At 30.2% G+C, this 72,089-nt stretch overlaps 5 protein-coding genes across 7 annotated transcripts; 4 read left to right on the plus strand and 1 right to left on the minus strand.

Moving 5' to 3' along the window:
- The first annotated feature begins 19,270 nt into the window (after positions 1 to 19,270).
- LOC135959662 (uncharacterized) lies at positions 19,271 to 21,408 on the plus strand. The gene is made up of 2 exons (XM_065510663.1): positions 19,271 to 19,424; positions 20,737 to 21,408. The coding sequence occupies exons 1-2, from the start codon at positions 19,413 to 19,415 to the stop codon at positions 21,031 to 21,033; spliced, it is 309 nt and encodes a 102-aa protein (XP_065366735.1). The 5' UTR covers positions 19,271 to 19,412; the 3' UTR covers positions 21,034 to 21,408.
- LOC135959661 (uncharacterized) lies at positions 21,381 to 27,186 on the minus strand. Its single transcript, XM_065510662.1, has 7 exons — positions 26,889 to 27,186; positions 23,708 to 26,802; positions 23,271 to 23,626; positions 22,894 to 23,172; positions 22,517 to 22,832; positions 22,196 to 22,365; positions 21,381 to 22,102 (listed from the first exon to the last, which is right to left on the minus strand). Exons 1-7 carry the CDS (start codon positions 27,103 to 27,105, stop codon positions 22,000 to 22,002), a joined length of 4,536 nt encoding a protein of 1,511 aa, XP_065366734.1. The 5' UTR covers positions 27,106 to 27,186; the 3' UTR covers positions 21,381 to 21,999.
- A 1,043-nt stretch (positions 27,187 to 28,229) lies between these two features.
- On the plus strand, positions 28,230 to 30,807 carry RpS16 (ribosomal protein S16). The gene is made up of 5 exons (XM_065513297.1): positions 28,230 to 28,342; positions 28,410 to 28,451; positions 28,639 to 28,770; positions 28,957 to 29,071; positions 30,577 to 30,807. Exons 1-5 carry the CDS (start codon positions 28,331 to 28,333, stop codon positions 30,720 to 30,722), a joined length of 447 nt encoding a protein of 148 aa, XP_065369369.1. The 5' UTR covers positions 28,230 to 28,330; the 3' UTR covers positions 30,723 to 30,807.
- Positions 30,808 to 35,608: 4,801 nt separating this feature from the next.
- Positions 35,609 to 38,092, plus strand: LOC135960203 (uncharacterized). Of its 2 annotated transcripts, none has more exons than XM_065511436.1 (3): positions 35,609 to 35,768; positions 36,250 to 36,405; positions 36,466 to 38,092. In XM_065511436.1, exons 1-3 carry the CDS (start codon positions 35,766 to 35,768, stop codon positions 37,891 to 37,893), a joined length of 1,587 nt encoding a protein of 528 aa, XP_065367508.1. In that variant the 5' UTR covers positions 35,609 to 35,765; the 3' UTR covers positions 37,894 to 38,092. The 2 variants fall into 2 exon arrangements, with proteins under 2 accessions (XP_065367508.1, XP_065367507.1); XM_065511435.1 differs by having other exon boundaries at positions 35,611 to 35,768; positions 36,229 to 36,405.
- Positions 38,093 to 39,412: 1,320 nt separating this feature from the next.
- On the plus strand, positions 39,413 to 46,793 carry NaPi-T (Na[+]-dependent inorganic phosphate cotransporter). Of its 2 annotated transcripts, none has more exons than XM_065512480.1 (7): positions 39,413 to 40,215; positions 44,066 to 44,352; positions 44,444 to 44,689; positions 44,757 to 45,218; positions 45,323 to 45,455; positions 45,530 to 45,771; positions 45,952 to 46,793. In XM_065512480.1, exons 1-7 carry the CDS (start codon positions 40,206 to 40,208, stop codon positions 46,174 to 46,176), a joined length of 1,605 nt encoding a protein of 534 aa, XP_065368552.1. In that variant the 5' UTR covers positions 39,413 to 40,205; the 3' UTR covers positions 46,177 to 46,793. The 2 variants fall into 2 exon arrangements, with proteins under 2 accessions (XP_065368552.1, XP_065368551.1); XM_065512479.1 differs by having other exon boundaries at positions 39,413 to 40,213; positions 44,061 to 44,352.
- The last annotated feature ends 25,296 nt before the right edge of the window (positions 46,794 to 72,089 follow it).

Raw genomic sequence — 72,089 nt, forward strand, 5'->3', positions numbered from 1 at the left:
TAAAAAGGCCCTAACTCGCGTTTTTTAAGTCGAGACTTTTTTTGGCCAATTATGATATATGATCGGACCATTTATCGAAATAAACGGAAATCTGGACTTATAAAAAAAAACACGAGTTAAGGCCTTTTTATATTAAGCCATCGATATGTATTACATTTTAAATTACATATGTACTCAATTATTGAAACCTAAAAACTGTATTTTCATAATTAAAAATTATTTATCGGTTATTTCGATAACGTTATTTTAGAGATAATGAATTAAATATTAATAAGACCAAGGCTACCGATTATTTATCGGTTATTTCGATAACGTTATTTTAGAGATAATGAATAAAATATTATTAAGACCAAGGCTACCAATTCGAAATGGTTAAAACGTAACGGTAACACTAATTTGGATTATTTCGGTAATGGTAACTTCGTCCTGATATAATGGTACTTTCGTCCTGACATAAATTATTAATAAAGTTAACAAAAATTAAAAATAATGTTATAATATTACTTTTTAAGTTATCTATATTTCTATCAACACAATTATTGAAATCAACAATTTGTATTTTAATAATTTCAAAAAATTTATAGAATAGATGTAACGGTAATTACAGGTAACTCCAGTTGCAGTTATTTCGCCAACGGTAACTTAGCGGTAACGGTAGTAGAGCTGAAACTTTATTTTAGGGGTAATTCTAACTCAAAATACATACATATGTACATATTATGTAATTTTGAGAACGTGAACCACCCTAATTAAAACTAGAATACGAAAAAGTATGCAATATAAATTCTTTAGAATGTCAGTGAATGTGTCATTATGGTTGGTGTATGAGTACATTTGTATGTGATTGGATTTAGTAAAAGGCCTTGCAAGGTAACAAGCAATACATATAATGAAATCAAGAAACAACAAATATGTGTTTTATTTCTTTATTTTAATTAAAGAAAACAATTTTAACAAAAAAACATTACATGTATTTTAAGAGTAGAAACATATTTGCATCAATGCACCGCAGAAATATAGCCAATGTTAATTTTGAACTAGATACAATGCCACTTATAAAACCTTCAAGTTACCTTTGAGTCTGGTCATGCAGCTAATTGATGTCAATTGGTTAACTTTCGACTACAACAAGAGCGTGGATTCGGAAGAATTTTTATGTTTAATAGCATTCGGTCTTATTTGAAGTTATCAACATAAAATAATCCCCATTGGATTCTACTGAATCGTGTTTGCATTTTTCGAATTACGTTCTAGTTGTCGGTAATTTCAAAATAGTTACTCAAGTTTTTGTGAAAAATCTGAAAAATTTGTATTTCATAGAATATCCATGTAAATTTCAAGCATCACATTTGATATGTCTGTCTAAGAATATTTATGTTTATTTATGAACTAATAAGAAGAAATTCTGGAAATACCATTTATTCAGTTTAAAAAGTCCTAAATTTTCTGGGGGCACACTAATGTACAACAGAATGTACTACATATATTTACGTATATTGAGTACATGTTTAAACATTGACCAATATTTCTAACAAAGCGGATTTTCGTTCATGACAATTGTTCTTATCCAATTAACGAAATTTTGACCTTTTACAATGTGATTGGCATTGTATGCATATCGATCGATGTCTTATGTTCAAAATTGGCTATCTACATGTTTTTATTTGATTTTCAAAGTTCTGTAATATTAAAAGTCTGTAAACATTTGTTACAGATTTTGATCTGTAAACATTTATTATAGACTTCAGTTCGTATGTCACAACTATTTTATCTTATCACCAGGGCAAATTTACAAAATTGGAAAATTTGTACACAATTATGAAGAAAAAGCTTTAAATTAATTTTATTGTAACAAAAAATTTGTTTCAAATATTAGATATGTATATTTACAATGCTTTTTCAGTTTTCTAAATTGAATAATCTTTATTTCTTACATAAAATTAAAATTTTGTTATAAAATTAAGAAATGTTCATTAATAAAATATCAAGAAAAAAAAATGTTTTTGTCTCCAACAGACAGACAAACAAACGGACGTAGTTTAAATGCTTACTATTATCCAACAAAAATTTCCCCTTTTATTGGAGTTTCTTAAAAATGTTAAATTATTTATAAATGTAACGATAATTGTAGTTATTTCGGTAACGGGCTTGGTTCTAATAACACTCTGCTACAAAATGACACTTTTTGTCAGAACTTGAAAATCCACCTAATGGAGTTTGTAGGCCTAGGTGAGGACATACTAAAACCGTTTTCAAAGATTTTGAAACACCCTCAAAATTTTGAGTTATTTTAAAAAAACTGTTTTAGGGTAGGTCGTAGTACTTTACTCACACATTCTTAGACCGATTTCAAAATTTAAAACAATTAAAAAAAAATCTATATTCCTAGAAATTGTGTAAGTTTTTATAAATAGTTTCGCTTTCTTTTTTATTTTTTTCGTAATTTTTCAAATTCAGCAGTAGTTATTTTAATTTTTTTCTATGAGAGCCTACTTTTCTTTGCAAAGTTTTTTAAAGACAATTATATATAGACAAAAATGAGACATTACTTATTAAATTCGGTTTATTCTTGCAAAAGTTATTAAACTTTTTCGAAAAAAGTTCCACAAAATTTACCTTCTAAATTTAAAATTGTACAAAAATTATTTTTTTTGTATAGTTTTATGTTTTTTTTTATTCGTATGGGCTGGGGGAGAAAATACTAAAAAAGGTGTTAATGAAAAGTTGAATAACTTTTACAATTTTCATCCGATTTTAGTAATTAAAACGGTTTGTTAAGAACTAAATTTCCTTAATACATTGGTATACATTTTTATAAGCTTCCATATCAAAATAAGCAATGAAAAGCGACTAAAATCAAAAAAGTTGTTAAATTTTGTTTTTCTTTTAGATATTCTTAACAAAAACAATACTTATGACTTACAAATGTAGCGAAGAATGCACGTCATTTTTCAGTTCTCTTTCCAACCCCGTTTAAAAATTTAAAGTCGGACAGAGACTGACTGAGTTACAAATCGATAATTCGACGAACATCACTGAAAACGGTTTTTTTTCAGAATAACTTCTGAATTTGAGGCTGAAATTTTCTGACACAATTTCTAATGTACTCGGCAAGCTCTATAACCCACGCTAGGTCGTTTTCCATGTTTTTTTCCATCGTAGCACCGCGTAATTAATTTTTCTTTGTGAAATTTAGTGTAAGTGTTTTTAATTACACTTAAAATAATTCTAAAATTAATAATAGGTCATAGATAAATACCTTACTCAGTTATCAAAAACCTAAGTGAGAGAAAAAATCTATGTCAAAACATTAACAACACTCGTGTGACTTTTTTGAGTAATATTTCTGTTTGAGTTTTTTTCTAGTTTCCGTTCTATGCGTATTTCTGAGCCTGCTGAGACATTAGCTGTCAGATTAATGCTAACTTTTTTTATTTAAAAACTGAGCCACTTTTATGTAATTTTTTTCATAGCTATTTTTGTAAACATTGATGTAAAAAAAATATCAAAATTTAACAAACAAAAAATATGTACATACATAAATTTTCTCATTTTCCTATGTCGAAAAAATAATAAAAAACTAAATGAATTAATTACTTAAAACTTTTTGTATTATTTAAAAAAAGAAAAGTTAGTTTTCGCTCAACTTAATCTGGTAGCACTGATTACAATATATGAAAAGCTTTTATAAAAAGGTTTGTGAATCAACTTACAGTTGAAACTTTCATTGAATGTGATCATTTTATAAGCGTTGCCAATTTCCATATCATTAAAAACAGTTCATTTGTATTATATGTTTTTGCTGTTGTTATTAATTAATAATTTTGTCTTAGATAGGATCTGTGTAGTTACCTAAATCTATCTAAACTAAATAATCGATGTAAAATATATAATTAATCGAAGAGTGAACAATTTATTTATTGAATTAAAGCTTATATTCTACATAAAATTATCTTTCCTAATAGGAAATTAAAATCGAGCTTTTATAAAAGCTCAATATTGTGAAGAGACAGAGTTGTAAGTTGCGATTTTAGTAGTTTTTTATTGGGTTTTCAACAAAAACCAGTTGAAAGTAATTTTTTTCATTTGTATGGAAAAACTAAAGAAATTTTAGTAGTTTTTCAAACAAAACAATTAAAAAAGTATAGTCGGTCAAGTCCAACCATATAATACCCTACACTAAGTAATGAGCACAGACCTTTTTCTTTTAAAATTTTAATAATTTATTTTCGTGAATGATTTACTGAAGTAGGCTTTATATAGCAGCTATGACTAATTATGGACCGATCACCATAAAATTAGGTCATGTGATTTATATCTAAATTAAACTTATTTCTGTTGAATAATATGTGGATACCAACATATTTAAGAGATTTATGCTCGTTTGGGAAGTGGGCCTTGTGTGGGAGCCATGTTAATTATAGACAGATCGTCACAAAATTTGGTGGCGTGGATACTATCATATTTCAGAGATTTATTCTCATTAATGAAATTTTCGTGAGTAGTCCTTATATGGGAGCTATGCTAAATTATGAACCGATCGGTACAAACATTGGTAGTATGAGTGTGAGCTTATATAAACCTTATTTGTGCTTATTTGGTTTCGATATCTGAATACTTACATATGCTATTTAAGAGAGCTTAATTACTTTCAGATTGGGCAGTTGTGTGGGGGCTAAGAGAAATAATGGACCGATTCTAACCAAATTCCGTCCTTGGAGCAAAAAGTATATGCCAAATTTTGTCGAATTATCTTTGAAATTGTAACCTGTAGTTTGATTACATGGTTTACAATGACGGACGGGCGGACGGTCAGACGGACATTGCAAAATCAACTCAGAAAGTGATCCTGAGCAGATTAGTATACTTTAAGGATAATATTTTTGCACTTTAAAAACATCAGCACTATTGGGTTAGTGGTATAAAAAGCTATCAGATTTCTTTTGATGTAAACGGCATATAACAAGGTACTTTCTTCCACTTCATAACCGGAAAGAAAAAATGAAAATAAGATTTTCCACTCAGAATTCAAAAAGAACACCCGAATATGAGAATATCTATTTCAAATTGAATTCTATTAAAGTACATATGCAATTAAAAGTAAATAAATTTCAAAATCATCATCATTGCATGGCATGCTTCCATTTTGACCTTTGTTCCAATATACGAAAAACGAAATGAGCAATTATTATGATTATTTAGTTGACATTTTGAAGCAATACAAGTAAGTATGTTAAATATGTATGTATGTACATATCAGCTACATATAACAAAACAAACATAATGTAGATTGTGCTACATACATATTTGCTATTAAAATATTTTAATAGTATGAATGTAGGTATTTTCTTTTAATTTGAAATAATGTTCATTGACATTTTTGCAAATGCAGAACAAGATGAAAACAAACCAATTATATTATTACTTTTCATTTTTTTTTTAATGAAATTTTTAACCTTAACGAATTATCTTTTATTTGCCAGAGAAAATATTATGTATTTTGAAACGATTTCTGATATTTATTGGTGGTGTTGACATGTATTAAAATAAACAAAACAGGTACCAGACTTTGGGGATCACAAATATGTATATTTAATAAGAGCACAATCAATTCATTCTGTTTCTATGACCCCATATGACTGGCAGAATCAGTCTAGGAAAGATAATACTGTAAATGAAAACAAAAATTAAAATAAAGTATTAATAGCAAATTGAGTTGTATTTATAGAGTGACAGTTTTTACAAAACGAAACATGTCTTTACTCTTTACATTTCCCTACAATAATATACATATAGACATACATATGTGAATATATCAGAAGGGTGAAGTCGCTGGCCCTATTGATTGTCCATTAACTATTCCCAAATATGAATATGAATTTTTACATAGCTTTCATATGAGTTTTGATCTTCTGGAAAGTTCGTAATACTTGCTGGCTCATCGACGATATCAACCAATGAATAGGTATATGTATATCGTTACCTTAACATAGAAACGCCCTAACTCGTGTTTTTTTTTTTGTAAGCCCAGATTTTCGTTTATTTCGAAAATGGGTCCGTCCACTCATATATCACATTTAGCCAAAAAATCTCGACTTAAAAAAAACACGAGTCATGGCCTTTCTATATTAAGGTAACGATATGTAGGAAGCATAGTAAATTTAAAATTTTCGAATTAAATAGTTAGCTGCTTGGTAACAAAGTTTTCTGTTTAATGTGGCCAATTCAATTGAAAATGATTACATTCTCTGATATCCAGCACAAGTTTTTGTTTCATCATCGTGATAGTGGGAGTTAGGTGAATAAACGGGCATAAAATAAAAAAAATACTACAATTTTTTTTTTAAATTAGATTAGTATTTATAACCCTTTTAAATTATATGGAGGTACATACATACTTAGTTCATTGATAACAATTAATCAGTACTAACTATACTGCAAAATAAAACTGTTTAATAGTGTGTCAAACACGCGTACTTATAATACATGCAAAGTTATTTAATAATTAAAACTGAATTACCTTATAAGTCCATTAACACCTATTAGTGCAGTAAAACACATGACTTTTAACAAAATAAAATGGATTCGCAAAAAAAAACCTACAATTTCCAAAATTAAAAAGCCAGAGATCAGAAATGATGATGATAGAAATTAGCCTTATCGACTAATAAACATAATGAAATGTTCTAAAATTAATAATTCAAACAATTCAGTCAGCGTTTTATTTTGGAATTTAATTTTATCTTCAGACCTCAGGAAATGTATTTTTCTAATGTTTCATTAAAATCAGACATAAAATTTCGTTGTTTTTATGGGAAATTTCAAACATTCACATTTTTCGTAAAATGTTTAATTTATACATATGTGTATCTGATCTAGGTTATATTATTTTGATTGTTATATTAAATAAATTATTGCGTTTTTCTTAAATCCTCAGAATTCAAATTGAAGTTACGGTTAAATTATGACAGATATTCATCTAATTGTTTTCTCAAATTTCGAGCATAAAATTACACTATATGCAGGGGTTCTCATGTAACAATTTTGCTTTATTAGATTCCATAGAGTTCGCAAATACTAATCGAAGTACTAAAGAAGTGATCGAGAAAAACTATAACTATTTCCGTACTCTCTGGACTCCAATAAAACCGAATTGTTACATGAGAACCCCAGCATATTTTTTTCTTTCACTTTTGTATCAATGTGTTATTAAGATTTCAAAACATTTCTAAACGTATAACATTTTCCACAGAACCTATAGCTATACATACTATATAAAATGATTTAATAGCCTTGTGAACTTCTTTTAATTGGACCAGACTAATGTACATGTGCAAACTTTATATCATATACATACATACATACATATGTATATATGTATATTTATATATATATTTCCGTTACGCTATTCTTAATCTTATCGAATTATTTTTTTAACAACACATTGAAAAGACTTATTTGAATTCGGATTCTAAGATTGATCCGTGGTAATACATATATGTATATAGTAGATTATGGCCAAATAGAACGTTATAAACATTGGTTGTGGACTTTGTTCGTCTAGAAATTATGTCAGTGAAAAAGAAAAAAAAACATAGGCGTGACTAAACGAAATAATAAAACAATAATTAGGTGACTAAATAACTAAATAAATAAAAAAATTAATAAATAAATGTATAAAATTTGTACACAAATGTGTTCAAAGTCTGCCCAATTTTTCTAACACGGTATTTAGAATGTGATAACCAGACAGACGGTGGACTATTCCGTTTATAAAAAAAATATGAAGAAGTACGAGTAATGGTGAATTTTGAGAAAGTATTGAAATTTTAATCTTCCAAAGATTATGAATATTTATTTAGATTTATACACACACTCCAATAAATTTGTATCCGACTTTAATGCTCTTAATTTCAATAAATATATATCTATCAGTGAGTGCTTAATTATGGAGTAAAAATATTTGGTAATTTTTACCCGATTTGAAATTAATGTCAAGTTACCTTTTAGGTAAATTTATTTGCTTGGTATTTTACATCGTAGATATCTATTTGTTGAAATTACGGGCATTACTCCTAGAGTAGTCATATTGTCATAATGTCCTAATATTTTACAATGTTTTAAAAATGTTGTTATTGCATTTAAAGCAAAAAACGTCCTAAAATAATACTACTCTTTATGCTATGTTTATTGTGTTGTCGTAACCAACCAGCAGAGACCTGCGCCGAACGCCTAAGAGTCGGTTAAGCCGAGTATTGAAATATTAGGACATTATGGCAATATGACTGATAAGAGACCTTGTGAATTGACCAATTGTAAAAACACATTCTGTCAATCTTAACTTGTGCCGCATTGGTTTTGAAATTTAAAATTGTATCACATATTAACAGATAAGCATAATGAATACCGAATTAAAACTCAGTTGCACAATATTCATGTTATTATAGAAAACTTGAGACAAAAATTACTCAATATTGAAATAATTACATGGCATGATGCTTAATTTTTGTAAATTGTTTTAAACGAACTAGTCCCGTCCCGTGATATATAATACCTTATACAATACCTTTCAACAGGCCGAAGTTCTGGACAGTTGGTTGAATTTGCCTCCCGTGGTACGAAATTGAAATTTTGTTTGAATACCACTCAAGGGCCTTTTTTCCATAGTAATATGATGCCAAATTGGGCCAGAAATATGAAGGCTCTCTGTGCTGTTTTAAGAATGTTAAAAGCGTGCTGATGTCACAAATAATTGGCTTATTTTGCCACAACTGCTAATGACTTTGCCAGCTAAGAAACTTCTTGGGGAATTTTGTTGGTTTTGTCTTTTGCGATCTGTAATTTTCTGAACTTTTTCGACTTCAACCCAGCAATTAGCTTTGGTTCTGCTCACAAAAGAATCAGAGCATTTAGCTTTACGAGCTGCTTTTCTGATAGATTTTTTTTCTTGCTGATCCAGGTTTTCTTTTAATGTTCAGTTCTTCCTTATACTTTTAATGGCTTTTGAAACAGTGTGACGATGAACTTTCAAATCTTTTGCTATTTTTTTTTTTTGAAATCCATACTTTTTTTCGCTGTCTATTTTGACCGAAATAACAATTGACAATGAATAATTTAGAAAAGATAAACAAAATTAATAATTTGTTGGACCAAGGATAAGTTTTGGCTGGAATAGAGTGTATAAGTTTTTTTCGACTCACTCTTTATATTAAAAAATATCAATATTTTCTATCTATTCAAACTGGTTAAAATGTAACGCTAATTATGCATTATTTCGTTAAGGTATTTCAAGATTGTCACTGATTATAGGCTTAATTTTGTATAGAAAAATTTCCCGGAATATCCGCGAATCAAGAGATTTATTTAATATTTCCCAGAAATGGAAAAAGTTCGGGTAATTAGGAACCCTAATATGTTTATTTATCTCCTTATGAACGTACATATATATGTACATATGTATGTTTCAATAAGGATGTAATAGTACTCTCACATTGCATCATTCAGTTTAAAAGAAAAAGAGACATCTATCTGAATGCGGTAAAAATCTTGTCTTGTATATTTGGTGTCGAATGAATAAACATCTAACAATCAAAACATGAATCTCTATTAAAACAAATTTTTCTGTTTTGTGAAAAACCACTTACATATTTATAAAACAAATAATTTGCTTAATTTGTTCTCCGCATGCAAACTTATTTAGAAAATATCGAAAAGTGGTTATTGAAAGATTTGAATGACTTGAAACTATGAAATAGTAAAACGAATATTTGATACATATGAATATCCATATACATACATACGTATGTACATATGTATCTTAACTACGTTGTAAATTGTGTAAGACCATATGTAATTACATACATACATATATACATACAGATATGTATGTAAACGTATGTATCTGAACCTGTACCTGTACTGCATATTTAGGTTTTCATTAGTTGTTTTATTTTGTTTGTATTTTGATGAAACTACTACGTTTTAATTTGCATATTCTACGCTTATTTAAGAAATTGATATGTATGTCGTCGTATTAATTTTTTCTAATCTGCGTCATAATGGTGATTTTATATTTTCCTTTTAACAATGATTTAACAGTTAATGTAGTTAAGCAGCTCGTAATTAATTTAAATAAAAATAGAAATTGAGAATAAATAATACATGGTAGTACATACTACTATTATCTAAATATATACATATACATATGTATTTGTACATAGTAAGTGCAATTTGAAAAAAAAAAAATCATCTAAATTTCAAAGCACATACAGAATATCTTTTTACTAGGGCCTTAATGCGAATTGGAAAACATACATACAGTGTCTCACATAAGTACACGTATACGAATTTTTTGTTATACTATGAAAAGAAACGCGATTTTATACATGAAGACATTAAACATAAATTTCAAGTTTTAAACACAGGCTTCCAAATACGATTTTTTTTCTGGGCACTCCACCGTGCAAAATATTCATCCTTATGCCCGTAATTTCAACAATTACGTACAATTTATTACCCAGTAGATAAATTTACCTAAAAGGAAACTTTTAGGTAATATCTACGGGTAAAAATTACCAAATATTTTTACTCCGTAAGTAACTAAGCACTGATAGATATCTATTTATTGAAATTACGGGCATTAGTACTCTTCGCAATGTGTCATCACAAACATTTTTTTGTAATACTCGCCATAATACTTTTTAAAATTTTGGAGCTGACCCAGTTAGCATCAAAGCTCCAAAAATTCAAGCACTTGAACAATTTGTTGGAATTTGACTTGAATGCAAATGTAATTATACTTTATAAACGTGAAAAATATTTGAAAATTTATTTATTTTTCAAACAAAAAACATATGGCTTGAATTTATGTTTCCTTTTTACTGGAGAATACTATTGAAATAAAGTGTAAAACAACTGTAATTCAATTGCTTGACTATAATTCAAGGCTTGAATTACAGTTGCTTTCAACTTGAATTCCAGTAAAAATGCTTAAGCTACGTTTCCGCATACACCGTAATCGGCACCGAAAATGAAATTCCATACATTTGCACCGAAAAAATTTTCTGAAACTAACTTTTGGGGATAGACTTGGTCTGTGTAGGGTTTTCCCTATGATTTTCCTTTACTGCCGTGTTGATAGTAGCTTTGACAACCTTATCGTATCAACAATTCAATAGATGTTTCTTATAGTATAAGATTTAAGGCAGTTTAATTTAATTCTTTTTCTATTTTGTAAAAAAAACTAGTAAGAAAGTATGGTCGGTCAAGCCCGACCATATAATACCCTACACTAAGTAAAAGAGCAAAAACATTTTTCTTTTAAAATTTCAATAATTTATATTTTCGAGTGATTTTCTGAAGTGGGCCTTATATGGGGGCTATGACCAATTATGGACCGATCACCATGAAATTAAGTCGTGTGATTTATGTCTGTATGAAAGTTTACTATGTTGAATTTTGTGTGTATACCAACATTTTTAAGCGATTTATGCACGTTAAAGTGATTTTCGGAAGCGGGTTATGACTAATTATGGACCGATCGTGACAAAATTTGGTGACATGAATTTTTTATATATAAAACTTATTTGGAGAGCAATTTGTGGAGATACACAAATAAATTAAAAATTTATGACCGATAAAGTCCAATTTCGGAAGGACATTTGTATGGGGGCTAGGTGAAATAATGGACCGATTTCAGCCAGTTTCAATAGTCTTGGCCCTATCTTCAAAATTGCGACCTGTACTCTGCGCACAAGGTTTACATGGACAGCCAGCCAGCCAGCCAGACGGACGGACATCGTTTAATCTACTCAGAAAGTGATTCTAAGTCGATCTGTATACTTTAAGGTGGGTGTTAGACTAATATTTTTGGGCGTTACAAACATCTGCACAAACGCATTATACCCACCCCACTATGATGATGTAGGGTATAATTAAAAAGCTATAAAATGTTGTTACTAGAATTTAAAAATTCCTTTTGTAACTATTTTTAGATCATAAAATAATAAGGTTAATGCTAACTAAACTAAATTCGTAAACTTATGAGAGACACTGTATGTATGTGTACATTAGACATGTCCTTAAACAATATATGTATTTGCATTGCATGGGTCTTATTTTGTTCTTTAGTAGCTAAAACTAACTACTGCAAAATTTAAGTGGAATCGGATAACTAGAACCCGTGCCGGAAATCGTTTGAAAGTTGTAAAATATGGTAAAAAAAATGGTACTTATTTCGATATCTTAAAAAAATTCGCTATTTAAATAAAATTTTCAAAATATTTGAAATAAAACTAATCCTCTATAAAGGATTAGATTTATTAAACATGAATATCGAGTCATATATTTAAGAAAAACTAAATTTTTGTATTATTTACTCACAGTTTTGCATGCAAAAGTTATGTAAACAACTATTTTCTACACATAAATGCGAGTAAAATATGAGTAGACTAGTACTTTTTGCTCAATATATGGTCAGAGAAAACTCGTATAACTTTGTTATTTTTCATTCGAAATTATTGTTTTATACATTGTTAGAAAGATATGATACGATTTATTTCAAATTATTAGAAAATATTATTTAAATAGCGATTTTTTTTTAGATACCCAAAAAAGTACCATTGTTTACCCAATTTTTCAACATTCAATTCTAGTTAACCGATTCCACTTAAATTTTGCAGTAGTTAGTTTTAGCTACCAGTAAACAAAATAAGGCCCATCCAAAGCAAATCTAGTTTTTAGGGGCATGTCTAATGTACATATTTGAATGCTCACATAATTTGCATTTTAATTGCAATTTGTCTACATTATTTTACGATTAGACGGAAATGAATGAAATTGTTTATTTTATTCCCTTAACACTGACATTAAACTGCCTCATTTCATTATCAAAACATTATTATTATTTTTATATTTTTACTATGTTCGTATGAATGTATGTATGTATGTTGTACAGTAATATTTATGTATGTATGTACGTATTTATTTTAATATGTAGTTGAACTTTACATGCTACTTATGTATGAATGCACGTATTGTTTTCGTTGTACAATAGTTTTAAATATTATTTTTATTATTGACAGTTATCATCTAATGCTGATTTAAAACTCACATAAATCTTAAGTAAATAGTACATATGTATGTATGTATGTTTACACATATGCATATGCGTACCTATTTATACTGTAAATGTATGCTTTTTCGCACATTATTTTATGAATCTCAAGCTTATACTGAAATAGGTTCATACATACATATGAACATATGTATTTTTAAATTAAAAATTGCTATTAAGAATATATGTATGTATTAACAACATGCCTTAAATCCCCACTGTAAATATGAAATACGTTAATAATTACATTTATTTCCATATGTACGTATGAACGTGTATATTAACCCTCTAACCCGCAAATTTTAAAAAGCTAAAAAAAAGTTATCGAATAATTTTTTTTAGGGTAATTATGACCCAATAAACTCAGAAAAGCCATTAGAAACTAATTGGCAAATTAAGTTTAGGAAGCAGGTGCAAAAAGGTGAAGAGTGCCTCAGGGCATTGTTGCCGGTTTAGGTGTAAAAAACAATTATGATACGATTTTATTGAAGACCTAATGAAAAAGAACTAGTAAAAAACATTTGGAACTAGTAAAAAAACGTGGTAAAATTATGACATCACTCACAAAACAGCTGACAGAACAAAAACTAAAAGTCAGAATGCATTTCGACCTACGAGGGAAATGTTAATGACTTTTAGTCACAGTTAAATTTAAAAAAAATATATGATTACTTTTTGAGATAATTGGTGTTTTGTAATGCATGCCTTGAGGCGCTCTTGCGGGTTAGAGGGTTAAATTTACAGTTAAATGAATTTGTGTCCAGTTATATTATTTAGTGTTAAAAAACGGATAATGAAAAACTAAGATGGATCTGATATATTGATACCACATCTCCGTAGGTTATCTGGATGCTTCGAAAAACCTATTTCGTCTAACATATGGGCAGACGAACATCGTTAAATCGACTTCCCTACCAGTAAAGATGTATGTACTTTATTTATTTATTGTATTTCATCACCAATAACCTAGCCTATTATAGGACATAATCGGTCACAAATTTCTACTTAGTGTTCAAAAGCAAGAAAATTATTATGATGAACACAAATCTAATTCAATAGAAGCTTTGCACAGCATACACACATTCGTAGCAAACGTTTGGGAACTAGTTCGTTCACCAGTGATTTTGATTTTAAATTGTCAAGCCCAGTACTAGTTACAAGAAACAGTTTGACAATTTGTTATTGTTTCTTCGGTTCAATTATATAGAATTAGCATATAAAGACTTAAAGAACAAAAATAATCTTGATAACAGATGTTTGTATACATTCAGCGGTCGGTTCATTATATTTTTGCCATCCAATAATATAATATACATACTAGCTGACAGCTGGCACCGCTCGGTAGCTATTTACTAATGTTAGTTCTTCAAGTTTCTCCTAAAAATTACCCTTATTAAGAAAAATTAGAAGTGGAAAGAAGGCATTATATTAAAAACTTAATATTTCCGAGTTTTACCAGGAATTTTAAAATCTTTTATTTTTCCAAACCATCTCCTGAAAATTTCAAATCGAATAGTAAAAAATCAGCCAAATCGCTCAAGCCGTTCTCACGTGATGCGATTTCATACATGGACGTTTTCATTTCTATATATACAGATTATGTATGTATGTATATTATAAATACAACAAAATAAATTTGGTAATTTTAATATTTCACTTTAATTTAATCTGAATAAAGTGTTTTCGGGTAGAATTTAGAAATATATATGAAATTAAATATTCTTTTCAATTTGTTCATCATTGAAAAAAAAAAATGTATTCGATTCATCGAACTTGCATTGGTTCTATACACTCATTCGAATAGAGAGATTTACGGTGAAATAATCGCATAAACGCATGATCTCCAATGAGACACCAATGTTAAAATCACGCATGATTCACCTAAATCGAACCACTGTATAAACTACTTGTTTGACATATAATTTTATGCTGGGCAATATTGAATTGTGTTTAAAAAGATGTTGTAAGTTGGTATTTTTATTCCATGTGCATTCCACCAACTTTATTATTAATATTGAAAAAATTAACACAAGTTCTAAATATGAACTTAAGCCTAATTAAAAAATTTACTTTCAAATTATATATATAAAAAAGTTCGAATAATTACCAAAAAAAATAAAAAATTTTCAAAATTAAATTATAAATGCAATTTTTCAATTTATGTATAATATACAAATTGTTTGCACTTATTAAAATAATTAAATGTTTTTTTTTTATTTAAGTGTTTAAAATTTAATTGTAAAAAATTATATAATGATGAAAAAAGTTAATATTTGGAAAAGTACAAACACTTATTTCCAACTTCAATATCATTTTCATTATTGTCATTAATTTTGCTAAACACATTCGATCATGGCAGACAGAGTATTTAAAGAAAAAACTTTTAAATCTCTTTATATAAACAATAATATTATAAAACAAACAGCAAATTTGTCCATAACATTTCAAAAAATACAAACAACTAAATTTGTTAAAAAATTCGAAAAAGGTGCTAAATGTGTTTAAAAAGTGCAAAGATTCTCACAAGCCTAACTGATTGTAGCTGATAGCCAATTCATATTGTATTGTTTTTATTTTTCAAACTACATATTTTTTTTTTTAAACAAAAACAAAGCAATCTGAAAATTATTGAAATGGGCAGTATATTTTGTACTATTCACTACAAAATCTATTGCCCAATTCACAAACATACGCTGATTTTCCTTAGGGGGCTTTTTACATTATAATTTTTCTGGCGAACTGTAGCATTGGTAAACAGGATCAAACAGCCAAAAAGCTTATTTTCTGGTTTGCTTTAAAAGAAACACTCATCGGACATTCAGGTCTTTTATGTAGAAAGGACATTACACTAGGTTACACTATAACAGGTTTATATTCATTTGATGGGTCCAAAGAAATTTTATAAACGAACTTCCTTTAGTTACATATATTCTTTAGTTTTTGTTCTCAAAAAATATTATGGGAAACCATGATATAACAATATATGGTACACTCAGTAAAAAATAAATTCTCAATTATACATTTCTTGTAACGTCAAACAAAAGAAAATATGAAAAAATATAAAAAATATCAAACTCAAAGTTTGACGTTATAGGGCTAAATATTGAAAACTCTCCCTAGTGATTCTACCTTCTACAATTATTGATCATGATGGGAAACAAAATTTGTATTTTAGTAAATTTTTGTTATTTAACAACGTTTTAAATATTATTTGGATATACCTATACATATGTACACTGAAATTGATTGCTGGAGGAAAAGCTAGCTTATAAAGAAAGGTTCAATATTGGCTTAATATTCTATACAAACTTAAATTTGCATGTATGTACTACATAACTATGAACATATGTATGTATGTATACATAGATTTATGTACAAATATAATATATATTATATACATATGTATGTATATATGTAAATATTAATAAATATGTATGTATATAATTAAAGTTTATTTAAATAAAAAGTTCCTCGTTTAAATACAAGTCTAACAAATGATTCATTTTAACATGTAGAAAACACAAGACAAAGCTTAATAAAAAAAATAGATTAAGAGTTTAAGAGATCATCGATCACAAACACATTTACTCCTAGATACAACACTACATCGTATACATACATACAGTATGTATGTATGTACATGAATTGTTTGTTGGTATGAACGATATTCATTCAATGTAGGTTCAATTACCAAGTCAGGGTTTATTTGTTTGTTTTGTTTTAGTGCTTTCTTAGCCTTCCAAACATTTTCAATACAAATAAAAATACAATAACAATCATACACACATACATATGTATGTACATATGTAAGTATTTGAACGAGTATGTATCGTATATAAGCCGAAGGATGATAAATGGGTGGAGTTTTTTTAATGGCGTCAAAGAAACCTCCCTTTTTGTGCAAAAACAACAAATAAATAAAAGCAAACAATCAATATCTACATATGTAGCTACATGTGTATAAACGAGTACTCGTACAACACAACACAACTCATTGATAAGTGTTTATTGTAATTACAACAAACACTATCGTTAACGAAAATAAATATAAAAATAAATTCATTTTATAAATACAATTCAATAAAATGCAACAAATAAAAAGGCAAAAAAAAAACAAAAAAAACAATACGTACGCGTAGTTAGTTAGAGTACATACGTGATTGTATAGAAGAAGATCGATTTTGTTGGTTGTGTAGTGGGTTCCCAGCTGTTTTACAAGTGGTCAATGCATCCATCCATTATGGACAGTAATTGTTACTAATGACTGATCATTTGGCTGACTCCAATTTATATATTTTAGGGTATGTATTTGACACGTATGAAGGGTTTTTATCCCGGGAATTCCCGGGACAAATTTCTCGGAAACAGTTTATCGTTTATATCTCGGCAATAATAGATCGCTTATTATTATTAATATTATTTATTTGGGGTTTTTCGAATGACCATTTAAAAAAGCATATGGAAAACTGCACGATCTAGAAATAAAGGTGAATAATCTTCAATGCCAAGATTGACCAATGACAGCTTTATAATGAGTGTGTTTTGCAGATGTTGTATTATAAAAATTCACCTTTAAATCCAATAATTTGGAAATTTTCGAGATCAACATAAATTTTATCTCTTAACTATTCAGTTAAATCATAATTCGTTTTACTAAAAGGCTTAAGAATTTTTTTTTCAATTCATTTTGAAACATTTTAACTCAATTTGTAGTAGATTTGAATCAACAAAAATTTAATCATTCAAAGTTTTGAATAAATTCTGTTATTAATTAACTTCAAAATTAATTCAATTTAAATGAAGCTTTAGAAGGAAGCTAAAGAATTAGATATTGTGAATGGAATTATGAAATGAAAAGCTGACATTTTTTAACTACGGATTAAGATTTTAGTGAATTAAGCTCAAATTGAATTAATACAAAGCTCTATATATAATGATTATAACAATAAGTTTTTATATAAAATTTAGTTATAATATTCATAGTTTGCAGTATTATTATATATTTCGGGAATAGCCGGGTACCTGGGAATGTAGAGAAAAATTTTACCGATTCCCGGGAATCAAAAAAGGTCGGGAAATTAAAAACCCTACACGTATGTATGTGCTTTTTGTAGTCATAAGCATAGATATTTTGTAATCTATGCTTAGGACACGAACATGTTTTAATAGCTAGTTTCGTAGCTATTTCTGTAACTAGTGGTCAACGTAGTAAATAACTAGTACGGGACAGTCATCCAGAACTGTTGGGTTATCATTGTTGTTCTTGTTGGTGTTACAGTTTCTTCAATTCTTCTTCGGCGTTATCATTATGAGTTGTGTTTCCAAATATGAACGTATGCGATTTTCAATACACAATACTCGTTTTTTTTTAATTCTTAATCTTAATTCTAATTTTAATAATTCTGATTTCGTATTTGTTCTTGTTTGTTTAATTGGAAAAATACATAAACACTCTCCCATATAGAAAAAAAAAGCAGACAAACATACATACTCATAGACATACATACACGTGTATATTGAGTTATTACCGGCAGAAAACAAAAATATTAATCAAAAGGAAAAGAACGAATTAATATTTGCCAACCATATCAAGTGTGTTTTCACATTTTACTTCTTTTTATTATTTAAACATTTTAAAAAAGAGCTGGCTGTGATTAGACTTTAAACAGCTGCGTAACATCAGCGTTTCAATCGTACATCCATATGTATGTATGTAAATGTTGCTGTCTGTATGTCAGTCGCAGTGCAACAATAACAAATAAAGGTATGTGTATAATTTATTCAGTCTTAATTCTCTGGTTTGCTCGGGGATTTCTTTAATCTAGCTACTAAACCCAATCAAACTCTCATTTGTCGTAGTTTCAACGGTCTGTGGTTATGATTTCGTAAAATATGATACTCGTCAAAATACATACTGTTTTGTTGTTATTATTATTATTTGTTTTCGGTATTATTTTTCGAAGTGACCGATCACGATCGTTTGGTTGTTGTATTTGCTGTTGACAAAAACATCGTTTCAATCGCATTAATCAGTTCAGTCGTATCAAACTGAGTGGTATATATAATTTTAACTCACTTATTCGAATTTCAGTTTAAAAAGAAACATTGTAACATTATTAACGTTATTAACGTTCTCCTCCAAAACAAAAAAAAAGAAATAATATAAAAAGAAAACAACTAATTAACAAAAAGTGCAAAAAATAAATATTAAAAAAAAATTAATTAAATACACTAATAAACTAAATCTATTTTTATAAAAAATAAAATTCAATCAATTTAAATAAAAAAAATAATTAAAATGAATAAAAATGTAAGTGTAATCAAGTGAAATAATTATATTAAAAAAAAACATTTTTATGAAATTGCCATAATTTGTTCAATAAGAAAAAAAATATTTGTAGGCGATGAAAATCAATAGATTTTGGAAAGGTGTGATGAATTTCGATCGATTTCAAGAATATATTTTAAACCAATGGCTTATTATTTTCTAGCAAAACAAAGTCCAGATGACAAATAGCAAATAATTTATAAGAATGGTGGCAATAAATGCCATGCAAAGTAAATTAAAAGAATCAATATGAAAGTTTTTGAAATTTAAAAAAAATAAAACAATAAATAAATCACGCTCTTTTTCGTTATCACATTGTTGCGTTTTCGAAATCGTTTCCCATCACATACCTGAATAACTTTTTTGAATAAATAAATATTTTTCTTTCATCTACTAGTAATAAAAACAGCGCAATTGTGGCAGTGAAATTTTAAATAATAATTCAAGTGAATAAGGTTTTTCCACACAAAATAATAAAGCAATTGTTAAGGTTTGTCTTTCAGTATTTTAGCACTTCTAACTAAAATTTCATACTGCATTCCAAAAAGCTCCAAGTTTTCAAATAATTAAAAAATATACCATATAGAAATTTATATTACAAGCTTTACTTCCTTACATGGAAGTTATTTTATTTTAAATTGCTAAAGAATATATTGAAAAACAACATAATTGTGCCTTATTTAAAAATTTTACACTAAATCATATCTGATCAAAAATACTCTTTTAACAAAATAATGTCAAAAGTTTTACATTATCCTTTTCAACATCAATAGCTTTTAAATCCCCAGATCCAGCATTCTGAACTGTATGACAATGACAATATTGTAACAAAAATGTTTTAATAACAATTTCAATACAAAATTTAAACATTTTTAGCATAGGGTAACATAGAGACAAATCAGAATGTCTCGTCTCTATGTATAATTCTCTATGATTTTTAGTTTTATTATAATTTTGTTACTGTCATAAAGAAAAGAGCATGAGGGCATATTAAGAGCATTCAAATTAAAAGGGTTCCAGATGGTTGTTATAGATTAGCTGTTATCTTCATATCCTATTTTATATTCTATTTTACTTAATTTCTGCAAACTAGACAATTTATTGCCAGATTCTGATTTAACATCTCACAGTTTACTATACAAGAATTATCTCAAGAGATCTTTTGCAAAACTTGTAAAGTTCAGTACTACAATTTATTTTGATCAAAATAGATCAAAAGAAAATGCTCTTAAAGCAAAACTTAATTTTCTTGCTTAGAATTGAAATGGAAATAAATTTGAATTTTTATTTTCAGATAATCTGCATTTTAATTTTAATTGTGACTATCGCCCTGTGCTGTCGTCCTTTGTATGGTAAACCCTTGGATATAAATAGTAAAGAAGAGAATTACAACGATGACGGATATAATGGAAATTTGGATAAAAAGACAATAGAACAATTACGTCAGTGTGACATGGACTTGGAAACAATGGAGTTGTGCATGCGCTGTGCAAAAATAACAAAATCTACGATAGTCTATCCGTTGTGTTGTGCTAATGAGGATAAAATTAAAGATTGGTGTCATGACTATGTCTTCTTTGGAGCACTTTAGATATATATAAAATAATTTCAATTACATTCAGCATCTTTTATGATTAATCAAGTCCTCAACTCAACTCACACACACACACACACACACTCACTCCCATACACAATTTCAGAGAAGCTGACGAACAAATCTTATTTAATTTTAAGTTATTCTAATTGGCTGTGATAAAAACAAAAACAAATTACATATTTAATAAATTAATTTTAAGAAAATTTATACCATTTTAGGAATTTAGTAGTACACAAAAAACACACAATGTAAACACGAACATTTCTACTATATTTATGAATGAATTGTACAATATCATTTGTATGTATGTACTTCATATTCACCTGAATAAAAACAAGATGTTGTTTCATTTTTATTTCATTAAAAATATTTCTTTTATTTCTTTTATTTTCTTTGTTTTTAAGTTATTATAATTTCCATTTGTTTTTTCTTAGCATAACATTATAAAAACGTAAAAAATTAAAATTTTAATTTAAAAAAAAAAAATAAAAAAACATTATAAAATCAGGTGTCCTTTTGTTTTTTCCTAAATAAATTGAACTGTGTCTTTTTTTTTAATAAATAATGGCACTTTGCTAATTTTTGAAATGAAATGATTACATGAATTCGAATGACAACATAATTTGATGAAGTAGTAAAGGGATAAAAAACTAATCGAGGAAAAAAAATAATAATTATTAACAACTAACAAACAAAATTAATATAATTGAATGTATTTACAAAATATAATTGTGAAATGCAATAAAATCATAACAAATCAGAATAAACTATGTATACAAACACCAAAAAGACACCGATTTTATATATACATATGTAATGTAATTATACCTTCTCTTAAGGCCTTGCTTGCCTATTGAAGGAGGAGGAATTTGATTGACTTACGAATGTATATTGGTTTAGGTTTTAGGTACTTATGCATACATACTATATAAAACTTACCCTGAATGAAATAATGATTTACTAAGTTTTAGCTTTCGGAGTTATGTGTACATATTTACAAGTGACATCTTCGCAATTTCCCATGAGATCGTAGGGGCAAACAACGCCATTAGGGTCCATATTGCTGTGTAGTTGCAACGAAATAACCAAAAGAGAAACAAGCAAACAGAAAACTGTGCATAATCGTTAAATGGAATTGAATGTATTTGGGTACTACCTGTCGATATTTCTTAAATGCTCTAAGGGGGAAATGTATGATGGCAGAGAGGATGTTCCTTTAGCATCGTTTTTGGCATCTGTATTGGTCGATTTTGTATCCGCGTCCTGTCGACAAGTATCCTCGGATTTAACTGGACTCGTTGTCTTGTGGGATTCCATATTCTGAAACTAACTCAACAAATGGTTTTATTATAAATACTGAAATTATTTCTGAACAATAGGAAATAATGCTAATAACAATAAATAAGTTATTTATATTTAGCAGATTTTGTTTGAATCTTTGCTTTAAATGTAATTGTTGTCTTTTCTAAAAACGCACTTCTGTATTACCGCCAACGTCAGATTTTAGAGGGATTTCGAATCTATTTTCCTCTTCCATTTCTTTGCCCCTTTCAGAACAAATCGCCGCGGTATTGTCATTTAATTTGTTCTCTATATTTTCATGGTTTGACTTTGTTTTACAATCTTCAACAGATTTCTTTTTATTATCAGTCAGTTCCTTCGCGATGGCGCCAGTTTTAAGTGCACCCTCCATATTGTTAATATCTTGAGCTTTCAGTGAATTGACAATTTTTATTTCCGTCGCCAACTGTTTACTTTTAGTTGTTATACTTTCTTTCAAATCGTTATTAAGTCTGAGTGAGAGAGTTCGATTAAACAAAAAACACATCAGTGGCAAACGTGGAAGGAACTCACCTATAGTCCTCACCCTTCAGAGTTTTGCCCAAGTTAAGAGCCGCCTTAAAGACTTTGGAACGTTTCTGTTTCAGAGATGTGATCACCTCGTTGGTAGAGCAAATACTAGGATAGATACGTGATATTTTCTGTTGCTCCTCCTTGTGTTTGCTCTGCAAAATTTCCATTTCAGCCTTCAGTTCCTTCAGACGGGTTTCCAGCTTTAATTTTGTTGTTTTCGCTTTTTTGGCTTCCTCAACTAGCTTTAATGACTTATCTAAGTTATTCACAATACCCGCCCTTGGAAAAACAAAAGGTTAATAATGTTTAAAACCACTATCCCATTTGCTGAGTGAAGGAAATGTTGTGGAGAATGGTGCTGTAAAATGAATACATACCCGAATTTAACGTATAAATTTTCATAGGATCGCAAAATATTGGTTTTACGAGACATTGATGTTGCAGCAGAGTCATTCGCTAATTGCGATTCATTCGTAGTTGTTGCATTTCTTATTAGCACCTTCTTAACGAGACTAGCTTTGGGCGTAGAACTTGTAGAATCAGCTTTATTGTTATCTTTCTCTTTACTAAGGTCTTCTTTAACAGTCAAGCTGGCTTCATTCTTCATGCTAGCGTTGTGTTCATTTGTACTCTCATCAGCATTGGAAGATTTTCGTTTGTTCTCCAGCAATTTCATGCGATGCACCAGTCTTCTGTATTCACTTTGAGCCGCAGCTGGTAAATGTCGTACGGCCTACAATAGTTAATAAATCGCAAAATGTAAATATTTAAATTCTAATTTTGACACTTTAAATCATTTCATTTGATTACGTACCAGTGGCGTTTTATTGAGTTTTTCGCCTTGATCAGATTCACTGCTTTGATGGGTTGCAGTGTGCACCGAAGTTCTTGCTTTCTTTAAAAATGCATCTAATTTTGCATCCATGTCTGTAATTTTAGTACTTGCATTCAAACCAGGATCCGTTGGAGAATTCGATCGTAAAGGTGTTCGGGATGGACTCTCCAAATTTAAACTCAGGGGACTAGCATTGTCATTGTAATCGTACAATGATTTATTCAGTGAATCATATTCATCGCCCCACTCGTCCCCGCTGGATTCGTTGGAAGAGTTCTGAACACTTATAACGAATGGAGCAACTTTAAACATGTGTTTCACCTGCTCCATTGAGGTAATTAAACGCGAGTTTTCAGTTCCGCCAGACACTTGATTACTTACTTCGGTCCTTGTTACTTTTGTTGCGGATGTAGATTCGATTGCTTGTGAATTTTGCCTACGACTCAAATCGAAGTTTGCATTGATGACTTTATTTGGTTTTACTATTTTTGTAGTGCGTAACAATGAATATGTAGTAGGTACGGTGGTTGTTGGGGCTTTGTTTACAATCGCTTTAACCGCGGTGGATGCTTTAACAGCTTGTGGTTTTATCTCAGCACTGGATGCAGTAGTTTTACTAATGATTTTTACTAATCTTTCACTATTTACGGCAACTTTACATTTTGAATTGACATTAGCTTTCGGTTTTATGTTTTTGGACACATTGTTGGCCTTGTTTTCTTTGAACGAAACATCGCTGACTGCGTCTGTTATACCTTCGTCTTCTGCTTTAATCGCTGTACTATTTTTTATTGTGACTTTGAAAATTGTTTGATTTGTAGTGACATCAAAATTGGCTTCAACTGTTTTTTCTTTTGTGGAAGCATTATTAGCATTAAATTCATTATTTGTGGAAACTAAATTATCTAAATTGTTATTATTAAATGGCTTATGGAGATGGCATATTTTTTCAGAGAGTGGTTGATTTTTTTCTTCATCGTCTTTAATATTTTCAGTAACTTTAATGCTCTCTTTAGACCGTTGGGATATGTCTTCAACTTGTGGACCAGAATCTAAATTCGTTGGTGGCACTTGAGGTGATTGTTTGTTAGTAGAATTAAGAACGTTTTCTTTAATTTGTTGCAGTCTTCTTGTTATGTCGGAAATATCAATTTTATTCGTTACTTCTGAAGCATTTGAGTATGCTATTGGGTGTTCCTGGTCATTTGCAACCCTACAGATAAAACTATTAGTGTTCTCTGGAGCGACGTCCAAGTGTTCAACTTTTTGTACTATTTCTTCGGCATCGCATTCTTCAATGTCTTCATGATATGGACGATCTGATGTAATTGATTGCGCTTGATTTTTATATTTATTCAATCGATTTCTTAATTTGTTCAGTAATGTTAAAGAATCACTATTATTTTCACTACATTCAAGTGGTTTTATTGTTAGACCGAATTTGCTTTGATTGTTAAAATCGTCTGAAGACTCCCCTTTACAAAGATCGGTTTGAGAGTGAATTTTCAATCGCTTAACAGCTTCTTTAAGGATAAACTCTGTAGGTTTTTTTGGTTTAGAGTGGCATTGTTCGGCCAATAAATTATAGTTCGAAGTTTCTTGGCATTCAGTGGCTTCATTTGGTCTCTTTATTTTGTTTTGGTTCTTGGGTGATTGGAATTTTGATAGCAAAAGAGCCCTTAATGCCTCCTCCTCTTCATCTTCGACATCTTCTTTGTAACTTACTGTTGGTGGCAAAAGTGAGGCTTTATCAGGTTCTGATTGGTTGCTTTCGCGAGTGTAATTATCATTATTCTCAAACCAATGTTGATTTTCGTTCAATTCCTCATTTTCTAATTCCATGTCTTGCAAGTTTTCTGCAGTGTAAATTTTATGGTAGGGAGGTGGTGGGGGTACATCCTCATAGTCATCGACTCCCGGTGGGGGTGGTGGCAGTTCACGTAGTTCTTGCATGTAGTAGCCATATTGGAAATTATTGGCAAAATCGTGTGATACTAGCGAAAATGTTGGAAATGCAGGTTCAACTTCTTTCGGCCAGCTGCCTATGGTTGTGTCATCACTATCGCTATTGACTATGTCCATATCGATGGGTTTGCAGTCGACCATTTGTTGGCTTTCGTCCTGATCATCTAAAATCATCAGTTGAGGCGATGCCACAGGGCTAACTGTCACACAGCCATTTTGGGACTCATCAGCATCCAGATCAACCACATCTATATCATCCAGTTTATTTTCCTGCCGTAAGATGTCAGACGAGAGCATTTCCTCAAAGTCTGTTGGTGAGTATGCAGCCTCAGCATTACGCATTTTGCGTGCCATGTGCTTTTTTAACACCGCCGACTTTAAAGCAATCAAACGAAGTTCCTTTTCTTCCATTGAATCTGTTGAATCCTCATCAATAGTTTGTATATCTGGCTCGTTTTCAATGACCTGTACGTCATCATCATCGTCATCCTCAGCATTATCATCGACATCCTCAGGAACGCTAACGACGGCAAGCCGATCATTTTGTATAGCGTTATTTGCTGACTGGCCAACTAATTCTTGTCGCATCAACTTGTCTTTTAAACATGATTTTTTCGTCGCAAATATCGACTCATTCGAATTTCTGGCCACAGCCAAGCGCAGTGTGTCCCTAGATATATATTTACCGTAATCAAAAGTGTCCTCTTTTCTATTAAATGACAACCAGTTTTTACTATAACTATCAGTATCTGTTAATGACGATGAGGAATCAGAATACTCAGGGGACTCCAGTGGTACTGTTTCCGCAGTTATCTCTTTGTGTGTATAGCGATCGGAATGGACTTTTTGATGCTTTTTAGCAAACAATTTTTGCCGTCTCTTGCAATGCGTTTTTCTTGAGCGTGTCTTTAGAGGTATATGTTGTTGATCATAGTGAGGATGTTGCTCATACTGGTGGTGTTGCTGATGTTGATGCTGGTGATGGCAATGTTTTCTTTTATGCTCCCTACTTTTTCGTCTCTTACGTTTCTTTGGTGTAACGAACTCAGTAGATGATATAGAAGATGCATCAGTAGGTACTTGTGCAGCGCGACTATTCTCCAGGGGATCTTAAGAACAAATAGACATTCACATACACATTTTATCACAACATTCATATATGTCCAACTCAGAGTAAAATTTATAGAATACTTACTAATTTTATCAACATAACTTCTAGATATCACAGCAATTTGTTCAATTTCATCATTTTCAGCTTCCAATTCGCGAATACGCTGTATCATGGACAACTCTTCGTCAGAGGATACTATCAAGTCGTAGTCATCCACTATCTCCCCTTCTTCAGGCTCATTCTCAGCCTTAAATTCGCCCTCGCGATATATTTTACAATTTTTCATATCTCTTCTAGACATCTGATTTTTATAAATGCATATTGCAATTTTTGCCAACAAAATTACAAGTTTCCTTCTTCCACAATTATTTTCCTACTCCTTTCTTTCTTTATCAACTTTTTACAAGTGTCAATTTATTGAATGACATTTAAAGTGTCTATAATAAAAAAAAACACCATGATGAAGATATACTTGTCATTTATAACTACTGGTCACCAGATGGCGCTGTGATCACAATGAACGATTTCGTCAACTTTAAACAAAAGACTTGTACAGGGTTACCAATATTTTCTATAAAAATAGTCGAAAAGCCGAAACGAATACGTTTTCATTTTATGTTTCTCATTAAACGATGGCAATAAGCAAAACAGAAGCAGAATATTATATATATATTTTTTTTTCAATATTTGCAAACTTTGTCCTATGAACTTTTATACCAATAAGAAAACAATTAATGGCATATACCGTTATCGTTATTCTACAAAGTAGATATATTTAATTCCATTTTATACAAATTAAAATTCATTGCTTTCATTAATATATTAATGCTTTTTTAGATGCATTTTATTTTTTGTCATTTTCGTAATTTATGTAGTCAAAATTACCCATTATTTTTAAAGCAATGTCAAAATATCGTTATCCCATAAACAGCATTACCCTTCTGAGTCTTCCAAAGATTATTTCAAGGTTTAAACATTTTTTTTATTTTGTTTAACTGATCTTACAAAGGTTACAGAAATAATAAAAACGTTTAATAAACTGTCTATCAAATATATCACATTTTATGATAAATTTATACATACATGCAATAAAAAACGAAAGACCATATAAAAATTTTTGTTTATGAAATAGAGTAATTTTATAAAAAAATATGAATCATGGGGACTTTCTATTCTGGGGAATATCGAACACCGTTTTTTAAAATAACAGCAGTTAATATGAAATGAGAAAAAATGTTTGTCTTAAAAGTTTAAAATCAATTCAAAAAAATTTAATCTCTGTTATATGCAAACAATTTGGATAAAAGCTGTTTAAAGTATTGAAAAACGTATGTTATGTGAGGAAACGTAAACGCAAATGCTTTTATTATTACGGAATTACAATTTATAGTTGGTTGGTAACACTGATTATAACTCAACGAAACAGGGTTGATTATTTTGTACTGACAGCAATATTTAACGAACGAATTACTGTTCAGAGCCTCTTTTTGAGTTTCCGGTCTTTTCTACCCAGGTCGCCAAGCAAAATGCAACCAAAAGTGAGTTAAAATATTTTCCAGTGAAAATTCAGTAAATTTAATGATTTGAGAAATTTTCTGCTTTCAGCGCAGGGAACCTATCCACGCCGTTCAAGTTTTCGGACGTAAAGTAAGTTAAAATTCAATAAACTATTAAAACAAAATTTTTCGCTCACACGTGCTTCAGCCATTTTTTTTAAAGATAATTTATATGTGAATGACTAAATAAAAAAAAAGTTGAAGAATGCAAAAAGTTTTGTTTTTGAGTCATATAATTGATATTGGTTAATTAATGGTGATTCTGTGATTTATTTTAGAAAACAGCAACCGCTGTAGCTTACTGCAAACGCGGTCGTGGTTTGCTCCGTGTCAATGGCCGTCCATTGGAACAAATCGAACCCAAAGTATTGCAATACAAATTGCAAGAACCTTTGTTGTTGCTCGGCAAGGTAAGCACTGGCATCATTCGATTGAAATAATTGTATGTATTCGATTTTCTGTGATGATAACTACTTATCCCGAAATTGAGTTCAATATGAAAATATCAATCCACACTGATTCTCTCCATAAAATAGTTTTGTCTATTATTGGATATTATTACGATTTAATATTAATATGTGTATTTTAATTTTTAGGAAAAATTCGCTGGCGTAGATATCCGTGTCCGCGTTAACGGTGGTGGTCATGTAGCTCAAATCTATGCCATCCGTCAAGCCATCTCAAAGGCTTTGATTGCCTTCTACCAAAAGTGTAAGTATGCCAACTATTAGTTTATTTTACTATTATTTGATAACAAAAAGCCTGATGTTACCAGATTTTCACTGGAATAAATATAAAGCAATTTCCTTTGAAAGATACCTTTCAGGCAGATTAAATTTTTAAATTGTTAAACATTTACCAACCAGCATGTTTAAAATGTCAAAAACATTCTGGGTGATGTATTATCAACATTAACTTTATATTAATTTTATATTCGTATGTAAGTAGTTCTACATATTACTAGTAAACAATCTATTCTTGCATATACCAGATTTTTGTTGGACTTGATTAAATGCCTCTCCAAGGAAAGATGAAAGCCAAGATATATCAAATCTAAATGAAAGTTAAACATTTACCAACCAAGTTTGTTTCCAATTGAATATGAACAATTTGGGTGATGTTTCAACTACAAATAAACGACAACTAAGACTAATTGCTATTTCAAACTATTCCCGTCAATGCCAGATGTTTGTATGTATCAATCAAGATCATTCGAACGAGTTTCTAAACTGCGGGTCAGATTAAAATTTTGGGTGTTTTCATAAAGTTAACTTGTTTTACAACATTTAATTTGTTACAAACACACCAAAGACAATATTTTATTTATACTTTGGGTATTTTCATATATTCTTGCATATACCAGATTTTTGTTGGACTTTATAAAAAAAATGCCTGTCCAAGGAAAGATAAGAGACAAGATAAATTAACGAATTAAATAGGGTTAAACATTTACCAACCAAGTTAGTTTCCAAAATAATATAAACAATTTGGGTGATGTTTCAACTACAACCATAAATTTAAAATAGCCATTTCTTATAGCTTTATTATTTTTATATATTCTTGCATATACCAGATTTTTGTTGGACTTTATAAAAAAATGCCTGTCCAAGGAAAGATAAGAGACAAGATAAATTAACGAATTAAACAGGGTTAAACATTTACCAACCAAGTTAGTTTCCAAAATAATATAAACAATTTGGGTGATGTTTCAACTACAACCATAAATTTAAAATAGCCATTTCTTATAGCTTTATTATTTTTATATATTCTTGCATATACCAGATTTTTGTTGGACTTTATAAAAAAAATGCCTGTCCAAGGAAAGATAAGAGACAAGATAAATTAACGAATTAAACAGGGTTAAACATTTACCAACCAAGTTAGTTTCCAAAACAATATAAACAATTTGGGTGATGTTTCAACTACATCTATATAAATTAGGATGATGCAGATTTTAACTAGTCCCGTCAATGCCAGATGTTTGTATGAACAGACTAAGTTCATTCGAACGAGTTATTAAACTGCGGGAAATATTAACATTTTGGGTATTTCCATAAAGTTATGTTATTTTACAATACAATTTGTTGAAAATGCACCAAAAACAATTATTTTATATTTAGTCAACTAGTAGATTATATAATAAACAATAAGCATTATAACTAATAACTCTATAGCAATGTTTTTAATTGAAATATGTTGTGTGTTTTGTTTTGCAGATGTCGATGAAGCTTCCAAGAAGGAAATCAAGGATATTCTTATCCAATACGACAGAACCTTGTTGGTTGGTGACCCACGTCGCTGCGAACCCAAGAAATTCGGTGGTCCAGGTGCCCGTGCTCGCTACCAAAAATCTTACCGTTAAAATTATGGTTTTTGTCATTATTCCATAACTGTGCAGATGTTTTTGCTTTTTTGCAAAATGTAATAAAGATTTTTATTTAAGAATAGATTGATTGATTTATTTTTTTTTATTTAATATAAGCTTTTAATTAGGCTTAGATGGATCAAGGGTTTTTATAATTTTATGAGCATTTCGATATGAAGTGATAAAGATTCGAATTCAAGTCGTTTCTATTTGGTATTTAAATTTTTCGACAACGTAAAACACAGACAGTCGTCATACCAATTTAACGAAAAGACTCCTTTTCGACTACACACTTACAAACCATATTTTGAGTTGGGAAAAATGTTTTGTTTTATTAATAATAAAATGTAAAGCAGGGGTAAATATGTCATAAAATAACACATCTTAAATGTTTACCACGATTTTGTATAAACTTAATTTGTTTTGATAAATTTATAAACATTTTTCTTATGTTTTAACCTTTGATCTTCAATTGCTGATTTTGCTACTAAATATTAAATTAGATAAACAAATCTGATGATACATTAAATCCAATTTACGATGAGAAATGTTCGGAATAAGGTAAAATTAATTCGTTATATAAAACTAAAATCGTTATAATAAAAGTGTAAAAACAATTTAGTCCATGAGGATTTACTAAACACGGTTCAATCAATCGTGAAAGAAGAGCATCGAACCACATCATTTTTAAATGGTCGACCCGGAAAGAAATTTTATACACTTTTGGAACGGTTCCCTCTAAAGTTTCAAAAGTGTAGATTTTTTTTTTTTTTTTTTTCATCATTTATTTATTGTATCTTCATTATTTAATGAACTAACAATAAGTGGTTCAAATCTTATATCTAATATTATTATTTAATTAGTCCAGCCAGTGCCGGACGAAAAAATTTTGTGTTCATGGTTGTTTTGGTTAAATTGGCATTCTTCCTTCTAGATTAGGTCTGCTGTGTCCCTCCTTCTTAATCGAGTGTGGCCACGGTTATCTAATATGTTGCGGGCCAGCGGGTTTGGGTGAACTTCAAGTTTTTTTAAATATTTTTGTACGTTTTTCGAGATTTCAGTTTTTACAATGGGCACGTTTAGATCTTTGTGTATATTCGCGTTTTTGATATACCAGGGGGCAACTGTGATCATTCTTAGAAACTTGTTTTGGCGTCTTTGGATCTTTTCTACATTTGACGCTGAGGCCGTGCCCCATAACTGTATGCCATAACACCATATCGGTTTTATGATCATGTTATAAAGTAGAAGTTTACAATCTAAACTAAGCGTGGAGTTTCTGCCAATAAGCCAATTAATTTGAATTGATTTCAATTTCATTTGAGTCAACTTTGCATCTATATGACTTTTCCATGTAAGGCGACGATCGAGATGTATTCCGAGGTATTTCACTTCCGATTGTTGAATTATTGTTTGGTTATTGATATGAATAGGGGGGCATGATTCTCTACGCAATGTAAATGTAATGTGTGTACATTTTTGCTCGTTGACTTTAATTTTCCATTGTTTTAACCATTTTTCTAATTCAAATATGTGGTTTTGTAAGTGACGAGAAGCTTCTTGAGGGTTTTCATGAATGCTTAGAATAGCAGTATCATCAGCAAATGTTGATGTATGAGTGCGATTGTTAGTTGGCATATCAGACGAATACATCAAATATAAAAAAGGTCCCAGGATACTGCCTTGGGGGACTCCAGCTTCAATGGGTTGTGCAGTACTTAAAAAGTTTCCCTCTTTAACCTTAAATGTTCGACCAGTTAAATAGCTTTCCAACAGCTTATGTGTGTTTGCCGGTAAATTTTGACTCAATTTGTATATTAATCCAGCATGCCATACCTTATCAAACGCTTGAGAGATGTCGATGAAGAGTGCAGAACAGTATTTCTTTTCTTCAAACGCTTTTCTCACCATATTTACAAGTCTATGGGTTTGTTCGATAGTACTGTGTTTTCTCCTAAATCCAAATTGATGATTCGGAATACAATTGTTTTCAGTTAACATCGGGTACAACTTGTTCATAAGTATCTTCTCAAATAGCTTTGATATATTAGACAATAGGCTGATGGGTCTGTATGATTCTACTTTTGTGTGATCTTTTCCCGGCTTGGGTATCATGGTAACCAGTGAAACCTTCCATTCTGGAGGATAATATTCAAGTCGTAATATAGCATTAAAAATAAAATGAATTATTTTTATTGCTATCCGGGGTAGCTCCATAAGCATCTTGTTGCTGATCTTATCCATACCAGGCGTTTTCTTGGGATTTAAATCAGCAATAGCATTTTCGATCTCTCGAATCTCAAAACGTAGGGGTACGGCTGCTGCAAAATAGGGTGCAACAGGTGGCAACTCAATTGCTTCGTTTGATGTGTTCGGTGTAAATACTTTTTTTAAATGATTAACAAACAGATTCCCTTTTTCAGTATCATTTCTTGCCCAACCACCACTTGAATTTCGCAAGGGGGACTTACATATAACGGGTCTTTTAAGATTTTTTGTTGCTCGCCATAATGAGTAATCCGATTGTGGGGTTGCGTCCAGGCTTTCTAAATATTTATTCAATGATTCCATTTTTCGAAATTCCAAGAGCTTTTTAAGTCTTTTTATACAATCTTTAAGCTTCGATTTTAGTTGGGGGGATCTGTGCAATTGCCACTCTCTTCGAAATCTTCTTTTTTCATTTAAGAGCCGTTCGACATCTGCAGAATTAATTCTATTATATCTGAATTTTCGGGGGGTTTGGGTAGCATGTTGAGCAGCCATTCTGAGATTTTTATCGAAATTGATAAGAGAGTGATCGATGTTTTCTGGTGTTCTTAGCGGTATGTAGATAAAACCCTTTTAATACAACGTGATTACTTACACTAAATGTGTCAAAAATCGGTTGAAGTTATTATTAGGTGGATCGGCCTGAAAATGAGAAAAGCCTTAAAGAAACAGATTTGAATCTAACCATTGAAATAATCAACCGAATAGCTCCAAATATACATGAACGTGGAATTGATTCTGATGACATTATTGAAGGGATCAGTAACTTAAAAAGTATCTTAAATTTAAATTTTGAGTAACGTTACCATTAAAGAGGAGGGGGTTTTGGAAAAGCAGACATATTAGGTAGTATCGCCAACTTTAGCTGCAGAAAATCACAGTAAAAAGTTTAAAGCTGCTCAATTAGCTCATCTCCAAATACATCAATAAATAATTATTACAATACCTACTTCGTTTCAGCCTTTTAACTGTTCAAGTCCAATCCCAACCGCTTCCAACTAAAATTGTCTATTCTTCTACAAGCTCATCAGTTACTAGCACGATTAGTTAAAAATTCCTTAGGCGCTTCACTAATGAAATCAAACATTTGAAAAACATTTATGTATATTTCCCAAAACCATCAATAACAAATTAACAAGCAACTGTCAAAGACCTAACTCAGTTTTCAAAAACCTAAGTGGTGAGAATGTATTAGTAAAGATTAAATAGTAGAATTAAGTTTGTATCGATATTGTAATTCGAATTTTGCATTAGTTTTTTACATATCGTCGATGCACCAACAAAAAGTACAGAGAGCGAAAATAGCGGGTCCACTTTAATTTCAGTGGTAAATTGGCACCATTTATCATTTAAGAATTGTTTTTATGTTTATCGCTGAGAGAGTGATATACATATAAGATATCATTTTAAGTTTGTGGTTGAGAGCGATTTATTTTTTATAACAAAATATAAATTACAATTTGAATATTTTAATTATATGGACGAGTCATTTTTGGTATTTGATTTTATAAAAATTTTATATTTTTATTTGATTTTATAGATTTTATAAATAATTTTGTAAAAGAATTGGGAAACAATACGATTTTCAAGTGATCTAATAAAAATAACATTAAAAAGTCGCTTGGAAACCTACATGATAACCATACATGGGAATTTGCAATTGTCAATTGAATTTATTTGGCATTGGTTGGGAACAATGCTAATGTAAAATCAAATGTAACTGCCATTTGATGTTCTACTAAAATTATCAGATGCGCCAAATTTTTTCAAATTATATATTGTACATATGACATCATTGGAAGCATAAATATTTCCAACACATACCCCCGGAAGTATAACAACTCTGTTTTCATTCCAACGAATAAAAAACAAATTGACTCAACGACGATAGAGACAAAACGACAATACCACAAAGCCAGTGATTAAATCCCAATTGGAAATTAATGTGAATTTCTGTTTCAGAGACCGAAAATAACTTATAGTTATAATTGTATAATAAATAAAAAAAAATAAAATTGTTTCAATTGATTATTATATTTTTATTGAAACCTTTATAAAATAATTAGAATTTACTTAAGAGTATTACAACAATTAAAATTGTTAAAAAATGTATGCCTTTTTTAAATGTTTTTAATTTTTTATAAAATTGCAGATTTTTTGTAAAATTTACGAATTCTTGATTTTTTTAAAATATCGATGACTTTTTTTTAAAAATTTTCAAAAAAAAATTGTATCCAAAATAGTTTTGCTATAATTTTACCACAATACTGGAAATAGGTGTAATTAGGCTTTCTTGTTTTTGGAATATGTACTTTCATAAAATGTAGTGGCTGTAATTTCTTCATTATTGATTTCTCAAAAAAGCAATCGATTCGTGCACTTTTAAACAATTTGTTAACAAAACAAATGGTAGTCTACAAGAGTCAGCAGTGTCAAATTTCCTATGGGACCTATTGAATTTTCTTCATAAATTTACAGCGAGCATTTTTGACGTTAGTGACTGAAGCATGTGTTTAGCTAGTGAGCGAGTGAGATGGCGGGTGTGACAGTTGGATGTGAAAACATCGAAAACGAAAAACAACAACAACATCTACAAAAGCAGCACCAACACACAAACGAACAAACGATGAGAACGACGACAGTCAGTGAAAAATGACGAACTGTGGCAAAGACAAAAAGTAAAAAGTGTTTGGCAAAAAATATTATAAACTTTTCTTAAAAATCTATTGTTCTTAATTTGTCCGACAACATCAAGCACCTGCATTTGCCAAAATGGTAAGTTGTAGTATCGAATTTGTTGTGCTTAGTGTCGAATTTAAACAATAAATAAGAATGATAAGTTCAGTGATTGTCTTCAACTATTTCGGGTGCTCCCACAGAAAAAAAGGGAAGCCCTGTGAAAAGAAAAAAAGTGCAACATTCACAATAATATACAGAAAATTGTCTATCACAATAGTGGGCAACACAAAAATGCGATTATTGTGAATGCCACAGAATCACTTTAACCCCTTAAGAAGCAATATGTTTTTATTTGTTGTTTAAATTTACAACTAAAACAAAACAAAAAAAAAAGATAATCCTATATTTTTACAAAAATCAAACTGCTATAGATCCCATAATTGTTCGGCTCTATATACTCGATAAGAGAGAGGTATATGTTTGATAGGATTAATTATAATGTACAATGCATTTTGTGTGAATTGTTTCGACTTTTTTTTCGTTTCTTAATTTCAAGGTTTTCAATATTTTATTCAAGGATCGTGTAACAAAGCCCCAGAAAAAGATGCTAATCACTCTGTTGAGGGAGACCAAATACATGGAGGGCAAAAAAGAAAAAGAATGGTATTGGGAAAAGATTCAGGAAGCCTTGAATAAAATTGGGCCTAAAAAGACTATAATACAGTGGAAAAAAGTTAGTGGAAATGTAATTTATATTTTGTCAACTGAAATAATTTTATTTATTAAATTTTAGTGCTGGCGCGATATGCGTCTAACAACACGTAAGAAACTAGCTGAGCTAAAGCGGTGTCAAATGGCCGGTGGCTCTCCACCGCCCGGAATTGAACTTAGCCAAGAGGATAACGATATTATAGATATTGTCGGCACCGAATATTTTTATGAAGAAATGAACGGAGAGCTAAAACCCGAGAACTTCATGTCAGGTTTTGACTATGTTCCCGAACACTTCTGTGATGCCATATTGACTGCTGCCGCTGTATCAAGTGGTCAACAGCAACATATGCAACATCAAAAAGAGCAGCATGCAGCTCAGCAGCAACAACAGGACCATCATACAAACGATGGAGAAACTAATGATGCTCCAGGATCTTCGAATCACACCGACACACAAGCCGGTGCATTCGGACAGGCCGGAGTATCTCAGATGACAGGCCATAATGGCGACCATTCGAATTCGACCGGGACTTTGCAACAGCACAATATAATGCCACCACATCCAGCATTCTCTGGAGGCTTGCATCCTCATCTTATGCGAAGGCAACAACATGCCACGGCTGCATTTCACCGTGAAGCTGCCTTTGAGGAGAAATTACTGCAGTTCATGCAGGATGCCTTTCCCAAAAAGAGTAAAAAACGAAAAAGTCGTGATCCCGACAAACTCTTTCTGTTATCACTTTATGAGGAAATCAAACGAGTGCCGGAAGACATACGACTGGACGTAAAGGCCGAACTCATCCAGGTACTTAAGAAGTATCAGAAAAAAGCACCAGTGAAACAAGAAAAAACCCATCACACTCACACACAATCATCTTCGAGTTCTGGAAAATCTTCTGGGAATACAACACCCAACGATAAAATTCAACTTCCACAGCACACGCAACTCTCGCACAGCATGTATCAATTGCAGAAGAAGTATGACAAAAGTGAAAAAGAGCCCTCGCCCCAATCACAGGCAGATCGTGTGCAACAACACGCAAGAGAACAAACATCCACGACCACTGTGGCGCTGCATGCTCCCCAACAAATTCACACACTTTTCCAACTGCAAAAGAAGTATGAAGAAACAACCGCTGAAAAGGTCCATCAACAGAACGAGCAACGTAAACATGTCGATGCCGCCCACCAGCAACACCAGGCAGCTCATCAGCAACCACCGCCTCCTCCGCCTTCCAACGAACAACACCTTCATCATCCACAAATGCCGCACGGCATAATGTTTCCCCTACCCCAGATACGTAACGAACAGCCAGGAGCTCAACAACAACATCACACCCACAATCCCCACCAACAGCCCCAGCAAAGCCAGCATCCACACCAACAAACACAACAACAGCAGCAGCAACAGCAGCATCATCCTCCTTCAATATTCGGCAACTCGACTACTTCAGCACCCGGCATGAGTACAGATCGTCCCGCAATGCCCTACGAGAATGTCGGATGAATGTGGAGTCGTTTGTGGGAGGCCGCCTGGGAAGTTAGATTTCCCCTGACGGCGGTACCCTTATTAGAAAATAGCACTAATATTAATAATGATCCTGAATAGACACGATCGAAAAATATTATTAAAAATGGAAAACAAACGTAAAATATGTATACTGACCTTTAATTGTTTATTCAATATTAAAACAAAAAAAAAATAATATTATGTACAACATAATACACACATCAATTACATACATACATACATACATATGTATGTGTCGTCACTTAAAATGCAAAATATATTATTAGAATTCCCAGTTACATGAAAAATATCTCGGCTATAAACTTTGTTATTTCTATAATCTTTAAATTATATCAAAATTAAGATTTTGTTTCTGTTTTTCCAATTCCATACTTTATTCAACAAAATCAATCTCAAAGTCGATGCTGATATGTTGCATTTGCATTTTAGTTGACGATATACATAAATACAAACAAACAAACAACATATACATACATACTTTATATACTATGTGAATTTGTTTAAATCATTTAACTCATACATTAAAACATTTATATTAAACATACACATCATACACATACAATATACAATATACTAACTCTAATCAATTGAATATTATTTTAAAAGAGTTTGTTTAAATGTTATTTTAATTTCATTCTTTCTTACTTTTTTTTTTTTTTGCAAATCGTAAATAAATGTGAATACAGATTAAAAGAATTAACATGTTTGATGTCATTGATCGTCAGTTACTATCAGAAGATTTTGAAAACAACAATTGTATGTACATATATGATGATGAGGATGGTGTGTGTGCTCGAAAGGCCATCATAGACAGACAGACAGAGTAGTGTGTAGGTTGAATAATAATAATTATTCTATTTAAAGGAAACGCAAGCATATTCGTTTTAAAAAATAATTAATTCTTTAAATACTCTGTAACTACTGGCAATACATTGTTGGCAATCAAAAATAATTTTAGATATGAAAGTTAGAAATCAAATTATAAAGATAACCATCATTATTCACACACATGCATGATATTTCTAGCAATCGGCTACGAGAGCCTATATACATAAATAATACCACTGTATGTGGTCATCGCCATCATCATTATCATCATCGAGTACTGCATACATACGTACTGCAAGTATGAATTTTATCGTCATCACTTTATTTCTTTTGTTGATATTTCAAGATAAGAGGATCATTAAAGTTTCCATTGTATGATAACGCACCATCATTAGCAATTCATACCGAATGCTCGGCTAAAGTGGTGCCAAAATCAAATTAGATTTTAAAACAATAACCAAAACAAATTGACTCGAAACTAAACGAACCTTAAGTATTGAATAAACATTACAGTTTCTTGCCTGCCACCCACTCATAAATTATACACATGTTTATGTGTATATGTATGTATGTATAAAACTAACTAGGTACATTTTAAGTAGATTCTTTAAGAATAATAACAATAATAATAATAATACGCTGCTCAAATAAAACAATTTAGTTGTGGAGAAAATGTGCTTATCACAAAAATACTTTTATTGCAGTCTCTAAAGAAAATACACACTTTAAAACCAGGAGAGAGTCGTTAATAAACTGATCCACAAACAAATGATCGCATTCTACTCTAGTTATTCTGACTGACTGGCTGGCCGGCTGTTATTATTATTATTACGATCATTCCGATCATTCGCAGCAGTTAAGGTCGTTTGAGTAGAAGTATATTTTTAAATTTATTTTCATTTTTTTTTATTTGTTTTTTTTTGTTCAATCGAAAGAAAACAAAAGTTTTATTCAGTTGAGTTCTGTGCACTTTTGTTTAGTTCAGCTGACTAGTATAAAAATATAAAAATAATATTTACTTTAGCTGTTGTTTTCCTGCATACAATTCAATACTTACAGTTACAGTTCTTAAATTCAAATAACAGTCATTAAATCATCATAGATTCGGCAAGGCACCTTTCGAACACGTGAGAGTGGACAAAGGGAGGTGATAGAGAGAAAAGGGCCTCCTCAACTTGAATGTGGATTGATTTCATTCATCGATAATAATTAAAAAAAAGAAGAATTTATATTGCGGTTTTTTAAACGTTGAACTTCTAAAGTGATTGTTATTATTATTGACAAAACAACATCAACAGCCACAAAAAATGTTTACTTTGTCGCATTTGTTAATGTAACAACTGCAGGTTCCCGAAAATTTATCTCTGTTAAGAAGAGATTACTGAGAAGAAACCGTGCTTCCTGTTTGTTTCTTAATAGTTTATTTCAACCAATAAATAGATAAAGGAAAAACAATTAAAATGACAACAGGTAAGTACAAAATAATTGTTATTTTCTAAGTACATATGTATATACATACATACTTAGTTACCATACATACGTTTTTTACATTTATTTATATTTCGATTTACAAATTGCCAATATTCAAATAAAAACGTATTTAGATTCATGTGTATTTAAAAAATTACAACATAATTATATGGCACTCGAATAAACTACTACATACTGTAGTGATATTCAATATAAAAGGTAAACGGTAGTAATTTACACATTAACCCAGCAAACACAATCATAAACGTTTTATTTTTTTTAAATTTTGTATCAAATGTAAACAAGTTACAATTAATTACCACCGTATTCTGGGCGGTGGGCGAAAACGAAATTTTTTGAAATTGAGTGCTAAATATACATTGTAATTCGAAACGATTTCCTTTCGAATTATAACCAACATGTTATAATTTCGATACATAATTTAAAATTTTAAGTTTTATTATTATTTTGTCCCTGTCCTAGAGTTCAGAATACGGGCATTTATCTAAAATTATCACAGTGTGTTGAGTTTATAGAGAAACTAATTGTTTTTTTTTCTGTAACATCGTTGGGTTACCGCTTATTCTGTTGGAAATTGAGTTGTTTACCTTTTAATGTGATAATTGTCATATAAAAAATTTAAATTAAATAAAAAACTTAGTTAAAACAAAACTATCAAGAAAAGCGTATAGGTACATCGATAAAACAAATAAACGGACACACCAAGTTAATTTAGAAAAAAAACATACATATATACATATAAAAATAAAACAATTAATTATAAAAACAAGTAAAAGTGCTGCTATATTCGGTTATGTCGAATATTTTATACCCTTCACCAAAGTACAAAATTGATAACTAGTATATTAAAAACTGAGTAGAAGGCAAGTGGTTGTTAAATAACAAAAACTTGATAAAAATACAAATTTGGGGTTCCAAAATATTCTTTTGAACAATTTTTTTTGAAAAAATTTTTAGAAAAAAAATTTTGGAAAAAAATTTTGGTGGTGAAATAAAATTCTGGTTAAAAAATTATTTTCACTATTTTGACCCATTGTAGGTGCGAGTTAATGTGACGTTATATACACACAGCCTCAAAAGTGAGTAAACACCAGCGAATTTTTTGATTTTTTTAGATCATTAAAATCATTATAGTCCGATTTAAATCTTTTTTTCAGAACAGAATCTATTATTCAACCCAATCTCCAACAAACCGAAACATTTAAATTTTAATCGATGGATATATTTTAGGATTTTCGTTATCTTAAAAAATATCAAATAATTTTTGGTGTTTACTCACTTTTGAGGTTCACTGTACGTTAATGTTAATGACTCAGTAATACAAATATAGATATAAAATTAGGTAAAAATTGAGTTAGTCGTGGTTTTTTTCTTATATCACAGATATTTGTTGTCATATTTTGCCGAATTTAAATAGCAACCAAACCGGGACTATAGCGAATATATTGATATATCAATCATGTATGTAGGTTATATATGGGCTTCGGAAAGTTGATTTCCAGATATACGGACATGGTTATGTATATCGATTCTGCTATCTATAACGCTCCAGACTATATATACTTTATGGGGTCACAAATGAAAAATATAGAAATTACAAACGGAATGACAAAACCTTACCACTCACTCATGGTGAAGGGTATAAAAATATAAAAAAAACATTCCATAATTTATGAAAATTTATTTTCGTGTGTGGTAATAAAATGTGAGATAATCGAGATAAAACATATATAATAATAGTTTATGATTAAGTAACTAACTTTACAATAGCTACAGAGAACTTTACGATACGATTATACTATTGAGACTATAACCCAGCAAACAAATTATTAATAAATTTATTTACCATAAACTAGAATTTTCATTTAATATACAAAACTTTGACAAATGGGAACACATAAGTATCAAATCGTTTGGGAATTAACGAAATCTGAATAAGCTAAATAAAATCGTTCGGAATAATCAGGGGGCTAATTCTCGTATTCGTATACAAACGAATACTTATTCGAACATGAGAGTTTTTTTGTTATTTTTAGGATTCTCTTATTCGATATCAAATAAAATGTATAATGATTGTGCACGATAGCGAGCGAGAATTTGCACCCAGGTATATAATGAAAATCGTTCGAATTCAAAACGATGAAAAGGTGTGATGAATTTCGACTTCAAGAACAATGTTTGAACCAATGTAATTATACCCTTCGCTATGAGTGGCAAGGGTATATATAAGTTTGTGATTCCGTTTGTAATTTCTACATTTGTCATTTGCGACCCCACAAAGTATATATATTCTGGATCGTTATAGGTAGCGACGTCGATATAGCCATGTCCGTCGATTTTTGGCCTATTTTTGATCTATATTTGGATTACTAAGTCATTAATATAGACAATATGGATATCTAATGATTGATATTTTAAAGTCCATTGCAACGATGTATATAAAGCTATTGGATAATTGGACCTACAAAATTTAAAAATAAAAAAAAAAAATTGGAAAAACTTTTTAAAAAAAATTTCGAAAAAAATTTTAATTTTGTTTACCTAAATATATATTAAAAAAAAATATTTTTAAGTATAATTTGGTGAAGGGTATCTAAAATTATTTTATTTTTCAACATAGTCTCCTTTGAGCTCTATGCACTTTGTCCTATGTTCCCTTCCAAAAAAAAAAGATTGCCGGGGTCATCAAATAGGTATTTTTTGTGAGATGATTTCATCGTTGGAATCAAATCTCTTTCCGCCCAGACATTTCTTCAGGTTTGGAAACAAGAAATAGTCAATCGCTAAATCCGGAGAATAGGGCGGAAGAGCCCAATTCATGGATTTTTGCCATGGAAACTGCACATGTGCAAACGTGAAAGCCATATTGCGGAAAGCGTTCTCATGAAACTATTTAGCCATGTGATATGCCTATGGCTTCCACAATATCTTCAATCTTCGATCGGCCAATACCTTATCGTGATTTTTTTCAATTGTTTCAGGTGTAGAGACCTCAACTGGGTGTTCAGAACGTTTGATATCTTCCGTGCTTGTACGGCCACAACGAAATTCAGTAAAGCACTTTTTACCATTGAAATTGATGGTGCAGATCAATCACAATTGAAACTACTGAGCCATGTGAGATACCTATGGCTTTCACAAACTCTTCAATCTCCTATTGGCCCAACACCATATCGTGATTTTTTTTGAATTGTTTCAACTAGACGTTCAGAACGTTCGACATCTTCCGTGGTTGTACGGCCACAACGAAATTCAGTAAAGCACTTTTTACCATTAAAATTGATGGTGCAGAGTTCTCATAGTATTATTAAGCTTAGCCTTTATTTGGGTGATGATAATGCTTAATGAGCAGACGAAATTCACTTTTTTCTCCTCAAGTCACGAGGTAGTCTACGACCAATGGCTTTCAAACTCAAACTAAATGACGCTGCTTGTTCAAATTTTGACAGACAGATAGATGTCTGTTGCTAGGAGCATTGTTGCCATTTCAGTTAAGAGCCGGGAAATCCAAAATGTCGCGGAACTATTCTATATAACTAAAAACATTTAAATGTAATTTGCTTGTATCTTCCATTGAAGATAGAGATGGAGAAACTGTCTTCAAATTCATGTTAAACCAGAATGTTTGCTGGTTGTTTACAGCCCTTTACATACCCTTTACACTGCATGGGCTACAACACACACCATTACAATTAAAATAATTAAATATTGAAAAATAAAAGAAAATACGTCAATTATTACATACAAACTATATACATAAATACCAACCTACTACTTACTCTACTAACAATTTATTTTTTATTTTAAATTCATTCATTAATTTTTGTAGAAGCTCGTACTGTTTTATGGTATTTGGCATTTGTGGGTTTCGCGGTCAATTACATGATCCGTATAAATCTCAACATAACCATTGTGGAAATGATAGCGACCAGTGGTGGTAAGTCAATGAAACAACAGATGACTTTATCAAACGATGATTCACTGATAGCAGCAATGAATAGCAGTAATATGATCGCTTATATTGATGGATCCAATCAGACAACTGCAATACATCATGGTATTGAGCACAAAGTCAACAAATATTCTTTAGAGAAACATATTTTAAATATAACAAATGTATGTATAATAATAAGTATATTCGTTAAGCTGCTTTTCTTTTAATGAGGAAAATTTATAAAATTATTTCTAAAATTTTGTTTCCAAAAAGATTGAGTATGAGAGAGATGGTTTTCATTGGAATGAATATCAACAAGGTCTGGTGCTGGGCTCATTTTTCTGGGCTCATTGGGTCACTCAAATACCGGGTGGAATTTTGGCCAAAAAATATGGCACCAAATTGGTATTTGGTCTTTCGAATGCCATTGGTTGTTGGATGTGTTTTCTAATGCCCATTGCATCGTATTGGGATTACAGAGCCTTAATTTGGTTACGTATTATACAAGGTTTAATAACAGTAAGTCATTTAGGGCAGTGATCTGGAAAATTGAAAATCGTTTATTTAACTTTAATTTAACTTTTAGGGTTTAGCTTGGCCAGCAATGCATGTTCTAACCGCCAAATGGATACCACCGAACGAGAGAAGTAAATTCGTGACCGCCTATTTGGGTAGTTCTGTGGGCATAGCGTTATTTTATCCACTCTTTGGCTATATGATGCATTGGGCTTCATGGGAATGGGTCTATCATGTCTGCGGCATTTTGGGCACATTTTGGTGGCTGGGTTGGCTAATATTTGTTTACGATAGCCCGGCTGAGCATCCGCGCATTAGCGTTACAGAATTGAGATACATAGAGAAATGTCTAGGATCTTCTGTTCAAACGACACACTCACAAGCCCAGGGTACACCATGGAAGGCGATTCTAACGTCCAGACCTGTCTGGATGAATGTCATAGCACAATGGGGTGGCATTTGGGGTCTTTTCACACTGATGACTCAAGCGCCAACTTACTTTAGAGTTATACACAACTGGAATATAAGAGCGGTAAGAAGGGCTATGATTTCAAAGCAAAGTTGGCTTTGTTTACTCATTAAATAGAAACAAAAATTAATGATTAACTACTATTATTTTCGTTTTTTTTTTACAAGACCGGAGTACTATCGGGGCTACCACATTTAATGCGCATGCTGTTCGCCTATGGCTTTTCGTTATTTGCTGATTATTTATTGAAATCGAATAAAATGAGTCGCACAAATCTGAGAAAACTGGCTACTGCTATATGTAAGCATAGCAACCACTTTAAAACGATACAGAATTCCCTATAATATTATTATTATTATGTTTTCGTTTTTCAGGTTGCATTGTTAAAGGTCTGGTTGTAGTGGCTTTGGCCTATTTTGGACATAATTCTACAGCAGCCATTGTATTCTTAACTGTAGCTACCATGTTTCATGGAGCAGTATCGTCTGGGCCTTTAGCCTCTATTGTAGACATAGCGCCCAACTATGCTGGCATTGTTTTGGGTATAAGTGGCATGATTGGCGTGCTTCCCGGATTCATATCACCCTATATAGTGGGGATTTTAACTTTAGGAAATGTAAGTTGTACAACAGTCATAAAAGAAATTTACCAATTGTAGAAGGGAATGAAAGAAAACATAAAATCACGGTTTATTGTTGAGTGTCTGTAATTCTGATTCGCTCTATGGGTTTCCTTAAATATGGAATTTAGCATATTAAAACTAAATCTTACTAACAAATTTTCGTTTCATTTGCAGCAAACTTTTGAATCTTGGAAACATGTCTTCCTAATATCAGCGGCCATGCTAATCGGCTGTGGTGTTTTGTACGTTTGTTTCGCTGACTCAACTCTACAAGACTGGAATGGTCATTCACCTCAATCGGGCGATAAGGAATTGCAATTGTTAAATGAAGAGATTGTGCACAAAGAACCCGAAAAGAAGCCTCTGGAAGACAAGAGTAAAGAATCTCTTAAGAAATGAAAAAAAAATACAAAATACAAATTTCAGCTTTCTTTGCACCCACCCGCATTTTCATCGGTTGTTCTGGCCTATTAACTTTAAATAGCGATTATTTGTACATAGATAGTCTAGATTAAATTTAATTTAATTACTTGTTATATATTTTTTGTTTGTTTTGTTGTCGGTTGTTAATGTCCAATGTGATATACAAATATAAATTTACATATTTACTTAAGAAAGTGAGAGAATGAAAAAAAAAACTCATAGTCATTTCTACACAATATGTACCATCCAAATTAAACAAAAGTTCACATGTGTATATTTCTATTTACTTTTTTTTTTTTTGTTAACTTTTATTAAGTATTCGTATGTATTTACTTAACTAAGATTTGCCACCTCACAGAGATAAGATTTTAACTTTATCATCACATTTTAAATTAAACAATTTTTTAACACTTTTATAAACCCTGCTAATCCTCGAGGCAAAAATTTACAACTCAACTGGAGGAACTCACAATCAACTCTCACGCCCCGAGAATACATATTGTTAAACCTTTTAAGTATTTCAGTATTATGCGAAATTATGTATTAAAGTCAATATTAAATTAAACAAATAAAAGAAACTCTATGAACATTTATATCCAAAGATCATTTCATTGCTATGTCAGCCGGCCAAGAATATATTTAAAATTCGAATATGTACTTTATATCATGGTGATAAATTTGGTCTCTTCTGTAAATTCTATAAATATATATAGAATTCGATTAAACGAGATTCATTGACAAATACTTCAATACTTAAGATGAAGTTTTTCATTATATTCTTCATCCAGTTTCCAAAAATGTATTTTTTTTAAAAAAAAAAACTCAAGTTTATTTAGAAGAAAACTAAAAGTTTAAGATGAAGGTAGGACCGAATCAGAATCAATTCTAAAAATGGGAATATATTGAAGAATTGGGTATGAACCTAATAAGCCACAGATACCCAGATAAGAGACCATTGACAGCTGTCAAAAAAGTAATTTCGAACCGTATGGTTTTGTTTACATTTTTTTACAATTTTTTTCAATTCCGCCATTAAGGGAGATCTTAGAGCGAGAGAAAAAATAAAATGAGATACATATATGATTTTTTTTATACTTTTGTCCCTCTTTTAAATCTTCCGTGGTTTATTATACATTTTCTTTTGTTAATTTTTCGTAAATTTTTTTTTGTTTACCTCCGCCATATTGCTAAAAATAGCTGATTCGGGTCTATGTTAGTCTATGTAATAAGCAGGGAAACCAAAATATGCAAATGCATGGTTTTTCTGGTGAGTCTAATGAGCACATGGATAAGATATTTACACGTTTCAGAACTATTTAAGAATTTTGGCATCGATTTGTTAGTGCATATTTTTGCATATTTTACCCTTAAATGCATATTTTTGCATATATTTGTTTTAAGAGCATATTTATGTCATATTTTTGCGTTTTTAGAACATATTTTACTGTTTAATAGCATATTTTGACTTTATCAAACAAATTTTGTCTTACTTATTTTTCGCTATTGTGTTACAGGTTTTTACTTGCTTTGTTTAAAATTCAAAATTGAAAAATAGATGGATTTTCACCAAAAAAAAAAATTAAAAACAAAATATTTTTTTTTAAATTAAAAAAAAAATAAAATTAAAAAAATTAAAAAAAACAATCCGAAAATTTTTTTTCCAAAAAATGAAAAAACTGAAAAAATTTTTGTTCAGCTAAAAATATTTAAATTTTTTATTTTGAAGTATAATTTGGTGAAGAGCCGAATATAGCTCTCTTACTCGTTTTAATATAAAACAAGCACTATATTAATAATAGCGCCATCTAAATATCAAATTTTAGTTCTAATTCAAACTTAACCGTTCTAAGTGCTAAAGAAATATTGCCTTTTAAATTTGCTCCTATAACATCAGTTGATGTCGAAAGAACATTTTCTATGTATAAAAATGTTTTCAGATCCAATAGACAACGATTTATGTTACATTACCTTTTTAGAAATGAATTGTATTAGCGGTATTCACAATGTAGAGTACTTGGCCTAGTAAAAAAGCAGAAGAGTTATTGACAAACATTTCAATTTCTAATGTATTTTGTTTTTATTTTTTGGATATTGTGCTCTTTTACCACATTGCCAGGCCAAGTACTCTACATTGTGAATACCGCTATTGATTTTTTTTTAAATAAAAGTATATTTTTTGGTTAAAAATTATATAAAAGTTTGTTTTTTTAAGAGCATATTTTTTAAATTTTAAGAGCATATTTTAAAGTTTTTACTGCATATTTAAAGCGCTTAAAACGCTTTTTTTAGAGCATATTTCCGGTTTCCCTGGTAATAAGCTTTCAAAGTGATCGGTAGCTAGATTCAAATTTGTTTGTAAGAATCATCCAAAAGGGGTATAGTCAGTTTTAGAAGTCCTTGATATGGATATTTAGTAAAATGTCTCAATGTTAAAAAAATGTGCTTTTGTCTGAGCTAATTAAATTCGAATTTATTTTCACACACATGTTTATTTATTGTAAAAAAGGAAATTACCACAATTCCATTTAAATTTAATTTCTGGGATATGGGAGAAGTGCCACCAATACTCTGTTTTCGTCAGTTTTATCCCCTTAAATGCACAAAAATCAAAAAGTATCACACACTTATCCACGTACAAATTCAGATTAAGTTGGATTTTTGGTGCTAGCTTTATTAGTTCCGCAGATGTAGAGATACCGATTTTACCCATTTTTACCACCTTAATCACTTCTTAGTGGGTCTACACATCGGTAGAGGTGCCTACATACATAATTTCAAAAGTTCAAAATTGACAAAAATGTTTGTATGGGAAAATTCGAAAATGGGCTTTACGAATGGACCTAATGTAGTTTTTAAGGTGTCTAAAACCACAAAATTGGCTTTCTAATCAAACCGGTTTGGAGCTTATCGGTTGGATGGTTTCAGAGTCTATAAGGGACATAGGTAGGTCACAAAGTATACAGAGGCGTCAAATTTGACAGTTCAAAAACACTAAAATCAGATTTTTTTGAAATTGTTTTGATAGAAAGAGAAAACAAATTTGCGGTTTAATACGGACAGTGCGTTAAAACAAACAACTATATAAATAAACACAAAACCAAACCAGTTGAAATTGTTTCGAGCGAAAGAGACAAATATATTTTTTTGCCGTGTCCCCTCTGTATACTTTGTGGGTAGGTGGTAAACAAAATGTTTGTGTTTTATATACATACATATCGTCACCTAAAATGCAAAACACGAATCATAAAAAAAATTGATTTTATTATTAACAGACATTGTCCTGTCCAAGTTCAAAAAAATGCTTGTGTTCGATTTGTGAATTTGTGTGAAGCGGTTTGAAAAGGGTACAAATTGTTTAAAAAAAAACAACAGAATGCATGTAAATCAATGTACATATTATGAGTTTTTATATAAGTAATCGAATTTTGGTCGGAAAAATGAGTGATCACAGATCGAACTCCTTTTCTTGATTAAACGCTTATTGGCCAAGTTATTAGCGAATTTAGATATGTTGAGTTTTTATATAAAAAAATCGAATTTTGGTCGGAAAAATGAGTGATCACAGATCTAGCTCCTTTTCTTGATTAAACGCTTATTGGCCAAGTTATTAGCGAATTTAGATATTTTGAGTTTTTGTATAAAAAATCGAATTTTTGTCAGAAATATGAGTGATCACAGATCGAGCTCCTTTTCTTGATTAAACGCTTTTTGGCCAAGTTATTAGCGAATTTAGATATTTTGAGTTTTTATATAAAAAATAGAATTTTGGTCAGAAATATGAGTGATCACAGATGGCCAAGTTATTAGCGAATTTAGATATTTTGAGTTTTTATATAAAAAATCTATTTTTGGTCAGAAATATGAATGATCACAGATCGAGCTCTTTTTCTTGGTTAAAAGCTTATTGGCTAAGTTATTATCGATTTAAGCTATTGTCATTTCTTATATAAGTAATCGAATTTCGGTCTGTATAACACACAACAATTATGTCAATATCAATGAACTGTAATAATTACAGGTGACTTATATTAGAAATTAACTTACTGGCATTCAAATATAAAGCTGTAATAAAAAAATACTATTTTTAACTAACTGGTTAATGTCCATCCAACTGTTTGTTTCCTGTCCTACAGATACGATTTCATAGGATACGTAATATTGTACTTGGAGAAAGCCTTAACTAAGCATCACATCTATCTGAGTATTCCCTTTATCATCATATCATTCAAGTTGAATTGTGGTTCAATTCAATCACTCCCCTGAGTACAATAGCAATTGGAAGCCGAATGAAAAAAAAAAAAAAAACGTGAAGAAAAACCAAAAAGAAAAGACTAAACAAACATTAAATTAAAATAAGAAAATTAAAGCATTTAATATGAAACCAATCATCTATTTCCAACAATTATAAAAACAGAAGAGAAAGATATTAAAAATGAAATTGTAGCAGTCATTTTAAAGTGGAAAACTACAAAAAAAAACACATTTGATTAAATTTCAGAAAAATGCTGCCAATCATACAAGTTTATGTTCAACACATTAACACACACTCAGCCATCCACACAATGTGGGTGGTATGTTGTCGAAATATGCTTAACACGTTTTAAAAACTGTTTCAATTGTCATTTTTCTAATAATTTGAGGATTTTATAAGATTATGTATAGAACAAAGTCACCCCTCCTTTTAGCCTGCAAAGAACAACATCCTCAACATATGCCCACAAATTTTGGTATAAAAAACCTAGAAAATATTTGTATTTTAACATTTTTTTACATTAAATACAAATATTTTATTTGTTGGCTTTAGTTTGCTAAACATCAGTCTAAAAAGTTTAGCCAAACATTAATCATTTTGTTAAGGGACATCATGGAAAACCGGCATGGCATGGTCATCTCATCTATACATTTTGCTGGATGCGTGTGTGTATGTATGTATGTATGTTCTGTACAATTCTTACCGACGACCAAAGAAGCCAACAAATAATAATAATAATAAAAAAACGTGTTGAAATTTAGACACATTTTTTATAAATTGTAAAAGTGAAAAAATGAAATATGTATTTCATTCGCCGGATACAAATTTCCTTAGAGGTTTAACAAATATAAATGCAAGTTTTTTTTTTGTTTCGTTTTTTTTTCTTTGGTTCTCTACCCTTAACTACACTTGGAATGGGTATACTTGGTTTTATAATACGCTTGCAAATGCCAAGTCCACTTTGGTTTTTAATAATAAATATTGCAAGTTTTTAGAAAAGCTTAACTATGCATTGAATAAATTATAATATAAAAAGAAACTCCTAATTTATAGGTCTGAACATTAGGCATTTTTATCCGACAAAGAGGAAGTGTGCTTTTGGAAATATCAAATACTAGTTGATCGCCCGGTAGCATTTACTAATGTTATTTTTTCAAGTTTCACCAACCCACTCACACCAGCCTGTTCTTATTTATTTGCAAATAAAATATCGAAATTTGTACTGCATACTTTAGGGAGCTTTTTTATTACAGTTGACTGGACTCACAAAAAAAAGAATTTCCGAGTTTTACCCGGAATTTTTAAAAAATCAGCCAAATCGCTCCAGCCGTTCTCACCTGACATACATGGACCATTTCATTTTTATATATATAGATAGATGTATGGCAAATTTAAAGTCACAGTGTTCTAAACTTGATTCCATTAGCCATGGTTGGCTAACGATTCAAAACAGTATCGTTAATTTGGATTCTTTCGGTAATGGTGACTTAGCGGTAACAATATTTTGTCTTACTTCAGTAACGGTGTTTTAACGGTAACGGTATTTGCTGTTATTTCGGTAACGATATATTAATGGGAACTGTAATTTCATACTGAATTACATTGTTTATAAAATTTACAAAAATTTAATTCAATAAACTCAATTATTAAAATAAAATGTTTGTATTTTTATGATTTTAAATAATTTATAGAATATCGGCAACGGTATTTAGAGGTAACGGTAATTGTAGTTGTTTCAGTATGTGTAGCTTAGCGGTAACGGTAGCAAAACTTGAAATTTACATATGAATTATTTTTTATTATTACTTATCATGTTTTTACACTAAACCCTGTAATTGTATTTAGGGTAAAATAAGTTCACTGCATACCTGACATATTTCAAATAAAGTTTACATTCTACTTATGTGTATGTTCAAATAAATGGTGGTCTAGCATCAGACTCCTTGTAAGCTACAAATACATACATGTGATAAGTATGTTGTGATGAAGGTGTTTAACTTTGACAGCCGTTATGGGACACGATGGACAAAAAGAATTTGCTTAACTTCAGAGTCCAAAGTAATGTCAGACACATATAAAATGTTTAACAAATTATCGGTTTTGCCAAAAAGTCCTTAAAGTTTTTATTTTCTTTTTTATATTTTTAACAACAAAATATTGATTGAGATTTTAACAGCAAACAATTTTAACAAAACTGTAATTTATTGTAGAAGTTTCATTGTGAAAACTTTTTATCTTTGAACTAAACAAACATTTTTTTATCAATTGGACTAAACATAACTTAAAAAATTCCCTTAAAAAAGAGTGTTACAAATGACACTTTTAGAAAGCTTGGATGTTCCTCAATAATTTCCGTTTTAATTAAACGCACCAGTATATTAGAAGATTCACTTTCAAATATCGCAGACTGTAAATAATACTTCTCGGATTCTATGAAATTTTATAAAGTAAGAGAACAAAAATGCTGCACTTTTTTCCATATAAATCTTACATTCATCTGTAATATGTATTAGGAAACTGTCAGTAATTTCAATCGCATTTAAAATCTGTTTAAAAAATACAATTTTCTTCGAAACCTAAATTATGTATATGATTGCGGTTTATGTTTACCATTCACATGATTGTAGCAATCATATATATATATGATTGTAGTAATTAAGTATATGTTAGTGACAACTATTTGATTTAATACTTCAGCATATTGTGTTCCTCTCGAATTATGGTTATCATACTCTCATACATATTATGATATAATTATGATTGCCATTAAATATATGCATATTTATTTACAACAATCGTGTATATGATTGCTAAAATGATGCGAATGATAACTTAAACATATAATGGTTACCACAATCATATACATAATTACAGTGACCATAATATTGTTAAAAAAAACTTTTAAAAATTTTTAAATGGTTATGATCAAGGAAAGGATTTTCATGCACTAAAATATTAAAAATATGCGCTTATAATATGCACTATAAGAGAGAAAATATGCACTAAAAATGACATAAATATGCAATAAAAACAAGTTTTTTATTTGAAATATATTTATTAATAAAAGAAAAATATAAATTTCACTATTTTCAGATTATATGGGGGCTAGGAGAAATAATGGACCGATTGTAACCAAATTCAATAGACTTCGTCTTTGTAGAAAAGTTTGTACCAAATTTTTTCGAATTATCTTTAACAAAAAAGACACGATTTCGTTACATGATATGTATACATCCGACGGTAAATGCAGACTACCTGCTGAATGGTATTACTTCGTTAGCAAAAGTTTAATGATTTCTTGCAAGCATTAATTTTCTAACATTAGGGTGATAGGAACAAAGATCTGGTGGATAAATACTAGAACGGGATGACCTTGAGGTCTATGGCCCTTAGAGCAAAACATTGGTCTTCCCGACACAAAAATATACTTTAAGATCCGACTGTAAATGGCAAAGATATAACGAAAAATTTAAAAAGGCGACCACTACGTTCGGCGAAAAAAAAATTGTTCGTAACTGTCTTGCAGAAATACATTACATTAGCGGGTGAACGGGGAATTTTTTTTGTTTCGGTTCGGTCTAATGTACAGTATACACTAATATAAAAATATATCCAAAAGAAAATTAAATATGCAATAAAATGGAAAAATATGCTAAATATATGAATTTAAAAGAAAAACATGCAAAATATGCATTTATAACAAAATATGCAACAACAAATCGATGCCATTTTTTTTGCAATTTCTTCGATTCGGAAAGATAAATTGTCAAAAGTGAGTTACTGACTACAAACATGCATTTGCATCGAAATCCTTGCCCTGGTTATGATAAACATCTACAACTATATTTTTTCTCTGCGTGTACCCTTTACAAAATTATTATTTAAGATAAATATTTAAAACAATTTAAAGTGAAAACTAATTTTTGGTAAAAAAAATGTTGGTGAATAAAATTAAAAAAAATTGTGATCAAAAATTTTGTTGAAAATAAATATTGGTAAAAAAATCGAGGTAGTCGCGGTTTTATGTAAACATAAATTTTGTGGGGGCTTCAGAAAGTTGATTTCATCATACAGACGGGCATGGCTATATTGACTCCGCTATCTATAACGTTCCAGTAGCTCGTTTCTGTATTTCTCGCATCGGAAAACTTCTCACATGAAGTGTGAAACAAAAAATTCCATCGTTTCTCGATGTGCGAGAAAAAAGTGTTTCTGTATTTGAATGCGAAAACAGACAACACAGATTCTGTTCTTACTGGAATATTTCCAGTAATTAAGTGTCAAATGCAAGACAAACGTCAACGAAAGAAAGAAATTATAATAAAACCAAAACAGTGAAAGGCTAATCAAATTTAAAATGCAAAAATATAACAATTGTGTTTTATTGATTGTCATCATTTAAATATAAAACAAAAAGTAAAGTGTGGCACTTAAAACTGCTGATTTTAAAAAAATAATTTAGAAACACATTTTAGTGTACTTACATGTGTATATATGTATAATTATTTTATTCAAACTCTGTGCTACTTATATTTTCGGCTGATTTGGGTTCCATATTTATATATACGAAGTTGAAAATATCTATATTTTTTAAAATTTTGTTTTTCTCACACCAATTTCAAATGTGACTTGTGAGAAACTTTTCGCAAAATATTGTTACAGAAACACTTTTTCTCACATCCTTCCAATAATTGCTGGAAAATTATTTAAATGACAGATAATTCTCGCAAACTCAATTATGGACCGATTTCATTTATGGACCGATTGTAAAATCGACTTCTCTACCTATAAGGATCTGATCTATGTACGCCATACTTGCAATGCTTTAAATAACTGACTATAAAAAATGTATTTTAATATAGAATTTTTTTTAATTTAAATCCAAATGACCCTTCCCATTAAATGAATACAATAAAATAAAACCAATCAACTAATCACCCCAAAATCACATCTAATAAGTTTTTTTTTCTAATTCCAAAGCAATAAATATTTATCTAATGTTCGATTTCAAATACTTAAATTAAACATACATATGATTAGAGACGAGTATATTTGTATTTTATAAAAAAAAGAAGATATTTATGTAAATGTATAAAATATTTATTCGATGTATGTATGTAAATATAAATATAAATATGTGTGTAAGTTGTTAATGTTGAAACTTTAATTTTCTACTTGTGTGAACACATCTTGTTTGTATTTCGATCAGACAAACATGGTTTTTATTCCTCTTTTCAAATTTGTAATTGACGATTGGCTGTGTGTGTAGTGAGTGAGTGTCCTTTTCTGTAATTTTTGAGGTTGCAATTTAGAAATGCAAATAATCATACCCTAAACTGCTAACGGCATCTTGGGTAATTTTAAGCCATAACAAACCAACACACCAACCTCTGCTTTATAACATTTTGCAAAAAAAAACAAAAAAAAAAGAATGAAAAAACTCGAATATACACACGAATAGATCCTAATTTAAGTATTATGTACAATTGTCTACTATATCCTTTTGAAGTAAAAGTAAAGTCAGCCAGTCAGTCAGTCACATGTCCTTAACATGTTGTTTTTATTTTTTTAAGGAAAATCTACACTTCATCGTATGTGTTTTAATACGCACCAATAAATGTAAAAAATAAGATTGATGCGAACGAGTGCGGGTCGTTGCTGTTAATACGAGTACATTGTCATTCCCTTTTGAGGATATTTTAAACAGTTTTCTCGTAAAAATACTCCCCAAATGGAACTACACGTCCTCATTATCATAACTTATATTGTTTGTAATCGTATGTGTGTGTGTACATATGTTGTATGTTGTCCTTGCTATTTGCCATTACGAGACAAAAGTCATCACATTATCCTTTAATGTCTAAAAATTTCAAATATTAAAAAAAAGGATGTTCAAAAATACATACAACGAAACAGTTAAAAGTTTTGAGACAACAAAAAACCAAATTCACTGCCAAAGAATAAACAATCGAATAACAATAATTCAATATTTGCTTTTTGCATGCCATTATTATTATTTTTTTCTTTTTGTTTCGTTACTTTTTTGTGGCAATATTTTCATTTTCATATTTTTTTTGCTGTTTTAAATTTTTGCCGAATTGAATTGAAGTACTTTACTTCGACATTCGGCAAAATGGTAAATACTGACAACAACAAAAACAACAACAAATACATTTACGACAATAAAAAACCCTTTATGTTAAAAAAAGAGATTCAAACTACCACATATATGTATGTACATATGACTATATGAGGACGACGACTACTACATCCATATAAATAGATGTTGTTCTTATTTTGTTGTTTTTGTTGTTGTGTGCATAATCACAATAAATGTTTATCTTGGGAATTGTCCTTGCACATTTATTAGAATACAAGATGCTTTCTCTCTTTGACTTTTTTTGTTCACTATATGCCCCTTTCATACTTCCTCCTATCCAACTTTACTAAAGACTGTTCCCATAATAGATTTTGTAGTATAAGATTTAAGGTTTTCGGAAATTTGTGTAGAAAGTTTAAATTAATTAGGGAACATTATAAAACTGTTAAAAAAAACAAGTATATACCCTTCACCAAATTATACTTCTAAATAAACATTTTAAATATTTTTAGGTAAACAAAATTTTTTTTTCCAAAGTTGTTTTATTCATTTTAAATTAAAAAATATTTTTTTTTTGTTTTTTAATTTTTTTTTTCAATGTTCGATTTTGACCCATTGTAGGTCCAACTTACTATGGTTTTATATACGTCATTGGAAAGGTCTTTGAAATATCCATCAACAGATATACATATTGTCTATATTAATGGACTTAGTAATCCAGATATAGGTCAAAAATCGAGGTTGTCCTGGTTTTTTCCTCATAGCTCAGCCATTTGTGAACCGATTTTGCTGATTTTAAATAGGAAACTTCTCGAAAGCTTGTCGACTTAGAATTATTGAAGATTTGAATCCCGAAGATATATGGGGTCTTCAGAAAATTGATTTCAACAGACAGACAGGCGGACATGGCTTAATCGACTCCTCTATCTATAAGGATCCAGAATATATGTACTTTATAGGGTCGGAAATGAAAAATGTAGAAATTACAAACGGAATAACAAACTTATATATACCCTTCTCATGAAGGTGAAGGGTATAAAAACTCAGTGCGTCTTAATTCAGGAATATTAAAACGCTATTTTGGTGAACGAATTTTTTTTCATACCAAGATAGCATATACTGTGAAACCACGCATCAAATAATCGACACTTTTCTGTGTCAACACGAACACGAACGACTATTCGTATGTACGCAACACAAATGTGTGAGAAACTCGTTAAATTAATATCATTCCATATTACAATACATTTACTAATGTGGAATGTTCTGTTTGGGCCGACCACTGATTTAGATGTTGAAGGATAATATCGAATATCATCTTGTTAAAACCAAGCAGTTAAGCAAGAAGTCAATGTATAGACAGACATTTTTACTAATTTTTGCTGACTCCAATTTATATATTTGATACGTATGTATGTGCATTTTGTAGTGATGTCAATTGGTTACTTTATATATCTCTGGTAATCTAGATTGAAGACAATTGCCACTTAAGTGTCTCTGTGTAATCTAGAGTGTAGTCACTTTAAATATTAATTGTGTGCTGCATTTTTTTGAATGAAGAATTCGTACAAACTGGTTTTATAGAAATTGTGTTGATATAATTAGCATACAGTTTATTTTCTTTTCGCTTAAGTATACATACTGCCATCCCATTAAACCTAGCGTCAAGTCAATTGTCACTTTTGTATCTCTATGTAATATAGAGTGTAGTCACTTTAAATCTTTATTTTGTACTGAACTGTAGAAAGTAGATATTTTATACACCAGAAGTAATCAATTGGAGAGTTGTTGTAGGAAAGTTTTTCTACAAGTAATCGGACTGTCTTTGAGCTGATCAATTAACCAGATAGGTAGCTAGTATGGTGAATCCAATGCGTTGACCACTTTGGACCAGCTATCAGATAGTCTCAAGCAGGGGGTTAGCTTAGGACAAGTACTTGTTAAAATAACTACTCATGTAACTAGTTGTCGCCCTAAGTGATAGATAAAATCACTAGTTGGGGACAGTCACCCAGAACTGCTGGGAAATATTTACGTGTATTTATTCAATAATATTAAATATGTATAATTCTATTCACCATTTCCGAAATCATTCTGCAAAATAGAAGTTTGGAAAAATAAAATGATAAAACTAATTCAAGTACAGCCTTTACAGCAACAGACAACATACAGGACATGGTTAAATTCAGTTACACTAAAGGAACAAAGGGTAAAATGTGTGCATATACATTGGTATGTGTATGGATGTATGTATATGTATATATGTACTCGTAAGTATTTATGATCAAGTATAAGAATACCAAGTAATAGTATGTATATTTATTTATTCTCCCACATTCATATGTTTGTATGAACAATGTACATACGTTTATGAAATCATTTTCATAATAAAATTCTGTATGGTTTCGTTACATTATGTATGGACATTTACAAATACATACAAAAAGATTTCAGCGGGAAAAAATGCTAGGGTTTCACTTTGTAGACCTTCCAAAAGACCTGTTTAAACAATTAAAAGAAGTTAGGCTCATTATACTCTGCCTTATCCCAAGGATGGTTTAGATTCTAAAAGGACTTTGCTTTTCCTTCTAAAAAAAATTGCATACACATTCGAAATTGCATTGCAAAATATGTTCCAATAATCCTTCATGTAAAATGATTAGTTATTCAATTATTCCTATATGTTGTCTCTATGTATATTATAAAAGGTTACATAAAACCAGAAAAATATAGTTGTACATGTTTAACATAACTATTTCAACATTTCAAGTTTTTTTTTAACAAAATTATGGTCACTGTAATTATGTATATGATTGCGGTAACCATGATATGTTTATGTAACCATTAACATGATTGTGATTGTAGTAAATCAGTATATGTTTGTGGCAACCATTTTTATGATACACTTCACTATATTGTATTGTTCTCGAATTGTGGTTATCATACTCTGAGAAGAACATATTATGATATAATGATTCATCATGAACATGATTGCTGTGTGTATGCAAGGTCTCAGCTCGCAATGGCACATCATATAAAATTGAAAGGAATTTGGTATGCGGCTGGGTTTCCTAGTGTTTGCAAAATAAGGCCTCTACGAAGGCCTTGCATCTTTTTCCCGCTGGTATGTATCTATGTACACACTCACATACATATATAAATAAACGAATATGTTCAAATACATGTTGTTATGTAAGTTAACAACATGACCAGCGTTCTAATTCAATTTGCATACATAAGTTCATAAATAATGTACAAATTTTATTACATCAAAATGCATTAATTCAAATCAGTACCAAAGAAAACGACTCTATTTAGTTATGTATGCATGTATGTATGTACATTTGTATTGCATGTATGTTAGTGTATATCCTTCTATCTATGTAAGTACGTACGTACATACATAAGTAATGTAATAAGATAAATGCAAAAGAGTCAACGATATAGAAGTTTGTACAATGAATGAATTGTTCTTAGCCTAGGTTCAATTTATGGTCAAATTTTAACCATATTTAACAAAATCAATTTTGTGCGAAATTTTATCTAAATTCCAGGGCACGCAGTTATTATTAGCATTGTTTGTAAGTATGGCAACACTAAATATTTAAGCTGCTAACATTAACATCTCTAGAATTGCAATATTGCAGTTGTGTCCGTTAAGAACTTTCATGAATCTACTCGAAGGAAGATGGCGCTGTGTATAAATAGTGGCTGTGGTTACAGTCGTTAGTCAGTTTATCATAGGCGCTGTTATAGTTAACATCAACTGCATTCTTGTACATTATAAAGTGTAATTAAAGTATGTGTATTATTGTGAATCATAAACGTGTATTTGTATACAAATACACGTTTATGATTATATAAAAACATGTAGTAACTATTTAAACTATTGTTGTGTAAATTTGAATAAATAAAGAGTTGTTACAATTTTAAACTGCTAAACTGCTTTTATTTGTAATCAAAAGTATCTGGTTATTTAAAGGGAATAACCACCGTTTTTAAAAGGTAAATACTTAACAATATAGTATAGCGACTGGTGACATTAGTCAAAGTCGAATGAATTTTGTATTCTTACAAATTTTAACTGTTAAAAATATATTGCTAAAATTTTAAACGAAAATAACGGATACTACTACTATTAAGAGTGCCTTTGACGAAAAAAGTACTATAATCTGTTAACGATAAACTATGATCAGTTATATTTTCAACCATAAAATCGACTTTTCTTATGATAACTTATTGAAATTTTGCTAAATAGTTGCACAAATGGAAAAATGGTGGTAATCTATGATCACTTACATTTTCAACCCAAAATTGATATTTCATATGTAAATTAACTGTGGTCCAAATAAAAAAAGGACGAAAATCTGCGATCACTTATATTTTTCATATGAAAATTAAATTAAAGATAGAATATGGCAGTAAATAGTGGTACAAATGAAAGAAAGACAATAATCTGTGATCACTTATATGTATGTATATTCAACCAAAAATCGATTTTGCATATGAAACATAAAGGTTGCTATAAGTAGGTAAATAGCGGTCCAAATAGAAAAAGGGTGATAATCTGTGATCACTTATATTTTCAACCAAAAATCAATTATGCATATATTGGTCCAAGAAATCACTTATGTTTCATTTAGGATGACGCGTGTCTAATATTATGAATCTAGGTTCCTTTGTATGAATTATTCAAAAAAATTAGAATAAAGAAATAAAGTACTTTGTAATAATGGACAATTTTTGACAATTTTTTATATAAAACTACGTGATTCTTTAAAGTCCATCCTTTAGGCTTTATGCTGAATTCATTAAGAATATTTGTGCTAATAACCCTCTTTATTATTGATCTATGTATATTTTTGCCACAATTTAAAGTAACTGTAAGTTTAGACTTGACTGATTTACCAATAACAAAAACATTGTATCTATTGTACATATTGTCATTCTCATCTTACACTTTCTTCATTCATTCCTGGCTCAGACTTCAACACTTTTTATAATTGGTCCATAATGAGCAGTTAGAAATGGTATTGTACATAACTAAATACATATGTATGTACGTATTTGTGAAAATTGAGGCACTAAATAAAATTGTTGGAACGCAAACATTCATTCAGTCATATTGTACATAGAAATGGTCGATATACATAGAAATGTATCCGTGTATCTGGAGTGGAGTAGTGTTTATACTTATTGCTATTGGATTATTACACGATTACAATGGAATTCCTGGGGGACAATCTTGTTAATTACTACAAGTGGTGTTCAAATGTTGAAAAATATGTTTGTCTGTACATATTTACATCAATTCAAATACGTATTGTACAATGGCTCGTGCAACAAACTCTACAACAATAAAAAAGAAAGTAGCAGCAATCAGCCATCTAAATATACGAAGTACATATCGAAACGGTTGGTTATTTCATCCACAAGTGATTTGTAGTTGATTTACGCCTTCACTTCTACACTTTTGTATGAACGAATGAACGAATAAATGAGAGATTCCATTAAACAATCAATAATGGGGGCAAGATGTTGCATGTGCTGGTCGTTCGCTCTATTCGTTCGTTCAACAGTTCCAACCAACCTTATTTTGATTTGTTTTGTTTCGCTCCATTTTTTTTAATCCAAGCACGTATTTTAATCACTGTCCCCAAAGTAGTTCATATATTTTTTTTAGTAACGTTACATTTACCTTTCACATTTTGCCACAAAGCTACTGCTGCTGAAGACGATGGGAATGGGAATGGGAATGAGTATGATGTTTTCTGGTTTTTCTCGTCTTTTTCGTCTATTATAGTTATGAATAAGGACTCTTTCGTTTGTACTGAGGCATAAATCACAAATATTTTCCACGAATGAAAAAAAAGAAGAGAAAGGAATCTTTTAATCTTCTAAAAAGCTTCGTGGTTAACCATGTAGTTAAACAAATACAAAAGAAATTACGCTCAATAACATTGATGAAAGTGTTAGAAATTTGTATTTGCAACACATGAGTCCTGTAAGTGAGTCTCTATTCTGTTGTTGCTTTTGTATAAAATGAAGGAATGACTGAATGAAGAGATGTGATGAATGAACACCACATGAAAACCGCTAAAAGTGCAGTCATTTGTAATTTTTTTATTTCTTGAATTTTTGTATCATCCCACGGAAATTTATGACTTGAACCAGATGCAGTCATTTGTAATATTTCTGCAGGTTGGAGATTTTTCTGTTTTCAAAGTCATTACGAGTATTAAATTGACTGTAGAGTTTTCTGTTTGGAATTTTCAAAATCTACATAGTTTTTAAAAAAGCCCCAATAACCCCGGTAATATTCAATTAATTTTGGAAACATGAGACTGTCTGTCATATTAAATTAATTGAGCTATAAAGTTAGCCCTTGTATTGCTATACATTGTACTTGAATTTGTTGTAAATTCTCTCTTATTTAAATGCAAAATTTATAGGTACATTTATATTCTTGTGGTTTAAGTTAGACAAACATCCTTATGGTATTCTTAAAAATACTTTTAGAAAAACACAAGAAACATACTCACATTAACATACAAGTTTTTGTATACATACATATGTATGTATGTACTGTGTACACCCGGGCCTCATATTACTGCTAATTATAAATTTATTTAAAACAAGTAAGAGACCTGTATTCGGCTGTGTCGAATCTTATATACCCTTCACCAAAAAATACAAATTTTAAATATTTTTAGGTAAACAAAATTTTAATATTTTTTTTTCAAAATTGTTTTGAAAATAAAAAAAAAAATTTTGTTTTAATTTTGTAAAAAAAAAAATTTTAAATGACAAACATTTTTTTTATGACAAAATTTTTGAAATAAAAAAAAATGTTGCAGCAACATGTTGATAAGAAAATGTTGCAGCAACATGTTGATAAGAAAATGTTTCAGCAACATGTTTATAATGCAAATGTTGCAGCAACATGTTGATATGAAAAATGTTCCAGCAACATGTTTATTAGGCAAATGTTGCAGCAACATGTTTATAAGGCATATGTTGCAGAAACATGTTGATATAAAAAATGTTCCATCTACATGTTTATAAGGCAAATGTTGAGTAACATGTTGATAAGAAAATGTTCCATCTACATGTTTATAAGGCAAATGTTGCAGCAACATGTTTATAAGAAAAATGTTGCAGCAACATGTTGATGTGAAAAATGTTGTTGATACGAATATATTATGCTGCAACATATTGATAGGAAATTGTGTCTAGAAAAAAATATTTTTTAAAATTTAAAAAAAAAAATCCGATTTTGACCCATTGTAGGGCCAACTTACTATGGTCACACACAATGATGTTTTTTTTGGTATATAACTAACTGACTGACTAAAAGTCTCATACAATGAGTTTTTTTTAAAGAAAATATGTTAAAATTTAATTCACTGCTCATAAATCCCTCACTATCCTTTAAAATTTACTAAATCAAATAACAAAATGAGCTGATTGTAAATTGATGACGGGTCAAATATGAATATTAAAACAATTTCGGTCTTCCCGAAGTATAGTTTTTAAGCATTTTAGTGTCGCCACATGAGGGATAACTGTGGTACGAGTATGTATGCATGTATGTACATATGTTGTTTTTATTATTATTGTTCTTATTATTAATCCAGAAAACAACAAACAACTTTAACAGTGATGATAAATCATAAACCGCCTAAAGTTTGTTGGACAGATACAACACAAATAGAACAAAATATACAAAATATTCACTCACTCGTACAAATATCCTGAAGAAGACCTCAAACTTGCAAATACCCATGGCATTAAAACTGTATATACATATGTATGTTTGTGTGTGTGTGTATGGCTTCTATTACGAGTTTGAACGTAACAATATGTGAATATGTTATTTGCTTGGGGAATTCCCAAAATCTCAACAGGTTCCCGTACTTTGCATACTCTCGTAATTTTTAATTCAAAAGTATGAATGAGTAAAAGGACGACTACAATATCCTAGAATACAGTTTTTATCACATCTTCTTGTGTTGGTTTTTCTACTACTATGAATGTTTGCCTTCAAAATCATCATCAACGGGCTGGGGCGGGCTGTTGGGGAATGAGGTGCTAGTAGTGGTGGTGGTGGTGATGATGATGGTGATGTTGGGTGTGGGTAAACTTTAACAGGAATACAAAATATTCAGCCAACTAGCATCCTTTTAGTCTTGCCATTCTATGGATAAACTAACAAACAAACACACACACACACACAAAACAAGTATCCACTATGTAAATTCATATGTCTGTTTGTTTCTATGTTTATTTTTGGTAAACCCACACAGATGTATTACTTACCTACTACTGACATCCCTATAATAATGTATGATTAAATAAATCCAAACGGATGTATCGTTTTGTTTGTATGTTTGCCTGCCTGGATTCCTCACAAATTTCCACTCTGACTTCTTTGACTGTTACAATTTTTCACATTAGATTTTAAAAAGCTAAGTAACAAAAATAGCAACAACTTCAGCTAAACAAAAAGAGTTTCGAATTTATACCAACAAACAAACACTGTGAGGTCTGTCAACGCGACATTTCGCACTTGGTTGTGGCAAAGTTTTTAATTATTATAATTAAGTACTTTGAACTTTGAGCTCGTAACTCTTTTCTAACAACAAGTTAATAAGGTTTTCCTTCATGCTTATTCTATCCCACACACACACACATTTCAGAACCCACACTCTGTTAGAGTAAAGGATGTGAAGCTATTAATTTACCGGCTTACGCTGAGGTTTAATTTGTTTAGATACTTTTTTATGTTATTTATTTTAAGAATACTTACATATGTATGTATATGTGTGTTTTCTTTTTATAAATATTAAATACCAATGTATGTGTGTGATGGAGAGACAAAAAGGATTACAAGAATTAAAATTTATTTCACGTTCTGTGGTAATAGTAATTAATTTTTGTAATAATTATATTAACATTCTTCTATTTCAGCTACTACATACACTCTTTATGGAAGACAAGACATTTCACTATTAAGAAGGTTAAATTTGAATATCTTCTTAAAGATTTATTTCTAGATCTGCGACTTTATTAATTTGATGACTGGTGGCATTCTGTCATCAAATTTTTATTTAGTACATATTGTTTTACAATTCATCATGGAAAGACTTCCATGATATCTTCGGGATCCAAATCTTCAATAATTATGTCATACATGCTTTCCAGAAGTTTGCTATTTTTAAAATCAGCAAAATCGTTCCACAAATGGCTGAGATATGAGGAAGAAACCAGTTTAACCTCGATTTTTTACCTATTTTTGACCTATATCTGGATTACTAAGTCATTAATATAGACAATATGAATATCTAATGATAGATATTTCAAAGACCTTTGCAACGACGTATATAAAACCATAGTAAGTTGGACCTACAATGGGTCAAAATCGGAAAAAATATTTTTTAACCCGATTTTTTTTTCACCAAAAGTTTTTTTGCTAAATATTAAAAAAAGTGAAAAAACAAAAAAAAAATTAAATTTATAAAACTTAAAAAAAATTGGAAAAAAATTTTTTTTACAAAAAATTAAAAAAAAATATTTAATTTTTATTTTGAAGTATAATTTGGTGTTTAATTATTTTATATAAGATTTGGCAGAGCCGAATATAGCTCTCTTACTTGTTTTAATATGAAATTTTTATTTAAGTACAAAATTTACATGATTTTAAAGCAGCTGTTATCAATCATTCATCGTATGTTCAGCCATTTGTTCAGTTTAATAAATATAATTAATTAAATTAAGTACATATATTTATTTCAAAACAAAAATATGCATGTAAGCATGGAAAGTTTAGGTTTAAACATTCATAATGTAGTCTCGTTTACAAGTGAGTGAATTACAAAGTTTTGCCAAAAGATGAGAAACTATGAAAATTCATTAATACATTTACTCGTACATACATACTTAGATATGTAAATTAGGATGGTACTTATTGTTTGGAAAGAAAAAAATAAATGAAGAAAATAGTTTACTTTTAATTCGGCGCCTTCCTAATGCACATATTCATATATGACATAACTTTATTATTAGTTTAACTACTAGAGAAAACTTGGAAACTAAAAGTTTTACGCGTTTTTCTATTTCTAATTTTGGGTCTTGTTGTTTAACTTTCAAACTTTTGCCAGGGCATGTTTGATAAACGTCAAATAGAAAAGTTCTAAACAGCAGAGCATAATTTGAGGCACTCCTGGGTAAGAGAGCGAGCTAGAGTATTCTTTAGTTTAATTATTTTATGCAGTCTGTCTTAATCAATTTGATTACGAAAATAAAAAAAAAACTGTTTGAAGTCAATTTAAAGGTTTTACCGTTTGTCTATTAAATATATTGTACCATTAAAATATGAACCGTATGTGGTGGGATGGCACGAAGCTTTTCAGGATATAATATTTTAAGATGAAGATGATGAATTTATTATGTGTACAAAACCATTAGCTTAACAATAAGATTAACTTAGGATCATGTTAAACAATAAATTTATGCATATTTTATGAATGTAAAATATGCATGTATGTATAAACATACAAATGAATACACGTATGTATCTGAAACAGGTTGAATATTTATTTACTTACACACACACAACGTTTTAGCAATTGTACAGGTTGTAAGAACTACCATTAATATTATGTGTCTAAAGAATATAAACATCATACGCCCCCGTGTGTTTTCTTGTATTGCTACAATCCACCTCAGAAAAAGTGTACTTGCAAGCATTTAAAGCATTCATATTTCACATTCTAAATTGATCTGGAAATTTAAATTTTTAAATCAAAACTTACAAACAATTTAATTTAGCTGTACCTATATGGGCTCCGATTCCACGAATCCTGTACAAAGCTCAGTATGTTCTCCTCGTACATATAAAGATTCTTCCAGATATACCTTGGCAAATATTCTAACAGTTTGATATTGTAACTAGTTTGCATGATGCCTTCGATGATATTCCAGGAATAACTGTCTGCATACTTTGACTATTGTTAAGGCAACTTTTTTGGTCAATTTTGAATATTTCTCCACAAAGTACCAGTCCTCGAAGGTGTCCTTATTGGAGCTGCATAATAGATCACTGACCGACCAAATGTCTCTTAGGTAGCCAACAAGATTTCATTACTCATGGCCAATATGACCAGGTTTTTATCAAAAGCGGGTGTCGAATCATTCAATATCACTTCTGTCTATTTCCACATTTTTGTTTACCACTTATACGATGAAATCAGAGATGATTCTGAACTAGTGTTTTAAAACTAATTGTGGACTACATCTACACCAGCGGCCGACAATCATAGTCAACAGGAACCGAAAGCGATAGACAATTCAGTTATATACAACACCGATATCCGTTAAAATTATCAAAATTTTAATAAATGGGAGATTGTGCATCACAAACACAATCAGACAATTCGTGACATATTTTAAACAAAAATCATTTGGAATCTGAAAATTTGTCGAAATTCAACAATTTATGAACAATGGAAGAAAATCTAGAATCGTAAATGTAATTAAAATCCCCTATAAATATAAGTGGGGGATTGTCTCCTGACAAATTTTTAACAAGCTGCTTGATTTAGTTTTTAGCTTGACAGCCATTGATAGCAGACTACCTCGTTACTTGGGGAAAATTTCTAAAACAGTGAATTAAACATTATTTTTTGCGGAAAAAAACCATCACTCAAATAAAGACAAAAATTGATAAATACTATGGAAACTCTGCAACTGCAGAATTTTTTAATCATTTATTTACAAGAAAGGCATTATTAAGCGAAGCCGCCTTCTATAGAGGAGAAAGCCCCTAAGTGAAAAAAACCTGTTCATTCTCTCCATAGAACTCGGCATTTTTGGGGTGAAATTTCATTTATGTATTTGGGCCAATTTTTCATAAAGAAGAATTAGCCCAGAATTTGGGGTCATCTTTCATTTCAGCATTGGGATAATTCTCCATAATTTTGGGGTGATATTTCATTAAAAAAATTGGGTGATATTTCATTATGAATAATGGCCCCAAAATTGGGTTAATTTTTCGTTTTCAACTTTGGGGCCATAATTCGCAGCGCCTAAAGAAATGTCTCGACGGAAAGAGATTTGATTCCAAAGATGAAATCATCTCACCTTAAATACCTATTGTGACAACTTTTGAAATCGATGTCTTCCGATCGACATGAAAATAGTTCTATTTAATAGTAATTCAGAGACAATTGCTCAACAAGATCGGTGAAGAACTCTCTGAGTTAGGAAGGAGGGTCAAAATTTTACATTTTGGTCAGACAGGTGGTTTTTCTCATCCTTGTTTGTTCTTAGCAAAATATGTCGCAAATAGTTTAGATAACTATCTTTCGAAAATAAAAATTTAAAAAAATAAATAAAAAAGTTTTCACATTTTTTTTTCCGAAATCAAAATCTTTTTTGACTTTTTTTCTCAAAATAAAGATTTAGATATTTTCCTTGAAGGCATATTTGGTCGCTTTGTGGAATGCGAGTTGGTTATCTATCAAAATAAATGTTTTGTAACTCAACAAAATTAAATTGTTTACTTTTTTCGTAAAATCAAAAACTTTGTTGACTTTTTTTCAAAATGGGCCCTATTTTTTTTATTTATTTTTTTTGTTCAAAATAAAGCTTAGTGTGATATATAGGCAATTCCACGAGAATCGCAACCACGACTTAAAACACAAAAACTCTTGAAACTTTTTTTCAAGATGATTTGAATAGAAGAAAATAATAAAATGTTACTATGTGAAAGTATTTAGATCATATTACAACATTTTAAAGACAAAAATAATAGTTTAAACAGATTTTATTTATTTTTTTTAATGTTTTTTTTAATTAGCTTGTAGTATGAAATGAATTTGACTCTGATTGTTTTTTTGCTATTGTCAAATTGTTTATTGAAACCGAATGTATATTTTCTATTTACAGAATATACATATATTGTTTTATTATAAGAGAAAATCTGTCACGTACGGTACGTCACGTACGATATTAAATTTAATTTATTATAAAATCATCAAAAGATTGTTTTTATTTAAATATGACGGATTGTAAAGGAAAAATATTTCGTTTAGTGTAAGAAATTAAAAGAAAACTTTACGTCTCTCACGATTCGAATATTTTCGCATATTTCTACATGTACTTCAAAATGAATTCCGTTTTATGTCACGTACGATATATCCTTATTTCGCTCAATATTTTGGACAACAATATTTCGAAAGAACTTTTTATTATTTTAAAATATAGTAGCTCTGAATGGAACATAAAGACAAAATTATTTTTCAGATACTCTTATTTTTGCAAAATCTATTCCACTATATAGGCGAACAAATGTCACGTACGATGATATGGAATTGCCCATATATCAAAATGGGTTATATATCAAAATAAATGTTTTATAAATCGTAAGACAGCGATTTTTATCATCATGAAGGAGTGGCCGGCATAGAGAGAACATGGACTATGGATTTTAATAACATTCTTTCTAATCTGTAATCTGACCAGAGCGTAATCTTTATGAACCGATCATGTTCGGCAACAGGTGCCTATGAATGCCTACCATTGACTGTAAGTAGGACTGCTTTACGGCTAAATACAAACATAACACTACATTCTACAAAGAAAACAATTTCTGATCGTTCTTTTAGTACTCTATGCTTTTCAATTTCTATTTAACAAAAAAAAAAAAAAAAAACGTACGCGTAACAATCAATTACACACATTGTTGTTTATAGTCGAAGTAAAATAAAATTTATTGCCTTCAAATACGACTGTCATGTCTGGTAACATTTATTTTAGAGAAAATTCACCTTTAGCAACAAAATTAAAAATTATGAATAAAGAAACATTTATTTACGCGAATGAGAGAGACAAAACCAACTCGCACGTAATTTAAGAGCATATTTTGGGAACATTTTAAAAATGTTTTAATTTTTAACAAGTAGCAAAACAACAGCAACAATACAATATCGAAAAGAGAAAAAAAATAAAGGAACAAAAGTCAAAATCATAATTCACCTTGAAGTTTAAACTGACACCCCACCACACCCCTGAAGTCGGAAATATACTCGTTTATCTACTTAAATACTTACTTATACATACATGCATACATACATATACACATGTAATAATTTTATAAATTCATACATACATACATACATTTTGTGTGCTTTACATGTGAATTGTTTGTGTGTCAGTGACAGTGGGCTTTTGTGATGGGGGTGGGGGTGGGGAAGAGCGTTAATGCTTTGTTTGAATGAATTTTTGATTGCATTGTTTACGATTGAATTTTTTCGCCATAAATTGTTTATTCCGCCGAAAATCCTCCATCTCTAGAGAGGGCGCGTGCAATTTTTTTTCAACTGTTGTTTTTTTTGTTTTTGAACTTGTATATGTGGGTGTGTGTAGTGTCTCTTGAAAGATTCCATCTTAGTATTAGTAGAAAAAAATCTGTGTTGTTTGTACCTTTTTAGGAATTTGCATGTCCTCGCAGTACATTGTAAAAGTACTAAGGACGACTACCACCTACAACATACAACAAGTACAAGAATTGTTTGTCAGTTGTTTTTTTGGTGTGTGTTAACAGCGATTTATGTTGTCGGTTTTCGCAGTTATTTTGTTGTTGTTTTTTTATATTTTTCAAAACTGTTTGGGGAATGGTTGGCGGTGTGTCATTTTTTGTTTGTTTTTTTGCAACTTGCAAAAATACCAAATAAAAGAAAAACATTTCAATTTATTTGATTTTATATTCTTGTCGTGGTTGCGTTTAGTTGTTTAATGTTAATGTAAATAGAGTTTATGACTTTAGAGCGAGAGCTGCTGGGTGGCTGGCAGGCAAGCAGGCAGGGAGATCCCAACAAAAACAAAAACCGACAGGAAGTCAGGCACAAAATGCCATCTAGGGTAACATCATAAGCTGATAAGGATAATGGTATCCTTATTTCTTTTCTACATTTATATCGTTACTGTTTGTCTGTTTGTTTGAGTGTAATGTATAAGAAACAGCTAAAACGCATCGATACTGCAGATTAAATTAGTGATAATTTTTTCAAATGAATAAATAATAAGTAATTGAGAATTATGTTGCAGGGGTATGTGCTAGGCTGTTTTGGTATATAAAAGTTATATGGCTGAATAATCGTTTAACATCTTGTAGTAATCATAAATTGAATACAAAATTTAACGATACTCTTTTTTAAAGAAAATTAACTTGTATTTAGATTTATAGTACCGAAAACCATACTGCGGAGATTTTAGACTTTCAGAATAAGTCTTGGTTTGGAATTAATTTATTATAATAAATTTTTCTTAAAACATTTAAATATTTATCGAATACCTTTGATTTCTATTAACTACTAGTTGACCGCCCCGGCTTCGCCTGGTAGCATTTACTAATGTTAGTTCTTCAAGTTTCTCCAACCCACATAAACCTGCCTGTTCTTATTTATTTACAAATAAAATATCTAAATTTGTACTGCATACTTTAGGGAGCTTTTTTATTACAGTTTACTGGACTCA

The sequence above is a fragment of the Calliphora vicina genome, chromosome 5, assembly GCF_958450345.1.
Source record: "Calliphora vicina chromosome 5, idCalVici1.1, whole genome shotgun sequence".
NCBI classification, from domain to species: Eukaryota; Metazoa; Arthropoda; class Insecta; order Diptera; family Calliphoridae; genus Calliphora; species Calliphora vicina.

Coding starts and splice junctions, on each gene's coding strand:
- LOC135960203 (XM_065511435.1), top strand. Junction 36,406..36,465: donor CTATAATACAGTGGAAAAAA/GTTAGTGGAAAT, acceptor ATTAAATTTTAG/TGCTGGCGCGATATGCGTCT.
- LOC135959661 (XM_065510662.1), bottom strand. CDS start 27,105: ATGTCTAGAAGAGATATGAAAAATTGTAAAATATATCGCGAGGGCGAA. Junction 26,803..26,888: donor AAGTTATGTTGATAAAATTA/GTAAGTATTCTA, acceptor TTTGTTCTTAAG/ATCCCCTGGAGAATAGTCGC. Junction 22,366..22,516: donor ACGTTGGCGGTAATACAGAA/GTGCGTTTTTAG, acceptor TTGTTGAGTTAG/TTTCAGAATATGGAATCCCA.
- NaPi-T (XM_065512479.1), top strand. Junction 45,219..45,322: donor ACAACTGGAATATAAGAGCG/GTAAGAAGGGCT, acceptor TTTTTTTACAAG/ACCGGAGTACTATCGGGGCT. Junction 45,456..45,529: donor AAAACTGGCTACTGCTATAT/GTAAGCATAGCA, acceptor TTCGTTTTTCAG/GTTGCATTGTTAAAGGTCTG.
- RpS16 (XM_065513297.1), top strand. Junction 28,771..28,956: donor CTTTGTTGTTGCTCGGCAAG/GTAAGCACTGGC, acceptor TTTAATTTTTAG/GAAAAATTCGCTGGCGTAGA. Junction 29,072..30,576: donor GATTGCCTTCTACCAAAAGT/GTAAGTATGCCA, acceptor TTTGTTTTGCAG/ATGTCGATGAAGCTTCCAAG.